The 54,888-nt window shown below is 50.9% G+C and overlaps 1 protein-coding gene across 6 annotated transcripts; it reads left to right on the forward strand.

Moving 5' to 3' along the window:
* The first annotated feature begins 246 nt into the window (after positions 1-246).
* On the forward strand, positions 247-51,104 carry MROH7 (maestro heat like repeat family member 7). Of its 6 annotated transcripts, none has more exons than XM_082688071.1 (24): positions 247-277; positions 8,381-8,415; positions 9,186-10,491; positions 15,692-15,765; positions 18,824-18,898; positions 20,472-20,551; positions 20,832-20,961; positions 23,024-23,119; positions 23,622-23,726; positions 23,937-24,072; positions 26,177-26,289; positions 26,604-26,780; positions 27,214-27,368; positions 29,756-29,894; positions 33,261-33,451; positions 37,336-37,473; positions 38,544-38,658; positions 42,890-43,030; positions 43,685-43,864; positions 44,433-44,588; positions 44,859-44,981; positions 47,971-48,073; positions 50,174-50,236; positions 50,783-51,104. In XM_082688071.1, the coding sequence occupies exons 3-24, from the start codon at positions 9,261-9,263 to the stop codon at positions 51,025-51,027; spliced, it is 3,966 nt and encodes a 1,321-aa protein (XP_082544197.1). In that variant the 5' UTR covers positions 247-277; positions 8,381-8,415; positions 9,186-9,260; the 3' UTR covers positions 51,028-51,104. The 6 variants fall into 6 exon arrangements, with proteins under 6 accessions (XP_082544197.1, XP_082544196.1, XP_082544195.1 ...); XM_082688070.1 differs by lacking the exon at positions 247-277 and adding an exon at positions 283-372; XM_082688069.1 differs by lacking the exon at positions 247-277 and adding an exon at positions 289-469.
* The last annotated feature ends 3,784 nt before the right edge of the window (positions 51,105-54,888 follow it).

The following is a 54,888-nucleotide window of genomic DNA, read 5'->3' on the forward strand; positions in this document are numbered from 1 at the left end:
CCTGCAATGTTTCTCAGAATCAGTCACCCCAAGATAAACAAATATGTAAGGTCATATGGTGAGGGGCTTTGATGGGGGCACTTGAATGCTGGGCACGGAACCTGGTCTTTGTTTGAGTAAGGTCATTTCTCAGTAGTGGTAAAGGGTTCTTTGAAAGGATACCTCCCAGCTTCTAGCTACGGTATAGGCAAAAGGAGGAACCTCATTGGCTGGGAACTCCTGAGCTATGGTGACCTCACAAAGACCATAACACCAGCCTGGGCTAGGGGGAGACTAGGTAAGCTGAGGGGTGGCTCTGGGAAAGTCCCAGGGGTGGAGGCAGCCTCAACAGCCTCCACAAGGCATTTACCACCTTGACCCCACCCCTCCTGGGTAAAAGTCTCCCCCTGGCTGTAACTCCACAGTTAGAACTTCATACCTTTGGCTTAAAGCTGAATTTTTTGTAACCATGTGGATGCCCCAGGTGGAGGTAACACATTGAACTTTATAGCAGCAGCTCAAGGCCCGTGGAGAAAATTTAGGCTTGTTTTGAGAGTACAGTGGGTGGGAGTTGGGGGAGGTGAGAAGACCCCGGAAGGAATGCTGTAGACTGGACTTGGTGGGGGAGGAGGGCAAGAAGGCAGAGACCCTGGAAGCCAGACTTGGTCTTTATCTCAAGTTCCTCCACCCTATCCTTACTGGTGGGGGGTGGGAGGGATGATGGGGAGGAGCATTTACTGGGGAACTACTGGGGGTCAGTTGTTGTGATCCTCACTATGTACATTACCCATTTTATTCCCTATGCTAATCTTACGGATTGAGTATTAAGACTGATGCTCAGCATGGTGAGGCCACCTGCCCACACTAACACCACTGGTGAGAGACTGAGTAGGTTTCAAATTCCAGTCCAGCTGACCCCAAAGCCCTGGACTGGTGCATTTTAACTGGGCATCAGGAGAGTTGTGTTGTTTTCGTTGGACTTTTCTGCTAGGGTAGGGCCTAAGTGGCAATGGGAATGGGGAGTGAGAAACAGGGAGATGTGGCTTTACTGAGTGATTCATGGCTCAGAAATCTCTGGGATGTTGTAGGAAAAGCTGTCAGTTGAGAGGGCCTGGATTTGAATTCTGACTGCCATTTTCTGGGGCTTTGCAAACATTACTTTAGATTCCTGAATAGTCTGAATTAACATGCCAGTAAGTGAGGATAATGATACCTATCTTAAAGAGTTGTCAGATAGCCACCCCCTACCCATCCCTCCCCCATCCATCCCCCACCAACCCATCCCTCCCCCATCCACCTATCAACCCATCCACCCACCCATCCATCCACCCATCCAACCACCCATCTACCTATCTACCCATCCATCCACCCACCCATCCATCCACCCACCCATCCACCCACCCACCCATCCATCCAACCATCCATCCAACCATCAAACCACCCATCTACCTATCTACCCATCCATCCACCTATCTATCCATCCATCCATCCATCCATCCATCCATCCATCCATTCCCTTGCTCCATGTATGTTTCTGAACCTCCCCTGTGTGTTAGGCACTGTGCCATGTGCTGGGAAAACAGGGTAAAAAGATGGCCAGACATAGACAAGTTCATTTTTTTTTAGAGTGGAGACATACAAATAAACAGAGTGATCCTCCAGAATAGAGTGATCCCACCTACATTTGAGGGTCTCAGGAAGACTTCCTGGAGGGACTCCTAAACTGGCATTTGAAGTGTTAGATTTTAGCCAAAGGATGTGATGGAGGTTTAGATGGCTAATCTTGGGGAATTTTACAGGAAGAAAAAAGCATTTTACAAAGGCCCCAAGTCAAGAAGGAGGCCAGCACATTTGAGGCACTGGGAGAAGTTGAGAGGGATTCAAATATGGGGTTGGCGAAGGGAATGGAGGGAGCAGGAGGGGAGGGCAGGCCTGTGGGCTGAGGATCCTGGCAAAAGAAACACAGTAATCACACTGTAGACAGGGATATCTCCACCAGCAGCCTACCCACCAGCAATGTACCAGTCACTTCGGGGAAGGGTGGAAGTGGGGAGAGCTTGATAAAAGTCGGATTCCTCAGCCCCTTCCGAGGTGCCAAGTGGAGGCCCAGAAATCTGTCTTATAAAAAATATGAGGTTTACCTACACCCCATCATCTAAAAACCCATGAGGAGTCACAGACGGGTTCTACAGGGGAATGGCATGGTTGGGTTGGCATGCATTTTTCTTTTGTCCTAGAATATCTTTATTTCCCCTTCATTCCTGAGGGAGTTTTGCCTGATCGAGAATTCATGGTTGACAGCTTTTTTTTGTTTCAGCACTGGAAGCATGTGTGCAACCTCTCTCTGGCCTCCCTGGTTTCAGATGAGAAATCCTCTCATTTCAATTGGTGTTCTCTGATATGTAATACTCTCTGGTTGCTTTGAAGATTTTTTTCATCGTTTTTAGTTTTGGGGAGTTTAATCCTGATGCATTTGGCATGGACTTCTTTGGGTTTAACCTGTTTGTGGTTTTCTCAGCTCCCTAGATCTGTATGTTTATGTCTTTCACTAAATTTGGGACATTTTCAGCTATTACTTTTTTTAAAAAAGATTTTATTTATTTGAGAGAGAGAGCATAAGCAGAGGGAGAGAAAGGCAGAGAATTAGAGAAGCAGACTCCCTACTGACCAGGGATCCCAATGGGGGCTTGATCCTGGGACCCTAGGATCATGGCCTGAGCCAAAGGCAGGTGCTTAACTGACTGAGCCATCCAGGTGCCCCTCTGTTATGACTTCTTTGAATGTTTTCAGTACTCTCTCTTCCTCTGGAACCCTAAGAGTGTTAGATATTTTGTTTTGCACCACAGGTCCCTGAGGCTCTTTTCCTATTTTTTAGTCCATTCTCTCTCTTGCTCAGATTAAGTAAATTTCATTGCTGTCTTCAATTTCACTTATTCTGTCCTCTGCCCCCTCTACCCTATTATTGAGCTCGCCTAGTAATTTAAAATTTTTTCAGTTGTGTCCTTAAAATAACTTCTATTTTAATTTCAGTTATTGTATTTTTCATAACTTCTATTTCTTTGCTAAAATTTTCTAGTCTTTCATTTGTTTCAGGAGGATTGGTAGTTGCCTGGTGAAGCATTTTTATAATGACAGTTTTTAAATCGTTCTTGCAGACTCCAGCATCTGATTCATCTCAGTGTTGGCATTAGGTATTTTTTCTCGAGATGAGATTTTTTCCTGGTTTTTTGTATGGTGGGTAATTTTTGATTATGTCCTTGATATCTTGGACATTATGTTAAGAGACTTTTGATCTTACTTAAATCTATTTTAGCTGGCAATCAACCTGTTAAGGTTTAGAATGTAGGTCCTGGCCTGCCTTTATGGACTATTGTTCCAATGGTTGTTTTAAGAGGCTTAGTATGCCTTGTTCTTCTGGTCCTGATGGGGTTCTTGTTCATTCCCAGTGGTACCACCTGCAGGGGTAAGACGGTGCTTCCCTTGGCCACCTGTTGTCACTGGGAGGCCAGGAGCTGTGGGACCTGGTAAATTCTTTGCCATTGGGTGGAGAGCCCCAAGAGGCAGGACTCTGCTGACACTGCTCCTGCAGGTAGATTGGTCTGCTGCTGCCCCAGATATAGACTGGGGATTAGAGCTCCCCACTGGGGGCCTGTCTCTTGTTCGGCTTCCCCTACCCTGGTCCTTTGGCCAGGGAACAGGCTTTTTTTCCCCTTTGTATGTGTGTATGCACACACATACTCTTGGCAGATCTGTGTCTGTGGGCCTCTCTGGTGCCCAGTCTGGGATATATAGGAGATGAAAAGAAAACCCCAAGGAATGCACCCAGTGTCATCTGTCCAGTCCTGAGATTCCTAGCTAGTCCACTGCCTTCTTCCTAGCTTTCAGAGTCCTTTTATGGTTGTCGGTTGAATCATTTCCAGGATATTTAGTTGTATTTGGAAAGGAGGAGCAGGGAAAAGTGAGTCTATACCCTGTTACTTGGTACATGCATTAAAAAAATTGTGGCATAATGTACGTAACATAAAATTCACCATTAGTGACATTTAGTACCTTCATAGTGTGTGCAACCACCGTCACTATCTAGTTCCCAAACATTTTTGTCACTCCAAAAAGTAAGCCTGTACCCAGCAAACAGTCATTTCCCATTCTCTTTCCTTGGTCCCTGGCAACCTCTTTCTGTCTGCCTGAATCTGCTTTTAGTCTCTCTAGATTTGATTATTCTAGATATTTCACACAAATGGAATCATACAGTATGTGGCCTTTGTGTCTGACTTCTTTCACTTCACATGGTATTTTCAGTTTGTCCTTAGCGAGTATATTCTTTTTTTACGGCTGAATAATATTCCATTGCATGGATAAGCATTTTGTTTATCCATTTGCCAGCTCATGGACGTGTGGGTTGTTTCCCCACTTTGGCTCTTGGGAATGTGCTACTGTGGACATTTTGGTACAAGTTTTTGTTGGAGCATCCATTTCTAATTCTTTTGAGTGCATAGCTAGTGGTGGAATTGCTGGATCCTAACTTCTTGAGGTAGCACCAGTCTGGTTTTTACAGAGGCTATACTATTTTACCTTCCTATCAGCACTATTTGAGGCTGTCAATTTTCTGTATCCTTGTCAACACTTGTTATTTTCTTTTTTAAAATTTTAAACTTAATTTTTAATTTTTAAAAATTAAATTTTAAATTAAAAATTTTTAACTTTTAAGCTTTTTAAAACTTTTAAACTTTTTAAAAACTTTTTATTTTAAAAGTAATCTCCATGCCCAATGTGGGGCTCAAACTCATGACCCTGAGATCAAGAGCCATATGCTCTGCTGACTGAGCTAGCAGGTGCCCCTTGTTATTTTCCACTTTAAAAATTATAGTGGGGGGCGCCTGGGTGGCTCAGTGGGTTGGGGCCTCTGCCTTCAGCTCGGGTCATGATCCCGGGGTCCTTGGATCAAGTCCCACATCGGGCTCTCAGCTCAGCGGGGAGCCTGCTTCCTCCTCTCTCTCTCTGCCTGACTCTGCCTACTTGTGATCTCTGTCAAATAAATAAATAAAATCTTTAAAAAAAATTATAGTGGGTATAAAGTAATATCCCATCATGGATTTGATTTGCATCTTCCGAAGGACTAATGATGTTGAGCATATTTTTGTGTGCTTGTTAAATATTTGTATATCTTCTTTGGAAAAGTGTTGAATTCAAGTCTCATTTACCTATTTTTAAAAATGGATTGCTTGCCTTTTGGATGTTGAGTTTTAAGAGTTCTTTATATATTCTGGGGGTGTCTGGGTGGCTCAGTTGGTTAAGTGGCCGACTCTTGATCTCAGCTCAGATCTTGATCTCAGGGTTGTGATTTCAAGACCCATGCTGGGCTCCATCCTGGGCATGGAGCCTCTTTAAAAAAAAAAAAAAAAGTTCTTTTTATATTCTGGATACTGGGCTCATCAAATATATGACTTATAAATATTTTCTCTCATTCTGCAGGCTGTCTTTTCACCTCTTGATGGTGTCTTTTGATGCACAAGTGTTTTAATTTTGATGATGCCTAATTTACTTTTTTTCTTTTGTTGCTTGTGCTTTTGGTGTCACATCCAAGAAACCAGATGTAAGGTTGTGAAGATTTACTCACATGTTTTCTTCTAAGAGTTTTATAATTTTAGCTTTGACACTTACATCTTCATTCCTTTTCGAGTTAATTTTTATATATAGTGTGAGGTAGGGGTCTAATATCATTTTTCTGCCTATTGAAACATGGTAGTCCTACCACCGTTTGTTGAAGAGACTATTCTACCTCCAATGAATGGAATTGTCATCCTTGTCAAAAATTAATTGACCATGGATGCATACGTTTATTTCTGGACTCTCAGTTCTATTCCATTCATCTGTATGTCTAGCCTTATGTAAGCACCACATTGCTGAATGCAATTTTAAAGGAGGATATGTGCTGCTCAATTTGGAAAATGGTGTGTTGGGAGCAGTCCCTACATACAGGGGTCTTAGGCAATGGGATCTGCTCTAGGGTTTGGAAAGGGTGATAGAGACAGGGGGAGATATTTGGGAGCTTTTCTGGAACCAGAGTTGGCTGAACTTGGCCAAAATTGGATGCAGCTGGTGAGAAAGAGAGTAGACAAGGATGATATCATTGCCAGTTTCTAGAAATGGAAGAGAATAGGAAGGTCTGATATAGGGGAAAGATGGCAAGTTCTGTTTTGGATTCTCTAGGCATCAGGTGCCATGATGTCAGATGCGTGTGTGCACACACAGATGTGTGGGTGCATACTTACAAGTACTTAACACGTTCCAGGCCCATATAGCTGATAAGTGTGTTCTCCATGCGGAGCTAGTAGATCCACTGATAGTTACACCCCCGGAGAACTCCAGGAACCCTTTTTCAAGGCCTGGAAGAGTTCACGGAGGAGAGAGGATGGGAATCCATCAGTGATTCTCAGTCTTAGATAGGATCAGCTAGTTGCTTTATACCTTTCCTCTGCCCTCCCTGGGCTTGGGAAGCAAAGGCCCGTAGGTAGCTTGTGGCTGCCGAGTCAGTACCGAGCTCCTTTGGCTCTGCAGTGTCCCACCCAAGCCCGGCAACAACCACCACTCTTCCCGATGCACAATGTCCCTTTGGTGGAGGGTAAGACTTGGGCTGCCCCAGTCACTGGCAGGTGGCCCTGAAGCCTTGCCTGTCTGTTGCAAGATGAAAGAAGAGGATGAGGGAAAGAAGAGGGGAAAAGTGAGAAAGATCTGTTCATTTCTCACGCAAGAGGGAGGGTCAGCTAGGGTTGAGAGCTGTAGCTTTCTGCCCAGGAGCCTGTACTACACACCTGCTCTGGTAGAGGGATGGAGTGTTAAGAGGGATGGGGATTGTTCTCTTCCACAGCCCAAACCATGGAGGCCTTCGAAAATCCAACACATGGCCTCAGAGGCTGCACCTGGTGCATATTTTTCCAGGTTGAACGCCTCTCTTTGATAACTATGGTGTGTGCGTGTGTGTATGCACGTGCACGCACACACGCTTATCCACAGGTGGGAGGGGTGATGAAGGGAAGAGCCAGGGTTTTTTGGAAATGGAAGATTTTTTTTTTTAGCTCTTCTTTAAGTCAAAGAAGGCAAAACTGTGAACACAAATTAAGTATAGTGCTCTTGGAAAGGGGGTGTGTAGGCCAGGAGTCCTGAATTTTTTAATTCCATTAGCTTCAGGGTCCAATCAGCTCTGGGGCTGAGGCAGGATGTGAAACTATTCATGATCTGCTTGCTTGGAATGAAGGCAGCTCTCACTGGGCTCTGAGCACCTTACGCCTCTCTGCCCGCAGTGCCCGGCAAAGAATAACGGAAAGGTAGCTTTCATTTAGAGAGGACCTTCGGTAGCCCGTGTGTTTTGTGTTGGGCACTGAAACCTCCACCACCATGGGTGGCAGGCTTGATTCTTCCTGTGTTAGAGATGAGCAGGATGAGGGCCAGATGGGGAAAGTCTCCTGCCCAGGCTCACTCAGACTAGTAAGAAGTTGAACTGGGACGGAATCCAGAGCCATATGACTCCAAATCTATGGTCTTTCCAAAGCCAAGCTATAAAGACGCAGAGCAAAATTTACAGAATGAGTAAATGAGTTAGTGAATGAGTTAATGTGTGAATGAATAATAAATGAATGAGTGATGAAATGAGCTAGCGAATGAATAAATGAGTGAATGAAGAAGACATAAAAAGAGGAAGCAAGCAGCTTACCGAACAGTTCCTGTGTGCCAGGTGCTGTGCTAGACTCTTGGAGACCTTGTTACCTAGTGGAGAGACTAGATATTATTATGCGCCAACAAGGGAGAAGTGGACAAGATACCCTGGGAACTTACAGCGGACCTCACCTGGAAGGCTCTTAAGTCGAAATTTGAAGGGAGAAGCCATAGGTGCTAGCCAGGGAAGGGGTCTGGAGAAGGGTGTGCCCAAATCCTGGAAGACCCAGACCGAACCCGGAGCCTGGCTCTTTGGAGAAACACAAAAGCGTTGAGTGGTGGTGGCATGGAGTGGGGAAGGGAGTATGAAGGTGTAAGAGAAGTGAAAGGGGCAATAAGGCCAGACACAGAAGGCTGCTTTAGGTCCTGCTGAGAGTTAGGGACACCGTCCTGAAGACAGTGGGAAAAGCTGGGGAGGACTTAGGTGGGTATGAGGCATAAAGAGAGGGTCTTGGCTTCCCTGAGTGCTGGTAGGGTGGGTGACATTCCTTTCCTTGACCTCTACTTCCTTAAGTATATAATGGGACATTAATATCTAACTTGAGGACTCTGTGTGTGTGTGTGTGTGTGTGTGTGTGTGTAGGGCAGATTTGCTTAGCAGATGTGCATGCCTGGCCTGTAGACTTTGCTCAGCAATCACTGAGAAAACACACTTGAGCTGTCTCAGTCTTCTTCTGTCTCCTCCCAGGGGCCCAGTCCTGCTTAAGAACACCATGCATGCAGGTGAGCTGTCCCAATGGTTCCAACGGGGAGAGGAGCCCAAGTGCGGGAGTGGGGTAGGGTGCGGCGAGGGTTGGGGAGTTCACCCCGCAGCTGGATTGCTGGTGTGAGGCGGCTCTGGTCTTGTGGCCTGCCCCCCAGTTTTCCTCCAGGTAACCTGCCTCCCCCAGAATAAGCAAACTGTCAAGGCCAGTGGGTAGCTCTGCCAGGGGCTGCTTTGAAAATCTAGTGCCACAGCTGTCTGCAGAGTAATTCTAGAAATTTAGGCTGGAAGTTGGCTAACCCCTAAAGGGGCTCCTCCCTGCCCTTTTCTACCTTGGTCTAGTATTTATGGACTTCCCACTGGGTGCTAGAGGCTGGGGATGTCCCAGGGACCTAAGATGAGCATGGTTCTTGCTACCTCTGTCAGAGGCTAGATCATGAAATGGGGCACTGGAATAAAGTAGGATGAATATTTTGCTGGGAGGAGTGAGCTTGGCAAAGGACAGCACGAGGAGGTTTCAAGCCAAGAGAATTGCATGGTGGGCAGAATGCTGAGAGGAGGCAGGGTGTGGTCAGAGAAACAAGGTGGGGGGGATGAGGATCTGGCTGGGACCCAGAGCTCAAGGGGTGAGGCTGTGTAGATGGATCTGGAAAGGTGGGCTGGGTGTGGTCATGACAGACCTGGGAAGTCCTGCAAGGGCTTTCATCCTAAGGATAGTGGGGAGCCATGGAAAGGTTTTACGCATGACTTAGAATGTGAAGCACGCTGAATTTGCCTTTTTCCCTCCCAGGAGCATTGCAGGGGGCTCAACAGTTGGCTGTTGGAGAGAAGGGAGCAGCGGCATTGAAAGACTGCCAGACTGGGCATGGCCCTGAGCCCAGGGGCTAGTGCTGTCCTCCGTGAAAGCCCGGAGATGACACCTAGTCTCAGCATCACTGAGGTCACAGATGTAGGCTCTGGTACCATCTCTGGGTCTCACTCAGACATGGGCCTCGTTCCTGTTACGAGCCCACCTCCAAATCCTGGCTCAGCCCTTGTTCCAAAACTTAATCCAAGTCTGAGTCCTGTGTCAGAGGAGTCCCCTGGCTTGGTGACTGGTAACACCCCCAGGCCTGTTGACAGCTGGGCTGTGGGTCCCGCCTCCCTCCAGATCACCACTTCCTATTCGGGTGAAGTCCTGGGCCTGAGTTCAAAACATGTCTCCAGGCCTAACTCCCAGAAGGCCATAAGTCTAGCCTCAAACCTCGTTCTGAGCCCCAGCTCTACTGAGACCCAGGGTCTGAGCTCAGGGAGCCACACAGGGCCCAATTCTAAGGAGGCCTTTAACTCCCACTCAAGCCAGATTTTTGATTTGGGTCAGAGTAACTCCAACCCTTCCAGGCCTGAAGCAGACCCATTTATAAGGCCCTATTCAAGAGAAGCCCTGGTTGTGGGCCACTGTGTCTCCAGGCCAGGCTCGAAAGCACTCCTTATTCCAGCCTCAGACTCTCCTCTGGACCCAGACACCAAACAGATACTTGGTGCGGGCTCAAGAAACACCTCCAAGTCAGACCTGCATGCAGCTCGAGGTTCCAGTGGGACCCTGATCCCAGATGTCAACGAGACCATCACTGTGGTGTCACAGAAGATCTCCGGGTCTGTGGCAAAGGGAACCTTTGGAGCAGCCTGGAACACGAGCTCCAAGGGAACCATCAACGTGGCTTCCAAAGGCAATCCCAGGTCTGACTTGAACATGACCATCACTCAGGCCTCATGCTTGACCCTGATTCCTGGCCCCAATGACGGTATCAGCCTGCACTCCAGCATCCATGGACCCAACCCCACCCTTTCTCCACCCTCGTGCATGACCCTGCTCCTGGGCTCCAATGAGACTGTCAGCGTGGGCTCCAGCCTCATCTTCAGTGACACCTCCACCCTGACACTGAGCAGCCAGCAGGATTACTCTGAGGGCAACAGCATCCACACCATACCCTTGGATGAGAATCTGGGGAGCTGGGGCGAGATGGTCAGCACTGAGACAGGTCAGTTCCCACTGGGGTTCACCACCTGTACCAATACAGACGAAGACACCAAAGCCTTCCAAAGCATCCCAGAGGGTGAGTACAGCAGGGGTGACAGCCCCAGAGAGGGCACTACCTGGGAAGAATTTTGTATTCAGACTCATGGGGGCAAGGAGGCTAGAGAAGAGGAGTGGGAAGAGGAAGGAACAGCATATAGTGGGAAAGGAACAGCATACAGTGGGGGAAGGAACACCTGCAGTGGACAGCATGAAATGTATTAATTAAACACAAGAAATCCAGCGCTCAGCCTCTGCTTGCTGTGTGACTTGGGACAAGCTACTTAATCTCTCCGAGCTTCAATTTCCCTAACTGAAATATCTCCATATCATAATGCATTATTATGTCCAAAATATGAGGCACATAACTAACTACACATTTCTTTCAAAATGTATGCCTCTTTCTTTCCAGTTAAATTTCAGACCTGGCTTCTCAGGTTCAAGTTTGACCAACAGAGCAGGCAGGCTCTAGGCTCAGCTCACCTCTGTTGAGTGTCTGCTGTCCTCACTTAAGTGAAGCCTTAAGTCCTATCCGGAGCCTGCCCCTCACTCAGCTGGGATACACAGGAGTTCTGTAAATTAATCCCTTAATGACTTATGATGTTGTAAAGATCTTTTCCCAGTTATTTATATCTCCACATATTTTTGTTTGTTCATGCATCAATACCATATTGTGATTTTTAAAAATATACAGTGGCTTTGTAAATCTGTATTTACAAAGGTATAATAGGTATCTGGTAGGATGAGAATTCCTCTTTGAAGTTCTTTTCAGAATTCTTCTGAGGACAATAGCATCCGCACTTTGCCTTGGAGGCTATTAGTTGACCCTCATTTTTCCATAAACATTTTATTTAAAAACAAAAAAAAAATTTAGGGGCGCCTGGGTGGCTCAGTGGGTTAAGCCGCTGCCTTCGGCTCAGGTCATGATCTCAGGGTCCTGGGATCGAGTCCCGCATCGGGCTCTCTGCTCAGCAGGGGCCTGCTTCCTTCCCTTCCCCTCTCTCTGCCTGCCTCTCTGCCTGCTGTGATCTCTCTCTGTCAAATAAATAAATAAAATCTTTAAAAAAAAAATTTAAAGGTTTTATTTTTAAGCAATCTCTCCACCCCACATAGAGCTTGAACTTACAACCCCAGCATGGAAGCTCATATCATAAAGCAACAACCCCCAGCCCTCTCTCTCCAGGCTCTGCTAAACTCTAATATTCTTTCTTTCTCTGAATTTGCCTACTCTAGAGAGATCATGGAAGTGAAATCATATATTATTTGACCTTTTGTGTCTGGTTTATTTCACTTGCCCTACATTCATCTATGCTGTACCGTGTATACTACTTTCTTTTTACGGTTGAATAAAATTCCAAGATCTGTACCACATTTTATTTGTCCATTTCCCCTTAGATGGTCGCTTGGGTTCTTTCCACTTTTTGGCTATTGGGAATAATGCTGCAATTATAAACATCAGTGTGCAAGTACCTGTTTGAATCCTTCTTTTCAAGTCCTTTAGATATATACCAAATCCAGTGGATTTGCTGGATCATCTGGTCATTCTATCTTTAGCTTTTTGAGGAATTGCTAAGCCACTTCCCAGAGCAGCTGTACTATTTTGCATTTCCACTAGCAATGTTCAAGGGTTCCAGTTTCTACACTATTAATCTCTCCTTGTCAACACTTGTTATTTTCCTTTTTTTGAAAATACTTTTATAATAGACATTCTAAAGGTTGTAAAGTGGTATCAAATTGAGGCTTTGATTTGCATTTCCCTAATGATGACTGATGTTGAGTATCTTTTCCTATGCTTATTGACTGCTTGTATATCTTTGGAGAAATGGGTGTTTAAGTCTTTTGCCCCTTTTCAAATTTGGTTGGTTGTTTCTTGTTGAGTTTTAGAAGTTCTTTATATATTCTGGCTACTAGTTTTTTATCAGATATAGATTTGCAAATATTCTCTCCTCTTCTGTGAGTTGTCTTTTCCTTCTCTTGGATGGTGTTATTTTTTTTTAAAAAGATTTATTTATTATTTATTTGAGAGTGAGTGCATGCATGTGTCCATGAGCAGGATAGAGGGGGGCAGAAGAGGAGGGAGAGGGATAAGCAGACCCTGCCCTGTGTCTTGAGCCGCTCACAACCCTGTAATCATGACCCAAGCTGAAATCAAGAGTCTGATGCTTAACTGACTGAGCCACCCAGGTGCCCTGGTAGTGTTGTTTGATGCACACAAATGTGCAATTTTGATGAAGTCTGGTCTATTTTTTGCTTTATTGTCTGCCTTTTGGTGTTGTATTCATGAAATTATTGTCATATTCAGTGTCGTGAAGGTTTCCTCCTATGCTTGCTTTGAAAGGTTTTACAGTTTTAGCCTTTAATCTTTGTCTTTGAGGCAGTTTTCATATATAGTGTGAGGTGGGGATCCAACTTCATCCTTTTACATGTGGAAATCCAGTCTTCCCAGAACCATTTGTTGAAAAGGCCATCCTTTCCCCACTGAATGATCGTGGCACCCTTGTCAAAAATCAATTGACTACATTCATTTTTGGGCTTTCTATTTTATTCCATTGGTCTATATGTCTGCCCTTATGCCAAGACCACACTGTCTTGATTACTATAGCTTTGCAGTTAAGTTTTGAAATCAGAAAGTATGATGTGAGTCCCCTTTGTTTATTTGTTTTTTCAAGATTATTTTGGCTAGGAACGCCTGGGTGGCTCAGTGGGTTAAGCCTCTGCCTTTGGCTTAGGTCATGGTCTCAGGGTCCTGGCATTGAGCCCCACATAGGGCTCTCTGCCTACTGGTGATCTTTGACAAAGAAATAAAAGCCTTTAAAAAACATTATTTTGGCTATTTAGGGTCAATCTTTGCTTTTCTTTTTTTCTTCCTTTTTTAAATCTTTATTTACTGGGTGCCTGGGTGGCTCAGTCAGTTAAGCATCTGCCTCTCCCTCAGGCCATGATCTCAGAGTCCCAGGCTCGAGTCCCATGTCAGGATTCCTGCTCTGCAGGGAGTCTGTTTCTCTTTCTGACCCTCCCCCCACTCCTGCTTTCTCTCTCACTCTCTCTCTCTCTGTCAAATAAGTAAATAAAATCTCTTTAAAAAATAAGTTTTATGTAGTTAAGTAATCTCTACACTCCATGTGGGGCTTGATTTGACCCTGAGATCAAGAGTCACCTGCTCTTCTGATTGCAGCCAGGTGCCCCCAATCTTTGCTTTTTATTTTTATTTATTTATTTTTTTAAAGATTTATTTATTTATTTGACAGACAGAGATCACAAGTAGGCAGAGAGACCGACAGAGAGAGAGGAGGAAGCAGGCTCCCCGCTGAGCAGAGAGCCCGATGCAGGGCTCCATCCCAGGACCCTGAGACCATGACCTTAGCCGAAGGCAGAGGCTTAACCCACTGAGCCACTCAGGCGCCCCCAATCTTTGCTTTTTAATAGGAACATTCTGCCCATTTGAATTTTTTAAAGATTTTATTTATTTGAGAGAGAGAGTAAGCCCAGGAAGGAGCAGATCGAGAGGGACAAGCAGACTCCGCCCCTAAGCGTGGAGCCTGAGTGGGAGGTCATCCCACAACCCTGAGGTCATTATGGGAGGTGAAGAGAAAACAAGAGTCAACGCCAAACCAGCTGAGCCACCCAGGCAAGGCTTGTCCATTTGCATTTGTAAAGACAAAATGTTTTCAGGAAATAGACCCTGCCTGTATCAGTAGAATGTAAAGTGTACTAAGAATCTCAAATACAGCTCCATGAGTATTTACATATGTATGCAAGCTGGTAACCACTGCAGAGAACCAGACAGAGATCTTCCCCAGCAGCCCAGAAGCGTCCCCTGTGACCTTTCCCATTCAATACCCTATCTCCTGGGGCTAGGCTTTCTCAACGTTGGTGCTCCTGATGTTTTGTGTCAGATAATTCTTTGCGGCATGGATGTAGGTATGGAGCGGCTGGTCTGTGCTTTGTAAGATGGATACCCAGACTGTCCCCAGTAGATGCTAGTGGCACTACCCTCTGTTTGTAATAGATGTTGTGTGGAGAGGCACGTGGAGACTCTGTAAGCATCCCATTTCCCATCAAACTTTCAGCTATTTGTGTACTTGTTCTTATTAGTACAGACTCATGATTCCTTAGGTCATTCAATGAATTATAATCTGTCACTACTGCTATTTATCGTGATCCTCAAATCATTCCCAGTTTGGCCAGTGGGATCCCCTTTAAGCGAGCTTTCACGTCCCAATGACATGTCCCCATCATTCTTGGAGCTCTCTTGCTTTCTGTTACCAGATGTTTCGGGCTCATTCTGCACGTTCTTGCCCAAATCTCAGACTCAGCCATTTCTCTGAGGAGGTTTGTACCTTTTAGTGGAAAAGGGAACCTAGGAGATGAGATCTTGAAGCAAGCTATGTTCACGACTATTGGTGTCTCTGCTTCTCCCTATTGGCTCCTTCCTCCTGAAGCCCTGGTGGCCGAGATGGCCCTGAAACAAGTTCTAGGCACTCATAGGCCCTCAGAAGGAAAGAGACCTATTTTCTTTTGGGTTCCCCTCAGTCTCTTTAATAGGGGGTCTATCAGTCCTGTTCAGTGTGGCGGGGGGCATGGGATGCTTTTATTGGTCAAGCCTGGGTTCCAGGCCCAGCCCTACCTGAAGAAGGGGTGATGTGTGTGCTTGCATAATCCAGCTTCCCTAGATCCAGGGAAAGGGTAGCCCACAGAGAAGAAGGGCCTCTATCACCAGAAAGAAAGATGAGGAAATCCAGGGCTGACAAAACAGATATCTACTACTACAAATCAGAGTTTAATTATATGTTGTGGTAACAGTTCTTTCACCCTGAAGGTCAGGGAGGCCTTGCCGAGCAGTGGCAGACAGGCAGAAATTTGAAGGAGGGGAGCCCTAGCTGTGCAATGGGGTGTGGTAGTGGATGCGCCCAGGTAGAGGAGACCACCTGTGCAAAGGCCCTGAGGGAGAAGATTGTCCTGGCCCAGAAGAAGGGCTGAGGCCAGAGCATGGCAAGAGAGAGGAGAGCAGCAGGACACAGGCTGGGGAGGTGGGCAGGGGTCCCAGATCAGGCAGAGACTTGAGGGTGCTAACAAGAATAGTGGCTTTATGGTGCCACTGAAGGCTTTTGAGGAAGGTAGCTCTGTCTGGCAGCTAAGGGCATAAGGATTGGAGGGGGCCAGTGGGGGAGGGGAGACAGGGCTGTGGTAGCAGATCTTTACCTTCCCTCTTGTCTCCTCATTGAAACTGTGACATTCAGGAATCTTCGATGAAGTGACCTCATGCCTGCTGAAGGTGCCAGGGAAGAGAGATGATGACAACAAGATGGCTCTGGTAGGCTTCCTGTCCAAGCCCCAGTGGACTTCCCTGGGGTACCCCTCCCCCCTCCTCCTCCTCCACTCTGCAGCCCCAGTGGTTCCTGTTTCTCTGCCCGGCTCTTCTTTTCTCCATGGGATTCGTCACCATCTGGTATACACTGTGCTTTACTAGTTCACCTTGGTTTTTGTTAGCCTCTCACACTGCAATGTATCCTCCATAAATCAAGGATTTTTTTAGAGAGAGGGGAACACACACGAGTGGGGTGGGAGGAGCAGACAGAAGGAGAGGGAGAAGCAGACTCCCCTCTGAGTAGGGAGCCTGAGGTGGCCTCGATCTCAGGACCCCAAGATCCTGACCCGAGCCAAAGGCAGACGCTTAACCAACTGAGCCACCCAGGAACCCCCTGAATCAGGTCTGTCTTACTCTCAACTCTATTCCCAGCATCTAGAATGGTGTCTGGAACATTATAGGTGCTCAACAAAGGTTTTTTAAGCAACTGAATCCATTGTGAGAGGGTCTCTAAAAGGGGAAGAAAGGTTAGGATTGACCCTTTTTAGGACACAGCCCCAGCCCAGGTTTTGGGTCAGGAGGCCAGAGAAAGCTAGCACCCACAGGACTTGGTGAAGGCCAGTGGGGGCAGACTGGACAGACTGGTGGATGTGAGTGTGAACACACCCATAGTCAGGGAGACTGGCAGGTGGATGGAGCCCAGCGGTGGGATCCAGGCCAGGCCAGGCCAAGCGGGAGGGAGGCACTGCCCTCAGGCTGCTTCAGAGGCAAACTCCAGTCCCTGGAGTGCCCCGGGGTGGGGCATGGGGACAGGGCGCCAGGACTAATATAAGAGGTCTGGCATTTTAGGAATATCCAACCTCATCCCATGGCTTTCCCTTGGTTGTCTATCTTGTTCTTGCCACACTGGCCTTTCTTGGTTTCTCACACATGGCATACTCATTCCTGCCCCAGGGCCTTTGCACTTGTCTTTTCTGCCAGTAAGTTTCTTCACAGCTACAAAATGGGCATAATAAAGTTGAAGTGGAGGCCTGTATTAATGTACGCACAACACTGAGCACAGTGCCTGCAATAAATAGAGTTTATTACTAGAGTTAGTCAACACATTTTGTTGAGTCCCTACTATGTGCAAGGCATTGTTTCAGGTACTAGAGATATAACAGTGAAGTAACATTCTAGATTGGGGAAATAGGCAGAATTTCCTCTAGTTCTTTACATGGTTACCTCCCCCCCCCCTTTTTTTAATGGTTACCTCTATCTTGTCATTCAGGACTCAACCCAAACATTGGCTCTTCTGAGAGGTCTCCCATGACCATTCAATCTATTAGCTATCCCTCTATCATCACTTTGGCAGTTTAAGTTATCAGTTGTAATTTAGCAAACCACCCCAAAACTTAGTGGTCTAAAAGTTCACTCTGCTGGGGGAATAAGGACTGAGGGGCCCCATTTCTCCTGATCCTGAAAATTTTGAAAAATTTTAATTTTTATTTATTTTTGACTGAAGCATGTACAATATTATAAGTGAGTACAGTATTATGTTCGTTTCAGGTGTACCACATAGTGATTCAGCATTTAAATAGAGGACCGAGAGATCACCAGGATCAATCTCGCTACCATCTGTCACCATACAAAGCTGTTAAAATATTATCAGCTGTATTCCTTATGCTGTACATTGCATCCCTGTGTCCTAATTGTTTTATAATGGGATGTTTGTACCTTTTAATCCCCCTCTCCTGTTTTGCCCAGCCCCGCCCCACCTCCCGTTCTCTCTGGCAACCACAAGAACGTTTTCTGTATCTATGAATCTGTTTTGTGTGTTCATTTGTTTTGTTTTTCCTGTCCCACATGCAAGTGAAGTCATGTGGTATTTGTCTTTCTCTGTCTGACTGATTTCACTTAGCATTATATCCTCTAGGCCTATCCATGTGGTTGCAAGTGGCAAGATCTCATTCTTTTTTATGGCCGAGTTACATTCCAGTGTGTGTGTGTGTGTGTGTGTGTGTACAGATCTCACACACCTTCTCTATCCACTCATCTATCGGTGGACCCTCAGGTTCCTTCAGTATCTTGACTGGTGTGAATAATGCCACAGTCAACCGTAGAACCCACATCTTTTAGAATGAGTGCTTTTGTTTTCTTCAGCTAAATGAACTTGCTGGATTGTGTGACAATTCTGAAACCCTCTGGGCTCAGTGAGGTGGCTCTTCTGCTCTCTGTGCTATAGCCTGAGGTTACCTGGGAGCAGGGGCTGGAATGTCACCTTTCACATGGCATCATCGTCCTATATCTAGCCTTGCTTCCTTGTGGCATGGTGGCTGGGTTCCAGAAGGAAAAGGCGGCCAGTTCCCTGAAGGGCTAGGCCAGGAATTGGCACGTCATCACTTCATGGCCTTCTGTTGATCTAAGCAAGCCCTAAGATGAGCCCTGATTCTAGGGCTCTCTGTCCTCTTGATTGCGATGGCCAAGAATGTGTGGCCTCTCGCACCCACCACACTGCCTGTCGGGTTCACTTGCTTTTGCTTTCTTCCCTGGATGAAGTTAGTTTATCTATTTCACGAGTTTTGTTCTTCTGCCCTAAGATGATGAGCACACATAGATTAATTGGACATTAGTAAAGGTATTCCCTCTCTCAGCTGGTGAAACACCTTGACCTGACTAGGATGTGTCCTTAAGAGTGGGTACTAGAAAGCCCTTGAAAGGTATCACTCATGGTGGGATTTCGGCAGGAGGTGATAGCACCTCTTCTGTCCCCTCAGCTCCTGCCTCCTCTCCCCCAAGAGAGGGAGACCAGAGAGGGGGAGTGCTTTGCAGGGCCTGAAATCTGGTCCTCCTCCAAATGCTGCCCTTCACGGATTATCCAACCCCTCCCCCACTGCCACCACAGCCTTCCTGAATCTGTACCCCACCTCAAGTGTCACCTTGGTTTCTCATTTCTCTGGAGCACATGCTGGGGGCTGGAGGCTGGGGACGAGCTGGCCCTGTATGGTGGGGATGTGCGGGCCAGCCCTGAGGGCGGGGTCCTTGTGACTCTCACCCTGTGGTTTTGCCCTCTGCTGCCTCCCAGGTGGAGAATGTCATCGCCCTCCAGAAACGCCAGGAAGGGGAAGGCGAGAAGAAGACCATGATGAAGAAGATGATGGTGTGGGAACCCTGGGTGGGCTTGTGGCATTGGGTGGGGAGGAGGTGGGAGTCTTGGTCTGCCCAACGGACGAGACAAGGCTTGAGGTGGGAGGAGGACAGAGATGGGTGCAGGACACTTGGATGTGAGCCGCGGTCCACCTCTAACTGCCCTCCACCCCGCTGAGGGAGCTCAACCCCTTTTCCTTCTGTGAGCCTGGCTCTTCTCATCTCCTCAGTGCCTGTGGTAATAATGCCTATGTGTGGGCTCTCTTCTTGGAAGGATGTAACCCAGTGGTTAGATCACTGTAGAGCCCAAGTCCCTGTGAACAGTTGTGACTGTTTAACACATTCTTGTCCCAGACACTCCTCCTGGTGTGGAAACTTCCAAGAGTTTCCTTATTATTTGGCAAAATACATTCACTTCCCAGTTATCCACTGGAATGGTTTGGGCCGCTGAAGTCCCCAAAATTATATTTAGCTTTGTGTCCTTTAAAGAGAGCAAATCCTTGCCTTTGATAACTTCATTCAACCAACATTAATTGAGCCCCTATTGTATGTAGATGGGAGATCAAAAGTGAGAAGTAATTATTTGGACGTTTTTATTTTATTATTTCTTTATTTACTTGACAGAGAGATATCACAAGTAGGCATAGAGTCAGGCAGCGGGGAGTGGGGGGTGGGGGTAGGGAAGCAGGCTCCCCGCTGAGCAGAGAGACTGACTTGGGGCTCTATCCCAGGACCCTGAGATCATGACCTGAGCTGAAGGCAGAGGCCCAACTCACTCAGCCACCCAGGCACCCTTTTATTTATTTTTAAGATTTGATTTTATTTGAGAGAGAGAGAGCATGAGTGGGGCGGGGGGGGGCAGGGTGGGGTGGGTGGAGCAGCAGGCAGAGGCAGAGGGAGAAGTAGGCTCCCCCTTGAGCAAGGAGCCCAATGTTGGGGCTCAATCCCAGGACCCTGGGATCAGGGCCTGAGCCAAAGGCAGAGGTCAAACCCAATGAGCCGCCCAGGTGCCCTTTATTTTGTTTTTAAAGATTTTATTTATTTATTTGAGAGAGAGTGCACGCACCAGCTGAGGGAGGGGCAGAGAGAGAGGCAAGCAGACTCAGCACCAAGTAGAGAGCCCCACAGGGGACTTGATCCCAGCACCCTGAGATCATGACCTGAGCTGAAGGCAGCCGCTTAACTGATTAAGCCATTCAGGCGCCCTTAGGACAATTTTAAAGGAATTCAAGTGGACCCTCTTCCAGAGCCATTCATGGTGGCTTTTTTTGCTTTGGGCCAGCCCATGGTTTAAATATACCTCCTTACCACGGGGCTGCTGAAGCAGTTCTTGCTGGGCCCTGTGTGTGGGGTGTGGCTGGTTAAGGTGTGGTGTGTATTTGGTGGCCTTGAACTGAGCCCAGGACCCGGTTTGAGCCATGAGCCAGCTCTCCCCAGAGGAGGCCCTGCATGGTGTGGAGGTGGGGAGTTCTGTCCAGGCTGAGGGGCTGGCACAGCCCCGCGCCCTGTGCGGAACAGCGGCCTCGGTCCTGGTGGTCTGCAGTGGACTTGCTCCCTCATTGACCCCTCTGTGGTCCCCTGTCCAGAGGCAGATCCAGGAGGAGCCACTGGATTCCCTCTCAAGCACTGTCCGCTGGCAGGCCATGGAGACCCTGACCCAGCTGAGGTGTCCACAGCCCCCTCCCAGACCTCCAGCCCTCTCCCTTTTTCCCTGGGCTCCACCTCTCTCCCCTGGGGCCTGTCCTCAGTGCCCCACCCACTCCTGGGCCTTTTCCTCTCCTCAGGCCCCATCCTGCACACCCACTTCCCTCCTCCCCACCTCATCTTGCTCAGGCCATGCCCCAGCCTCCAGCTAGGTGCCCTCCTCCCTGCCCCTCATCCTTAGCTTCCTGCTTCCGGCCACAGGGCCCCTCCCTCAACTGCCTCCCCATCCCCCTTGCTTTCAGTCACTCCCAGCCTATCCTGGGCTGGCAAGAAAGAGCAGAGCTGGTGAGCACGTGCGTGAAGAGTGTGTTCTCCCTCCCCTCCGTGCAGGCCATGCAGGAGAAAGACGAGGCCAAGGCTGAGGCCATACAGGTGAGTCCTCAGGGCTGTCCAGGTCCTTAGACAAAGGTGCATTTCTGACCTCCTAGCGGGGAGAGAAAGAGCATTGCAGAAGGTAGATGTGAATCTTCACACCCCTACTCAAGCTGCATGACCTTGCCTCTCCTGGCCTGAGCAGGCTCTTGATAAATATTCAGTGAATGAGTGAATCTTCAGAATAAGGAATTGCTCGTCTGGGATGCTCTGTCCACTTGTGGGTTCTGCCCTAAGAGAGGGATGTGAGCCTGTGTTGGTGCGGCCAGAGGAGGTGGCTGGGAGCGGGAGGAGGAGGGCTGAGGACTGGCTGAGCTGGGGTGATGCCTAGCTGGGATGAGGATAGAACGTCAAGGGGCTCCTGTGAGTGTCTTCCAGCCTGGGAAGGGTGGTCCCAGAAGTGGGTAGAGGTGACCCTTAGTGTAGGATGTAGGGTCCAGGGGAGAGGTTTAGGGAGAGGAGTTTCAGCCCAGAGGGAGGCACATTCATTCATCCTTTCATTCAGCAAATATAAACAGTGCCCACTCCAAACTACCAGGGGCTGGGGGATATAGTAGAGGGAGGGGGCGGGGAGAGGGACACTGTCAAAGAACCATACAAATAAAAGCACATTTATTCATGGTAAATGTTGCAAGCAAACTTAGGATGGGTATCCTGGCCTAGGTGGGGGTCAAGGGTCATGGTGCTGCAGCTGAGAGGTTACAGAAGAGCTGGTTAGCTGGGGTGGAGGGGTGGGCAGAAGGAAGGGCATGCCAGGCAGAGGGAACAGCCTGTGCAGTGGCCTGAAGACTGTGAGAACAGGGTGACTGCAAAGACAAGGGGGCAATGCGGCTGCAGCCAGAGGTTGAGGCAGGAGGGCTGGGAAGCGAGTCTAGAGAGCAGTAGGAGTCAGACCACACTGGCAGCATGAGGACTCTGGGTCCTGGGAGGTAGGTGGTGCACCGAGACAAGGTGGGGGGAATCCTTGCTGCCTGGCAAGAGAGCAGGAAGCCCTCTTGCAGTACCAGGCCTAGACACCAGAGGTCAGTGCTGCACAGTAATGGGTCCGTGGATGGGCGGGAAGGAGGTGGTAGCAGGACAAGCAGGGCCTGGCTTGGTGGTTGTGGTGTAACCCTGGTGTGCACAGACTGGGGAAGCCTGGGCGGGGACACCCTGGGAGACAAACAGACATGATGAGCTGGCAGAAGGAAAGGATGCAGGGGGCAGAGGGTCTTCCCAGAGTGGCCCAAACCCACTCTGTAGCCTTGTGTATGAGTAACGCCTGCACCTCCCTAAGACAATTCTGGGACTGGGGTGTGGCTGAGGGAAGGGGAACCGGGGCAGGGGAGACATGACTCCCTGCAGGGGCAACTTAGAAAGTCTACTTCAGTCTAGGAGTATCAAGTAAAAACACCCGGAACAATAGTAAAAGGCCGACCCTCCTGTTTTTCTGGCTCTTACCGCCATTTGCCCACCCAGCCTCTCCTTTGTTCCTCACCACTGGAAACCGCGTCAGCTTGGATAAGTGCATCCTCATTTGCAAAATGAGAAAAACACTTTGAGAGCACATTGATATGGTTGTGTGAATCTCCACATTGACCTGGCCCATGATAGATTCTCAGTCAATGCTGGGGCTCCTCTTCCTCCTCCTTTAAGGCATGAGTGCAGGGATAATAATCACCAATTTGTTATTTTTTAAGATTTTATTTATTTATTTGAGAGAGAGAGAGAGAGAGAAGGCGCCTGGGAGGGGCAAAGGAAGGGAGAGAATCCTAAGCAGACTCCATGTGGAGCACAGAACCTGATAACAGGTCAACAGGTTTTGACCTGAGTCAAAACATAGATCCAGCACTTAACTGACTCTGCCACCCAGGCGCCCCACTGATTTGTTGATAAGGAAACCGTAACCCATGGCAGGAGTAGTAATTTGTCCAGTACTACACCTCAAGTTAGTGTCTGAGATGGGGCCAGAAAACAGCTCTCATGGGACTGGATGCCCCTCCTCCCCTGACCCATAGCAGGGGTTGCAGGCTGGGTTTGCTCCAGGAGCCTCCTAGTGACTTGGTCCTCCTTCTGTCCACAGACACTTTACCGTCAGACCCTGGAAGCTCTGCAGACACTGCTCAATGCCCTCTTTGTGGAGGATCCCACTCCTGCCGGGCTGAAGAGCATCTTGGAGGTGTGGGGGCAGGGAGCAGTACAAGGGCAGAGGGGAAAGGAGAACGGGCTCCAGAGCCTGGGGAGGCTATGCCCAGGAGTGGTTGGACTTCTGGATGTCACCTTGTGCCTGTGTTCTGCTCCCTGGTCCCTCTTAACAGGCCCTATTCCAAACTCCTGCCCCTTCACTCTCTCCCTATCCTTCCTGCTCTTGCTCTAGCCGCCTGCTTAGCGTTCCTTTTCTCTTCTCATCCCTCCCTCTCTTCTGTCCTCATGTCTCTCCACCTACCATCTCTCTCCCTATTGTCCCTCCTCCTCCCTCTGGTTTTCCAGTCCTAGCCTCAACTTCTGGACCCCATGCCTCCCTATGCTCCTGGAGGAGGATGGGGGCTATGGACAGTTGCATTTATGCCCTCCTGGAAGCTTCCTGCTGACTGCTGACTGGTGAAGGCTAACCTCCCCACCCAGGCAGCAGAAGGCTGGTGTCCAGCCTGCATCTCTGAGTCTTGTCCTTGTCCTCACAGCCCCTGGGGCCCTGGATGAACTCTGGGAAGGCCCATGAGCGAGCACGGGCTGTGAACAGCAATGTCTCTGTGTTGAACCACACGCTTATGACCCTGCCTTTCTTTGTGAGTGGCCCCTGGGAGGGAAGGACACTCTTAGGAAGAAACTTCTTGGCTCTAAGGGATCCGGTGCCTCTGTCCCGGGGTTCCCAGGTGGCCCTTGTCATCTTCAGAGGGCTCTCCTATCAGGGCCAGACCATCCGGCTCTGTTCACTAATCACTGTATAGTGCTATTGAACCTATAAGACTCAGTCCTTGAAGTTATGATGCAAACAGATGTCCTCGGGGTTCCCGGCACTGGGACTTCTGCTGGGGAGACTCATCCTTCGCATCGGGGATCCTGATGAGGAGATCGGCCGGGAGGCCCTGGACGGCATCATCATCCTCTATACCATCCTGGAGCTCCAAAAACGTAAGCCCTTGGCAGCGCGTCTGCAGCAAGCTTCTGAGCAGATACTCAGCCTGGGAATGGACTGGAGCCCTGACAGCAAGGGCACAGGTAGAAGATGGAGGAACCCAGCACGGGGTCCGATGGGCTGGCGCGATGCCTCAGTCCACACAGACCCAGAGGACAGGGGCTACAAACAAATCTATTTTGATTTAAGCCATCTGTCCATCGGATCCCCTCCTCTTCCTCTCAAGTATAATCTGTGACTCTCATGTCACATTTCTACGATGTGCCAAGAGCAGGGAAGGCTATGTCTTCATCTCCACTCCATTCCCATGGTCTAGCCCCGGGCCTGGGCACATGGTGGGTGTTCAGTGAATGTTTACTGAGTGAACAAACAAAGACCAGTTCCCACGTTAGGGTCTGGAGTGGATGCAGCCTGTAGACCTCGCATTAGGGAGCTGGGGGCGTGAAACGGGCTGACCTAGGTACCAGGCTGGCACTGTGCCTAGAGGTGTGCAGCGGCTAACTGCCTCCATCCTTTCTGCATGGTCCCAACCCCGCCCACGGGCCTTCGGCATGTTATTTAAACTCTGGCTCCAGAGGCCGAGTGACCTGGCCATCTGAAATCGCAGTTAACTGGCTATCCTGTATTTTGTCTGGGGACCCCCAGACATACACTGTCAGACTTTCAAGGGTGAAGTGCTTTGTCTGGACCCCCTGAGTGTAGGGAGCAGCAAAGCTAGGCTTTGAACTTGGGTGTCTCTGTTTTCAGGTCTCATGCTTCTTTTTCTTTTTTTTTTTTTTAAAGATTTTATTTATTTATTTGACAGAGAGAGATCACAAGTAGGCAGAGGGGCAGGCAGAGAGAGAAAGAGGAGGAAGCAGGCTCCCTGCCAAGCTGAGAGCCCGATGCGGGGCTCAATCCCAGGACCCTGAGATCACGACCTGAGCCGAAGGCAGAGTCTTAACCCACTGAGCCACCCAGGCGCCCATCATGCTTCTTTTCTTTACAAATAACTCACACACTTGGTCCATAGGGTCCTTCTGCCTCGATGGCCCTTCCTTATGTCTATGGCTTGCACACGCTGGGGCATCCAGGTGGGACCTGGGCCAGGCTGCAGAAAGGCCTGAGGAAATGAGCCTGAAATGTGTTTCCTTCCACAGAAAATATGAAGCCGCCTTGTGCCAGGTCTAGTCTAGGCACTGAAAACAGCGATGAAGTTAAATAATCCTTCCTGTTCAGGGGCCCTTCTCGTTGTTAGGAGACAATAAACAAAATAAACAAGTGATACGTATAGTGAAGTCAGATAACGAGCACTAAAGAAAACACATCAGAAAAGGGGGTTTGGGAAGGCCAGGGTAGGAGGACCACAATTTAAAGAGGGTTCACCACACACCCACCAGACCAGCAGAAATCCACATGACAGCTCACTGGTGGGATGGCGGGGGGTGGGGGGGATGGGCTGGAGCGCTCCTGCACTGCTGGGGGTGGGGGGTGCATAGTCGGCCCGACTGGAAGACCATTTGGCAGCTTCCCCTGAGGCTGAACCCGTGCGTACCCTGGCACCCAGCAAACACACTTCTGCCTCCATACCAACAAATGTGTCCCTCCATTCACTGAAAGGCATGGGCTAGGCCTACCAGAATGTTCCAAGCAGCACCAATAGCTGGATGTGACCCCAGTGTCCATCAGAAGCAGAACAGAGACCTAGACCGTAGTGTATTCACACCATGGGAAACGATGCAACATCATGACCAATGAGCTCACGCTACTCTGGACAGCGGGGATGACTGTCACCCCCATGACGCTGAGGGAAAGCCGGCACATAGGTCCAACAGCAAGAAATCGAACCTGTGGTTTTAGGAGTCAGAACAGTGGGGTCAGAGGAGGTGGGGTGAGGGGGCAGAGGACTGGAAGGAGCACCAAGAGGGGGCCTCTGGGGTGCTGCTGGTGACGTAGTGTTTCTCAACGCAAGAGCTGGTAACCTGGACCTGGGTGCTGGTTCCAGAAAAACATACCTCGCTGCTTATCTCTGATTTGTGTACTTCCTACATTTGCGTTTAGCAGAAAGTTTAAGAAAAAAGAACAGGATGGTTGGGCCTCACTGAGGCTTTCTTCTTGCAGGATCCAGAGATAAGGAAGAGACCAATAAGGAGGAGCTCTATGAGAGCAACAAGCGATTCCTGGGGCCCTACAACCCTGTCAGCCCATGCCAGAATATTCTGCGTGTGATCGCGGTGACCACCCACTGCCCACCAGCTCTGGGCCTTCCTGGAAATGGGGGAGGGGCAGTGCCAGCCCCCCCCCCCCCAGTGTCTCCTCCCCATGTTTCCATCTCTCCAGGCTCAAGTCCCTTTAAGGAAGCCTTCCCCAACCACACGGGCCCACCCTGAGTACCCCCTCCTCCTCGGATCAGAGCTGGTTCAGAGCTGTGCCGGAGGGATGTTAGCTCATTCTGGGGGCAGGGGCCATGTCTCCCCTCTCTTTTAGCTCCTCCCCAAAGGGTTGGCCACCCGTCCGTGGGGTCTGTATCTCTGTGCCTCTGTTTCAGGAGTTTGGAGACTTCCTGGGACCCCAGCAGGTTAAGGACCTGTTGCTAGCAGCCCTAGAAGGCTTGAAAGGCAGCTCAGAGGCCCGGGGGAAGGACTCTGGGGAGATGATGCAGCTAGCCTCGGAGGTCACGCTCAGCTCGGTGCTGGAATGGTACCGCCACAGGGTGCTGGAGGTGGTAAGGCTCCCTGTGGGAAGTGGCTGAGGTGGGAGTCCCCACAGGGCTGCTCATCCCTTGGGACCCACCGTCTGGCAGGGGCAGGGTGGGGAGTGTGGGAACCCCTAAGCCCTGGAGCAGGGTAGGGGTGGTAGTGGCTGAGTTCTAGGTGCTTCCTACTTGTGGGTAAGAAAGAACTCACTTAATGATCTGGGGGCAGTGGGGAAGGCAGACAAAGCTGGCTGTCTCCCAGGGAAGGAGCAGGTGCACTGCCCCCCCCCCCCCGCCAATCCCCATCTCTCTCCTGTTGCCCTCTCTCTCTTCCTTCTCCCCTGCCCCTCTATCCTGTCACCCCCACTTCTTTCCTCCTCCCCTATCCCTACTCTCCCCACACCTGCCTTGGCTTCTCCAACTGGCCTCCTGGCTGCTCACGGCTGCTCTGGCTGTGCCCCAGATCCCAGAAATCATGCAAGGCATCTATGCACAGCTGAACTACATCCAGGAACCACGGGCCCGCGAGGTGGCCCTGCTCCCCGTCTCCCTCCTGGCCAGCTCCTTCATGACCGAAGTGGTTGTGGCCCTGCTCACGTGCCCCCTGCCACTGGACAGGTACCCACGGAGGGGCTCCCGCCATCACACCTCCGAGGGTTGGAGCAGCCCTCACCCTGGGCTGGGAACCTGTCCTCTCACCCAGAGCAGGCCCTGGCCCTCTAGCTGACCCCTTTTCCATATGATCTGGGATGCTTATGACAGCCATTAATCACTTCTGAAGCCCTGCTGGGTATCCATGTGGAGCATTAATCCCTTCTGTCCTTAGTACAACAACCCCACTCTGCAGATGGGGAGACTGAGGTGTAGTTCCATGTCCTCGGCACCCAGGGAGCAAGCAACAGGATGAGGACCTAAACTCAGATTTGATCAGCTCTGAGCCCAGATCTCTAAGGAGGCCCTAGAAAGGAGGTCTGAGTGTTGGCCCTGACTCTGCCTCTGGCTACTGTGTGGTCTTGGGTGGTTCACTTGTCCTCTCTGGGCTTCATTTCCCCCCAGAGACAAAAGAGGGAAATACCCCACTCCAGATGGCTGGTTGTGACAAGCAACATAGCCAGCTGAGCTGAGGGCCTGCCCAGGGCTGGACTCTACAGGACCAAGCTTCCTGCTCTCAGCCTTCAGGATCTTGTGGTTTGACGGGCAGAGGGGACTGTGGCCAGAGAGACCAGACTGACTGCTCCAGCCTCCCAGCCCAGGAAACACTCCCACACCTTTGAATGAATAGAACAGGGCAGCCAGAGCATGGCCCACACCTTAAGATAGTTATACGGGAGCTCACGCAGAATTGCACCAAGGTGTGTGATGAGCTGTGCTTCTAGTGGGGACAGCTCATGTACATTTATAGAGGCCAGGGAGACTGGCTGGAAAGGTGAGAGCTAGGGTGTCCGGTCCCCGTGCTCCCACCTGGAAGAATTTCACCCTTTCTGCCCACACTAGCCTCCAGAGGGTTTCTTGGAATCACCAACCCTTCAGACTCAAGACTGGCAGGGCCACACCTGTCATCAGAGTCGCTCAGGATGGAGGACAGCAGTGGCAGGGGCTCCTGCTCCTAGAAGTCCTTGTGGCAGCCCAGTGGGCCAGCCAGACAGAGCCGGTACAAGATGGAAGGAGGCTGGGCTCTCAGGTGCCACGCTAGCGTGGCCTCCTTCCATCTTGTGTCCCGGATGCCTCACGTGCCTCACCCTATTCTTCTCTCTGGGCTTGAAAGCTGGACTCTTGGGCCTCCCAGTGAAAGGTGTAGGACTGCCCTGGCTGAAATGGCTCCTAAGAATTGCTCTTGCTCCTTTTTTTTTTCCCCCCAAGATTTTATTTATTTGACAGAGGGAGAGATCACAAGTAGGCAGAGAGGCAGGCAGAGAGGGGGAGGGGAAGCAGGCTCCCGGCTGAGCAGAGCGCCCTAAGTGGGGCTCCATCCCAGGACCCTGAGATTATGCATGACCTGAGCTGAAGGCAGAGGCTTTAACCCACTGATCGACACAGGTGCCCCTAGAATTGCTCTTTTACGAAAGATCTAGAGATTTTGCTTTTGGGGTCCCCATGGGAACAAGCGCAGTCCCAAGAGTCACTGCTCCCTGGGAGGCTCAATGCAACAGCGTCCTCTTCGGTTCTTATAGTTCATTTATAGTCCCTCCCAGCCCAGATGCAATTTACCAACTGGGTCATTTTCACCATAAGCAATGTTGCCTAGCAACATAGTTGACATACTATCTTTATCAGGTTTCCAGGGGAACAGAGCTGGAAAGTTAATGGAAGGTTCAAATGCTCATGCAGAGGGGAAAGGGTTCCGTTAACCCTTTTGTGCACCACTGGCCTGCCCATGCTTTTGGCTTCCCACAATTGATAGGAATGCCCACAGTCTGGTGCTGGCAGGTCCAGAGGCTTTCCTCTGCCTGGAGTACTGCCTTGCACTCCTTGATATTATGTGACAAATGCAAGGTCCAGGCCCTAAAGGGCCTCCTGGCATAGAGGAATGACTGACTACTGGCTTTGAAGGCGCCAAACCTGGTCATTTCCTGACGCTGCAGCTCATTATCTGTAATATCTCAGACTAATGATGTCACCTCTCTGAGCCTCAACTCCGCATCTGTAAAATGGGAATAACAACCCAACTTGAGTGTCCTTTGAGAATTCAGTGGAATTGAGGATCTTGAATACCTTGTTCATATCTATACGCCCAGGGTTTTGCCTAGTGCCTGGGGTACAGAAGATGCTCCATGTTTGCCAAATAAATTGAGTATAAAGCACTTGGTATAATACATGGAAATAGGGTTTTGAAGAATTGTGAACCCTCTGCCTCTTAGAGAGTGTTTTCTGAATCATTCCTCACTGGGACACCCATGGATACCATTTTGATGGTATCTTCCTTTCTCCATCCCCAAACCACTGGGAGGCAGGGTGGGCCCAGCGCCCTGGTCCTCACTAACCATCTCCACCCACCAACCCCCCAGCAATGGTGCAGAGATGTGGAGGCAGCTGATACTGCGCAAGCCCAGCTGTGACGTCCGAGACCTCCTGGACCTGCTCCTGACCAGCCTGAAGGAGAAGCCCTTCACCAAGAACGGCCGGACCTCCATCGTGCCCCTTGCGGTGAGCCCCTGCCTGGCCTACCTCACGACTACCCCATCCTGCGCTCCCTGCTCCTGCCCTCCTGCCCAGCTCAGCACACCCTGCTCTGCCAGGAGCTAGTTGTATGGCTCAGGTGGGTCTGTCTCCAGCCTGCTATTTGTGACCCCCTGGACAGCATCTTGCTGCTACTTACAGGGAGGGCAGTAGGCAGGGAGGGGGGACTTGCAGACCCGGGTCTAAGAGCTGGCTTGGATTCCCATACTAATCTATGACTTGAGCAAGTCACTTCTCCGCTTGAGGCTCAGCCCCTGTGTCTGTAAATGGGATACTGTTGAGGGAGTCTGCCTCACGTGGTGGTGGTGAAGATAAAATGAGGTAACTCCTTTCATTTAGTGATGCAACATGTTTACATGCTTGCTGCGGGGCTCTGAGCTCATACCTGAGAACACAGAGGGAAAGGCGGCTCTGACTACAGGGAGGTGACTGGGCAGAGAGACAGATTTCTCTCTGCCTCTGTCACTGTCACCCCACTGTCACCCTGGCCCTAGCCCTCTGGACAGCACCCCTGTTCATCTTGCTGCTTCCACTTCAGCCCCTCCAATCTGTACTGCAGCCAAAAAATCTTTGAGAATACACCTCTGCTCTTCTCAATCCCATCAGTGGCTTCCCTTTGTCCTTGAGAATAACACAGTATTTCTACTGATGTTGCAAGGCCCCACACCCCTCTTGGGCCTTACCACACTCCATGGTCCCTCTTACTTGCATGCATCCAGCCTTGTTCTTTGTCAGAAATGCTTACACACCATGCTATCTCTATCACAGGGCCTTTGCACATGCTGTTCCCTCTCCCTCTGCTAACCTAACTTCTACTCATCCCTCAGCTCTCAATTCCAGCATCACCTCCTCAGGGAAGCCCTCCCTTACTTCCCTGACCTGATCACATCTGTGCATATTACACTTTGCTTCACATGCTTTATCTTGGAGGGGTTTACCCTGTTGTGTTTAATTTGACACTAATGTGTGGGGTCCTTTGAGTAATCTGTGAGATGCATGAATTCAGTGCCTGAGCCTCTTTTGCTGACCATAATATCCCCAATGTCTGACGTATACCTGGCGCAAACTCAAAAAAAGTTCCGTTGGACTGATTTATTTATTCATTATTCATAATTGAGCACCTACTATATACCAGGCACACTCATGAGTTCTGGGGATTCAGCAGAGAGCAAGATATTCTGGTGGATGGAAGCAAATAAAGACATGGCTGGTGGAGACATGGGTGGTAACCCCTTTACGGAGGGGGACACTGTGGCTCAGTCACATCCCAGGACTTAGCTAAGGTCATAGAGCTTGGTGAGGCCAGCAGTCAAGCCCAGATCTCCTACCTCTGAATCCTGTGCTTCACCACTGGGGGTCTCTGCCTCTCTCCCCCAGCGCTGAGGTCTACGAATAAGGCATGGGCCTCCATTCCTTCCCTGATTTGGTCCTTCATCCTCTCCTTCCTCAAGGAATGTGTCTTGCTGTATTCGTGAGTCACTCATCTGTGCATTTTGCTGAAGCATAGTTTGAGCACAGATACAGCCTGGACAGATTTTTATCTCGTCGTATTGATAAACAGTGACCAAGATTGAGCCAAGAGCAGAGCCCTATGGCCCATCACTAGAGACTTTTCTCTACAGCACAACTATGTTCTTTGGATACAATCATTATCTTTGGTCTACTGAAAAACGTAAAGGCTTTGAGTCCAAGAGGCTTATCTTAGCTCTGCCACTGCCTCACTATATAATCTCGGTCAGTCACTTCCCCCTGCTCTAGCCTTGGTATATTGATCTGTAAAATGGGCGGTAATAAGTCCCACCCTGTCTAGCTTCCCTTTTCAGAAGAGTGAAATACTGTGTGTGAAAGAGCTTCCTAGGGGTGCCTGGGTGGCTCAGTGGGTTAAGCCTCTGCCTTCAGCTTGGGTCATGATCTCAGAGTCCTGGGATCAAGTCCCGCATCAGGCTCTCTGCTCAGCAGAGAGCCGCTTCCTCCTCTCTCTCTGCCTGCCTCTCTGCCTACTTGTGATCTCTGTCTGTCAAATAAATAAATAAATAAAATTTAAAAAGAAAGAAAGAAAGAAAGAAAGAAAGAAAGAAAGAAAGAAAGAAAGAAAGAAAGAAAAGGTTTCCTAGGCTGTAAAGCACAAATTTTTAAGTGCCACTCCTGGTTCTCATCCAGCCCGCATTTTGTCTCTTATCTCCCTGGGAACATGCCGTGGGCTCTGTCACTTGACAAATTCTCTTCCCTTGGGTCAGCTAGCATGAGAGCACAGATCCTGGTCACTTCTTTGTAAAGCACTCTCACCTCTCCCCTGATTCACTCTCCACCACACCTGTGGGGCTGGTGGGAAGAGGACCGGTGAGCCCCCCACCCCTTGACAGGATGGATGGATCTGAAGCTCAGAGAGGGCCAGGGAACTGTGGGGCGGGAAGGAGCCATCCAGTCTGTGACCCCAGCACCACCACCCCTGCCCCTGCATTGTCTTCGTACCAGTGAGAGAGGCCTTGGTGGGTGGAGCAGGAGGCGGGCCCAGGCCAGGACCAGAGATGAATGGCAGGTGGAGAGGTTGGATGGTAAGCACCCGTCAGGTCCCAGGGAACGTCGTGGACAAAACGCAAATAAAGCCAAGTTCCCAGGATTTGGGGGGGCTGGTGTGGGCAGTCGTGGATAGAAAAGGCAGGGTGTGACCTGTAGGGGTGGAGTGACAGAGTTGAGGACTGGGCCTCCCTGGCTCCCACTCAAGCTGGGATTTGTTTCTTCCGGTTTGTTGGGCAGCAGGGGAGGCAGTGAGGGCAGCCAGGTTTAATGGCCTGAAGTGAAGGGACAATGGGAGCGCCATCATGGTCTCTGTGCTCATGTATGAATGAGGAAGAGGGAGGGCATGTGCAGCTGGTGTCTGAAAGCCTGGGCTTCAGTGCCAGCTCTGTCCCAAGGGCCGGGCAACCACGGTAAGTGCTTTCACCCCTCTGAGGTGTCTTCCTCACCTGCACAACGGGATCAAGACTGCACCTCACCCACGATGAGAGAGGAGCCCTCCATCCAGTTCTTCTACAGTCGTGTCACCACCAAAGAGGCAGGCCGCTGTGCTGGTCTAGGGCTCACCCAGAGAGCCAGGAGTTGGAGTGTGTGTGGGGGCACGGTGGGTGGAGAGATCTGGGCTCTACCAATTGGAGTGAGAGAAGAGCAAAGATCCAGGTCCAAGCTGCTAGAGAATGTGGGGGCACGGTGGGTGGAGAGATCTGGGCTCTACCAATTGGAGTGAGAGAAGAGCAAAGATCCAGGTCCAAGCTGCTAGAGAAGCTGTCCGGACCCCTGCCAGGAGCCTCCAGCCAGCCTCCCCTCTGCCCCCAGGCAGCCAGCGGCCTGTGTGAGCTCCTGTCGGTCAACAGCTGCGTGGGTCGTGTGAGGCGTATCTATCCCCAGCTGCTGCTGGCCCTGCTCATTCAGGTCCATTACCACATCGGGCTCCACTTTCCCAGCCGCATGGCTTTCTGCAAGGATGCCAGGAAAGACACTCCGCCTTCCATCTTCATACCTGTGCGGTACGTATGTCTTGCTCTCCCTGGCTGGGGGAGGCCACTAGCAAGGGCCCTTCCTAAAACCTTGAGGGCAGTCAGTTGGTAGAATTAGCTTTGGGACTAAAAGAGAAAACAGAAGCCTATTTTTAGGAGTGCTGTGTTTCAGACCTGCCCAGTGCTGGATGACAGCAAAAAATAAGCCTTCCCCCAAGGAGCTCACAATTTCATGTTTCATCCTCCCTCCCTAGACATATCATTTGTATTAGATTTATATCCAAGTTCCACCTTTTTATTTTATTTTATTATTTTTATTTTATTTTTTTTTTACGTGGACTCCATGCAGGCCTTGAACCCACGACCCTGAGATCATGACCTGAGTTGAGATCAAGAGCGGAATGCTTAGCTACTGAGTCACCCAGGCACCCCTCACCATCTTATTTTTCATTATTAACCCGTATAGGTAATACATACATGTGGGTAAAGATCTCAAAAGGCATTAAAAGTGAGTTTCCTTTCCTCTCCTTACCCAGTGAGCCTCCCCAGAAGAACCAGGTTCTTTCATACCCTTCCACAGGTGGTTGATGCAGAGATAAGCACACGTGTCTGTTTCTGTTTTTATACCAATAGTAACGTCCTTTACAGTTACAGTTTTGCTTTTAGCATATACTCTGTCCTAGAAGAACAGACATAGAGATCTGTGTCATTTTTTTTTTTTGAACAGCTGCATAATACCCTTTGAGCGGAATGTACTGTAATTTATTTAACCAGGATCCTCTTGGTTTAAGTACTTTGCACTTACAGACAAAGCTGCAATGAGCTCGTTTATATGTCTTTACGCACACATGTGATGGTACAATGTAGGACAAATTCCCGAAAGGAGACTGGGTGCATTGAAGGGCTTCTGCATTTTAATCGTGAGCTGGGATAGGGATAAGGGGCGGAGAACATTCTTGACCAGTGAGTGATGAAAGGGAAAGTAGAGTGCCCTCTCAAGCACTCAGTTTGCCACATGGCCTCTGCCAGGGGTTGCTGTGTCCAGGAGGGCATGAGAATGGCCGTCTCCCACACCTTGGCCAGCACAGTGGAACAGAAGATATTTATGTCTTCGCTGATCTGAAAGTTGAAAAAAAAATGCTGTCATTTTCTATTACTACGCTTGAAGTGGAGGTTGAAGTGCCATATGTGTTTTCCTTTTATAAAGATTTTATTTATTTGAGAGGGAGAAAGTGAGTGCATGTGTGAACGGGGGAGGAGCAGAAGGGGAGGGAGAGAGCGGATCTCAAGCAGACTGTGCTGAGCACAGAGCCCCACGTGGAACTCCTGTCTCACAACCCTGAGGTCACGACCTGAGCCAAAACCAAGAGTCGGATGCTTAACCATCTGAGCCACCCAGTGCCCCTGTGTTTCCTTTTCTTTGAGCAACATTTGCCCAATTTTATATAGGACTGTTGAGAATTTTTTTGTTGTTGTTAATTTGTAAGAGCTTTTTATATATTAAGGATGGTAACTCTTTGTCACATGTATTCCACTTAAGTGGCAACTATTTTATGGTCTTTGCCATACAGAGGGTTTAAGTTTGTATGCAGTCGAGTGTCTCAGTCTTTTCTTTGGCTTCTATTGTGTGGAATGCTTAGAGAGGCACACTTTGAGGGGTCAAGTGCAAGCCATTGTGAGGCTGGGCTTGAAGTCTGAACATCTCAGATTTGAGTGTGGTTCCATCATTTAGGCTTTGTCCCTTGGGTAAACCACTTTAACCTCTTGGCAGCCTGGTGTGCTTGCCCATGAAATGGGGTAAGTGATTCCTGCCCTGCAGGTGTGTTGTAAGGACCAAACAGGACCCTGCGTCCCAGTGGGACATCCCATGCCAGGGCCACAGCACCACCTCTGACTCCCTGGTGCTTGTGAGGGTGGCAGCCCTGACTCCAGAAGCTGGTGGGCTCCAGGGGAAACAAAACCAGGGGGAAGTAGAGAAGCACTGGAGGAGGAAGAGGAACACTCAGTGGAAAGGTCTCAACCATCAAGTGATAAAGGCTGCGATCTCCCGACCTGGAGAACCTCCCTGAGCAAGGCCTGGGGAGGGGAGCTGGAGAGAACCCCAGTGTCCGCCTCCAAAAGGTCCAGCTGCTGTGCCCTGCGGCAGCCTCAGGCTTCAGTGCAGCTCCCTGTTGGGTCCTTGGCACCCCCATCCCACAGCAGGGACAGGGCAGTGCTGTCTCCACTTCACTGGGAAAAGCTGAGAACCTTCTGGGAAGGTGAAGCCTACAGAGTGGGCGTTTCGGGGAGCCAAAGGACCTGCACCACTACCCACAGCCTTCCTCCCTATGCTGTCACCTCTGCCTTTTTACAAAGCAGCACAGACCTCACCTGGGGCTCCAGAGATGTATCTTTGGGAGTAGGGTGGGGAGGAAGGACGATGGGTAGGGTCATTTCTGTTAAAACTTGGAACCCAATCAAGGGTGTGGTGGAAGAGTGGAGTCACCTACCTAGGAATGATGTGGCACTGTGTCCAAAAGCTTTAGCCTAATTTCGAGTTCCTCAGCTGCACACACTGACACCGGGTAGGTGTGGTCTGGGTAAGAGCTATGACAGTCTGAAGCCAGGTAGAGAGAAAGTGACCAGTGCTCCTGGAGATGGGGACACTGGGTGGTCAAGTCATGGAGCAGAACATTACACAGCTGGCTCACTCGGTCTTAGTTCAAGGTGCTGATGCTCAGCATGGAAGGTAGAACCTTCCTTCTAATGAAAACTTGCACATCTCCGCTTAGCTATTCAGCCAGTGTTCTTGGGGGAAGGGAATCGTTGGGGAGAGGGAGAGTTGGGGAGGGCAAGCCCTAGGCTTTCAGGGTGGGCAGCACCGGGAGCCTGCCTCCTTCTCTCTCCATGTGTGTGTGACTTTGCTGGTCCAGGACTGTAACTGACAGCATGTGTCTCTAAGAATCAGCAGGAAGCTTGCATGGTTCTGAAAGCCTGGGTCTTCGTAGAAGCTTGACTTTTCCCACTGGATCAGTAGTTATTACAAAACCCAAAACATCGAAACTAAAAGTGAATTCCCAAACATTACGCAATTTCCAGAATGCTTTGCTGCTTTGTCTTGAATCATGAGGACCACCCACTCTCAGTATCTCCTGACGTATGTCCACATGTGATAAACTCTTTAAACATGAGGGCTGACGTTTCTAGAAAACTTTGTCTAAACGTAAACTTCATTCCACACACTGTCCATTTCCATTTTATTAAAGGTTTACCTATAGGTACACATACACATCTGCGGACACCCAGTACCCAGGACATAGTGGGGCATCCGCACAGGGCTGCTCCTTCCCAGCACCATGCTGGGGCTTCAAAAGCACAGAGGACTGGGTTCCAGCCTCCTCCATCCACAGGTTATAAAAGCCCCCCCCACCTTGCCCATACTGCCCAGGGCCTTCTGCTGGGCATCCAGGTCCGGGAATCCCTCTGAATGCCCCAAGAGGGTGAAGGCCTCAGGCCAACAAGAGACTGTGCAAGTGAGGAGGGATGACCTCTCCCCCAGAGAGCTGCCCAGGCATGGGCTTGAGGGGGAGAGATAAGGGGGAGAGAGGCAGACCCCAGAGGTCTGGGGAGGTCTGGCTCCAACCTCTCCTTCCAGGGAAAGAGGCTCAGGAGAAAAGGAAGGATAAAACACCATTTGGGGGAATTTTGCCTCTGTTGACTCTTTCTCAAAGCTAACAATTTTTTAAAAAACCGCTCTTGGTGGGTACACCGAGGACTGCTACCTCAGCATCAGCAGGTCTCAGAGAAGCTTCTCTGACCAGATGGGAGCTGACAGGAGGGGGTGTGGGAAGAGGCAGGCTGGAGGGAGGTCCGGCCCCTGTGTGGTGGGGGAGGGGAGCGGGGGTCATGAGGTCTCAGCCACCTTGTCTTGGCAGCTGGGTGGTCAAGGTGGTGAAAACCTTGCTGCTGAGGATGGGCTGCTCATATGAGGCCACCTTTCTGGAGGACCAGGGCGGCTGGGAGCTCATGGAGCAGGCGGAGAACCACCACCGGGGAGTGTCCCTGCTGGCCAGGTGAGGCTGGGATGGCCCGGCGCAGGGGTTGGGGGAGAGAGAGGTTTGGGTTTGCATCTCTCTCTGGGCAAGACCCTTCCCTCAGTCCCGCACCTCTTCTAAGTGGCAGGGTATGGTCGACCTCAGTGGGTGGCCACACCCTCCGTGGACACTGAGTGCGGCCGGGACAGTGCCTGGCAACCGCACAGCCCTTCGCTTACTTACGACACCCCTTTTCTCACTGTATGGGGACCTTAGTTCCTACGCTCATACAGGCATGACAGTATAGCCAAGGCCTTCAGAGTGTGGCCTTGGGGCTGGTCTGCCTGTGTCCAGATCCCAGCCCACCACCTCTCAGCTGTGTGACCCAGGGCAAGTTCTTGCCTCTCTCTAAGCTTTACGCTCAGTCATGTGGAAATAATAATAGGACCCATCGCCAGAGCTTAGGATGAGGGTTAAAGTACTCTGTACAGCCCCTGGTATATGGGAAGAGCGTAGCACAGGTTAGCTTTCATGGTCATTATGCTGACTGGTGGGACAGGGATCATCAGCCTGCATTTTGCACAGCAGGATGCCAAGGTCCCAGAGAGGGACAGTTATGTATCAAAGGTCACACAGCCAGGAAGTGGCAAGGCTAGGAGATGATCAGCTGACAGAGACCGGGGTCTTCCCTGGCCCCCATACACAGCCTCCCCTGGGGTTGGGAAGGGGCACCTCGATTCTGACGATGTGACTCCTGCAGGAACACTGTTCCTTAACCTTGCACCTTGAGTGCCCAGGATGCTGCCGCCCCCCAGGGGTCTCAGAATACAATTGCATTTATTGAGCACCTACTCTGCTGTAGGCATCTGTGCTCTGTGCTCTTGGGCAAGCTTTCCCACTCTGAGCCTCAGGCTCTCCAGCTGTAAAACAAAGCAGTTAAACTAGACGGCTTCCGAGATTCTGTGCAGATGGGAAATCCTGGGAACCCAGGAACCCAGCTGCCCCTGACTTGCTCAGAGTTTAGAGTGTCAGGCCAGACCCTCCCAGCCCCCCAGCAGGTCCCCTGGGGCTGGAGAGCCTGAGGACTGCTCACCCTGCCTCACCCCCAGGGCCATGGTGCACTACTCCTGCCAGGAGCTGTGCCGTATCCTCTACCTGCTCATCCCGCTCCTGGAGCGAGGCGACGAAAAGCACAAGATCACGGCCACCGCCTTCTACGTGGAGGTACCAAGTGGGCGCGGGCACTGGGCAAGGCTCTTCCCCCGCTGCTCGGAGCCCAGGCCTCAGTTCACATTATCAGTCATTTCTCCTGCACAAACAGTACTTAGCAATGGAGAATTTCACAAGCACGATTGCTCTAGGATATAAAGACCTCGTAGGATCTCCCTTTGCTCCTCCTCTCTCCACTCCTTCATCCATTCTACTCTTTCCAGATTCCCATGCCCAACCTTTGGTGGGCACTGCCATGTGCCAAGCACCAGACTAGAGATGCAAGGTTGGAGGTACAAATATGAAATTGACTCTGCCCAGGCCTCAGGGAATTCTCAGTGTGGCAGAGAAGCCAGAGGATGCCCCAGTTATAAAATGGGGTGCATGAAGTGACTTGTGCTCTGATGGGGGCAGTCCAGGCTATGGTGGGAGAATAGGAGACTTGAGGTGGTAATGGTGGTGGCCGGAGCATCAGGGAGGGCTTCCTGGAGGAAGTGACATCTAAGCTGAGTTCAGTGTGTGGAGGGTACTGGGGGTGCTGGAAGAGATGAATCATAAGGTTGGTTAGGGTCGGACCCAGAAGAGGAGACCCGCCAGCAATAATAGCTAACATTTATTGAGCATTTACTCTCTTCTAGGCATGTTCTTAGAGTTTTACCCATATTGATTCACTTAATATGATGCAGATGCCATTTCAACCCCCGTTTTAGAGGAGGAAAACTGAGGCACTGATTTAAGTAAATTTTGCAAGACCACGCAGCTTGTAAGTGGCAGACTCAGGGTTCAAACCCAGACTCTTGGGTTCTCAAACCTACTCTTTCCTCCCCTGTCTCTCTATTTTATTTTATTTTTTAAAAAGATTTTATTTATTTATTTAATTGGCAGCAAGACAGCGAAAAAGGAAACAGAAGCAGGGGAAGTGGGAGAAGGAGAAGCAGGCTTTCCACCAAGCGGGAAGCCTGATGCAGGGCTGAATCCCAGAATCCTGAGATCATGATCTGAGCCAAAGGCAGACACTTAACCACTGAGCCACCCAGGCGCCCCTCTCTTTAATTTAGAAAAAAATTGTGGAAAAATACACATAACATAAAAGTTATCATTTTCACCACTGTGCCGCCATCAGCACCATCCACAGAACTGTTCATCTTCCTTCCCAAGTGCAGCCTCTGTCTCAAACTGAAACTGGTATCCATGAAATACTGCCTCCCCAGCCCCTGGCAACCAGCATTCTATGTTGTGGCTCTGAGCTTGCTGTTGTAGGTTTCAAGGAAACAGAATCATACAATATGTCCTTTTGTGTCTGGCTTATTTCACTCTACATAATTAGTCTTTGAAGTTCATGCATGTTGTTAACAAGGCTCAGAATTTCATTCTTTCTTTTCAAGCTGAATAATAGTCCCTTGTATGTATCTACCACATTTTGTTTATCCATTCATCTGTCGGTAGACATTTGTAAAGCCCACTCTCCTAACTGCCACTCTTGCTGTCTCTTGTGACCTTCTGGGCAAGGTCATGCTGGGGACTGTGCTGTCATCAGGGTCTGCAGTGGGGTCAGAGTAGCCGGCTCACTTTCTGCTCGGAGAGTAGAAGGCTAAGGAAGGCTTCCTGGAGGAGGTGCCCTCTGAGCTGCCAGATGGACAGGAGGCAGCATTTTCTTCCAGGCATCTCCTGCGTCTCTTCCGCTTCTCCAGCTGGAGTGACAGTCTGGGGAGGAGGGACCATGTCGTGAAGTGGGGATCGCGTGGGTGAGTGAGTGCCCAGATGAACACTTGGCCTGACCCTGCAGGCACCAGTAGAATGTGTCACCTCCAGGAGGACAGACAAGGGTATGCTTCAAGGTCATACAGCTCAAGGAGTCCAGAGAGATTCTGACTAGGTCTACCCAACTGGTCGGCCACTTCTCTCTAATTCTGTGAGTGGCCACCACTTGTGGTTCTTGAGGGAGATGGTGGTGGTGGCGGCACTTTACGAACCTCAAGGGATGCTCCCATGTCCAGCACAAGGTCAGGGGTACTAGGCTTAACCTTTCCAGAACACTCCCCTGGAACCCTGAGCAGTGGCCCTCCGCCCTGGAGCAAGTATCCTCAGCCAGGTTCAGTCCTCCGGTTCCCCAGAGAGGTGAGCTGCAGTCAGGCCAGAACCGGGCCCACCACATTCACTGTGGGTGGCACCTTGATGCAGCTCACATATCCCAACCCCCGCCTCCCCAGCCACCTATGCTGTGATCATCAATGTGTGTGCTTGCTGCTTCCAGCGGCTGGGCAACTCAGGGGAGCTGTGTGAGCTTGGCAAGTCCTGGAACCTGCCTGTGCCTCAGTTTCCTCATTTTCAATATGGGGATGATGAATTGCCCACCTCATAGAGTTTTTTAAAAAAAGGATTTATTTATTGTAGAGAGAGAGAGTGCTAGAGAGCTCATGCGAGCAGGGGGAGGGGCAGAGGGAGAGAGAGAGGGAGAGAATCTCCAGCAGACTCCCTGCTGAGTTTGGAGCCCGACTCAGGGCTTGATCCCACAACCCTGAGATCATGGCCGGAGGTGAAATCAGAGGCTGGATGCTTTAACTGACTGAGCCACCTGGGTTTTGATGAGGATTAAATGAGTTCACATAAAGCTCCGAGGGTAGTACCTGCATCTAGGAAGTACTGTCTGTGAGTCAGCTATATTGCTATTATTATTATTATTATTATTTATCATCAGTACCCTTCTTTGCATATCTAGTGTGCAGCTCAGAACCTGGTGCAGAGCAGGCCTGACTTTGAGTTGTGTGGTCGGGCAGAGGGAGGGCAGTGGGTGGAGCCCCTTCTATACAGTTCCTGTCCCTCTGGGCCCTGGCTCTGCCCCTCTCCCCAGCTCTCTCTTCTCATCATAGCAACTCAGGGTCTCAGTAGTCACAGTAGAGCTAAGGCCAGGCAACAGATGGGAGAAGTGTTTGTGAAGATGACCAGGCAGGAACTGAAGACGAGTTGGCTGCTGTGGGTGGGAGGGTGGCGGGAAGAGGAAAGAGATGGGGGTGATGCTGGGTTTAGGCTAGGACTGCAGGGGGAGTGGTGGTGCTAGACCCAGCAATGGGAACACAGGAGGAAAGGCAATTCTAAAGAGGAAAGGAACCATGTTTTATGTTGGACCTGAACTCTTGTACCAAAGTGTTCCTGAAGCACATACTTTCCCCAGAGCTTGTGTTGGGTAACAGGAACCCAGGGAGTAACGCTTAAGGAACACAAGGAAGCCCCGGGGCAATGCAGGAGCAGATGCATAGGCAGACAGGGGCACTCGGGTTTCCACGTTCAGGACTCCCAGGGGCCCAGAGAAGGGGCAGTCCAGCCCAGTGCGGTGAGGTCCGGGGGCATCGTCACACACGGCTTCAGGGGGGCCCGGGTTTTGGATGGAGCCATGCAAGGTGAGCTGGGGCTCTAGTGGAGGTGGCCGCCCTCGCAGAAGGGCATCCTGCCAGCACAGAGAGGACAGAACAGCCTGGATCATTCCACAAAAATGCGCAGCTTGGTTAGAAGCTGATTGGTGATAAGAGTGTGGGCTGTAGAGAGGCATGGAGTGGATGAGGCCCCAGAGGCAGGCAGGGCCCAATGGTGAAAAGGCAGCGGGGAGCACAGGGCCTCGGAGCTGGAGAGTGACATGTGCCGCCTTGCCATGAGGTGCTGATGGACATCGGGTGGAGGTGTCTGGCAAACTGTTGGTTTTCCAGGTCAGAAGCTCTGGACCACAGCATAGACTGGAGATGGTGACTTGGGCATTATGTGCTGGGGACACCAGTTAAAATCCTGAGCAGAGGAGCTCATGGAGGACAGTGGGCAGAGGGAAGACAGGCAGAGAGGACAGAGCTCAGCATCACCAACACAGACGGCTGGGTAGGGACAGGAACGAGTGACTGTCCTAGCAAAAAAATTTTTTTGAGGACAGTGACTGTCCTCAAAAAAATTTTTTTAGAGCGTAAAATATATCAATAATGGATATACTGATTACAAGTCGCAATGGCAATGATAATACTTTGGATACATTGGGTCCGGCATCACTACCATTAACTTCACCTATTTCTTTCTTGCTCTTTAAATGTGGCTACTAGGAAATTTAAACTGATGCACATGGCTGGTCTTGGACAGCACTAGCCAGCTAGCCATCATTCATGCCTCATGCTCAGCCCCTGGTCATCCAGTGCAACTCCTCTGGGGAAGCAGGGTGGGGGGCTACCCTGCCCCTTGGCTCAGGGAGTCCTTCCTGTTACTCCCGCAGCTCCTACAGATGGAACAGGTGCAGCGGATCCCCGAGGAGTACTCGCTGGGGCGAATGGCAGAAGGCCTGAACCACCAGGACCCCATCATGAAGGTGCTGTCCATCCGAGGCCTGGTTATCTTGGCCCGGAGGACTGAGAAGGTGAGCAGAAGGCAGGGGAGAGCCCGGCCCAGCCTGGCCCTGAGCTGGAAGAAGGAGGGAGCCTGGCTATCACTGACTCTCAGATGCTGGACTCCATTTCTGTCCCTGCCTGTAAAGCAGATAGCCTTTAATAATTCCCCATACACTTTATTCTCATTGAAGTAGTTTCTAATCCAGTTGTTTTCACCATAAAGGCTGTACGTCTAGGAGGGGTTGGGGGATCGTAGTAGTTTTTCCTATTTTACAGATTAGGAAACCGAGGCCCAGATTGTTGATGCATCTTAACATTGTAAAAAAAAAAAAAAAAAAAAAAAAAAAAGTGCTTTGTTTTCCTCTCCCAGGCACTGTGGCAGCTCATGGCATAGAGGGACGAAGGGACAGGATGTAGGTTCAGAAAGCTAACTAGCAATGCAGGTCTTCTAACTGTGCCAGCAAGGGGGTGGCAACAGAGGCCCTCGGCTGCCCAGACCCGAGTCAGTGAGGCCAAAGAGGACTTTGGGGACAGCAAGAGGCTGAGGGAGGGCATTCCAGGCAGCTGGGATGGCATAATCAAAGGCCTGGAGGTGGAGCACCTGTCCTACCAAGGTCATCTCAGTGAATCAGAGGCTGGGTCTCCCACCTGGCGCCCGCATCCCAAACGGTCCTGCCCCGCAGACTGCCAAGGTGCAGGCCCTTCTGCCCTCCATGGTGAAGGGCCTGAAGAGGATGGATGGGCTGCTGGTGGTGGAGGCAGCCCACAACCTCAAGACCATCTTCAAGGGGCAGGACCGGAAGCTGACAGACAGCTCAGTCTATGTGGAGATGCTACAGATCCTGCTGCGCCATTTCAGCGATGTAAGGGATCCCGTGGGGGGGCTGGGGGGGGCTGAGGGGCAGCCTCTGGAGGGTGTGGCCTTTACTATGCTGGGGACTGCAATACCTCCCGTGGCCTGCTAAGGCAGGGCACAGCGGTATCGGGGGCGTGTACCTCGTTCCAGTGGGCCCATGTCTTTATAAGTGGATTGCATTGAGAAAGCTCCTTCTTCAATCAGTTCTCACTGAGGGGACTCTTTTGAAATCAAGTCTCCCCAGACCCTTGCCTCATTGCAGTTGGCTCACTTCAAGGCTGCACGTGTTTTCCAGCAGAGGGGGGCATTTTCCCATTTGGCACTAAGGTACCTCTTAGGGGGTCCTGGCCAAGGGGAGCGGGCAGAACTCCAGACCTAGGCTCCAGTGAGGGGGGCACTGGCCCCAGATCAGCCCCACCCGACGGCCTCCGCCCTGTCCCATCTCTGTGCATCTTGTGCCCGGAGGGCCCCCCCAGAATGAGTGGGAGGACAGCCGCCTGCCTCCATGTGAGGCTCAGAGGCCCAGGCAGCCTCTTGGAGGAGGGAGCCTGCCTGAGCCTCGGGGTCTGCTCCAGTCTCGAGAGGACGTGCGCTCTTCCTGCATCAACCTGTATGGCAAGGTGGTCCAGAAGCTGCGGTCGCCCCGCACCCCAGCTGTGGAGCAGCAGCTCATCAGGACCTTGGTGCCCCTGCTGCTGCTTATGCAAGAGGGCAACGCTAAGGTGAGCCAGGTGAGTGTGCATAGGCACTGGGCCCTGTGGCCGAGCCTCCCTCTGTGGAAACCAAGCCAGAGTCACTAACAATCTATTATGGACAAGCCTGTGTTCCAAAGGCACCCATGTCAGAATTCCTCCTCAAGATGGACTTCACTTGTGCATTTCAAATTGGAATAGATTTCTCCAGAATGCAGTTTCACGACACTTTTTTTTTTTTTTCCTGGAAGATATTCTGACTGTCCTGGAATTCCCTAGTTCTGGTATTGTCTTCCTGTTGGCCCCCAGAAATGTATAAAGACCCTGTTCCGCTGTTCTTGCCTCATGGCATGGGAATTGCCAAAAAGAGCCTATAGCCGGAAGTCCTGGGACAACCAGCAGCAGACGGTGGCCAAAATATGCAAGTACCTTGTGAGTGCTTTCAAGTTGTTCCCGATGAGTGTGCTAGAGGTGGGCAAAGCTTTCCCCTTTTTCTCTTCCTTCCTTTTTGCATGGGCATCCTGACTGGCAATTCCACTTTTACCTACACGTTAATTGGCTCCTGGATGTTCACCTGCCTTTCTGGCTTGTCACTTCTGGTGTCCCTCTCCAGTGGCTTATTGGACACCTCCCCACTGGCCCACATGCACTTGAAGCTCAGCATGCCTCTTCTGAGCTGATGCCCTCCCCCTCATTTCAGTTCTGCTCTGTCCCTCTAGATCCCCAAAGCAGAAGCCTAGAATTATCCTAGACTCTGTCTCCCTCACTCTCCACATTTGATCAATCTTAAATATCCTAAACGTCTCTTCATCTGTTTCTTCACTCCCTGTCCCCATGCTCCTTGCCCTTAGTTTAGGGCATGGATGTCTTCCAGCAGGGCCGTCGATCCAGCCACCCCCCCAGTTCTCTCCACCTTGAACCTCACCTCTTCCAATTCCATCCCCCCTTGGGCCACCAAAGCAATCTGCTTCAAACACGAGTCTGTCTGTGTTCTATCTCTATTTCAAGAGCTCCCTTCAAAAAGTTCGCTTTTCTGCATCTGCAATTCCCAGGGTATATTCTCTGTGGCACACACGCCACAGGAAATGCCCCACAGGGGAGAAAATAGGTTCTAAGATGAATAGGTTTGGGAAACACTGCCTTGTCATCTTCCTCTCGGAGGTTTGCAATGCCTTCACCTCACTAAAGGCTCTGATGTGGTCCGTGCTAAGATGTTCCGTGGTTGCTGAGTCCGTGGTCAGTCCACCCATACCCCATGGAATGCACGCTGCAGGAGGCAGCCCGGTCCCTCTACGCACCATTTGGGAAGCTTTGCAAGAAGTCCTATCTATATCTCTGGCTGTCAAGGGACCCCCGGACGCAGACTCGGAGACAGAGATTAGCATGCAGGAGGGTTATTTGAGCATGGCCTTGGGATTGACACCTATGGACGGGAGGGCGGGGGCAGGGAGAGAGGTCAAGCCGCAGCGTAGCTCTGGGGGAGCCTCAGCCATCCCTGCAGTGAGATTCCCCACATTTGGGGACAGGGCCAGGTCTTTACACGCTCGTGTCTGTTTGTTACTGGATACCAGCCACCCTGGGAAGGGACATGACCTTGGGCCAGCAGTTCTCTTCCACGGAGGCAGTCCCCAGTGTTGGGGGAGAAACCCTTCACCTCAAAGGGAGATCTGGGTGGGGTATGCCTGCACCCCTCACAGCAGTCGAATGAAAATATGCAGAGTAACAGATGGTTCCTGGCTTAAGAAAAGGGCTGGAAACCACCACTGTCAGTAAGGCTCAAAACCCCTGCAATCCAGGGTCTGTTGTTATTACCATCCTTGCACGAGGGAAAAAGAGGCCTAGAGGAGGTGTTCGGCCAGGGCGCTAATTCAAATACCGCCCTGTGACCAGGCAGTGGGTGGAGAGTGATTGTGGGTGACACGAAAGTGGTGGGGCCTATGTCAGCCTGGAGGGCCAGGCCCTGTTGAAAGCCTGAGTGGGTGGGTGCTCCTGCTCATGGTGTAGGCCGTTCTTGCCAGCTCCTCTGCTTTCACAGGAAAAGCCAGAGACCCAGATTTTTATAAGACATCAATTAGCAATCAATTTAGCTTGTTGAAAACACTGTGTTGGTCACGGCTCTGCCAACTCCTCGTGGTTTGTGGGCTGCCGGCTTATGCCCTCTGTGCTAGGCCCTTCTAGAGCCTCTGTTTTGGCTTTTCAGCATCAACAGGTTTGCTCATGAGAGAGCCAACTGCTAGCCTTAGCTTTAAGGAGGGAGCGGTAACCCATTCATTCATCCATCCACCATCCATCCATTTACCCATCCATCCAGTGCTTTCTGGGCATCTGTGCCACACAAGGCTTTGTCCGGGATGCTGAGAAGTTGGAGCTGAGTGAGCTGGCCCCTTCTCTCGTGGGAGCTCTGGATCTGGTAGGGGAGATAGGTATAAATAATCACAGCACAATGACATAGGTGACATGCATGACAAGGGCTGTGCCAAGGTGGTGTAGAAACATGAAGAGTGGTGAGATCTGCTCTGAAAATTGTGAAAGGCTTCGGGGAGGAGGTGGCTTCTGAGCTGAACCTCAAGGGATGAGAGAGATCTATCAAAGATGAATAAGAGAGGGAAAGGTACCACAATCAGGAGCAATCACTTGTACCAGGCATGGAGCTGGGGAGAGCTGGGGCCATATCCTGCTATCGGAGCAGAGTGTGCATAGCAGGTAGAGGCATTGATGGAAACAGGCTGAGAAGCATGATCATGAAGGGTTTGATGCCAGGCCCATAGTTTATTCCCTGACATGCAGATTGTCAATAGGAGAGTAATTGTACCAGATTCTTCCTCATCTCCTTCAACAACCTTTTAGCAGGTTGTCTGCCCCCAAATTTCTCCATGATCAAACTCATCCTGAATACCACTGTCAGACCATTTTGCCCAAAAACATTGCTTTGTCATTGCTCTATCAAGAATGGATGCTGGCTTCCTATTTTCTAATGCCTAAGTAAGCCTTATTCCTACCTGGCTTTTAAGGACTTTTAAGACCTCTCTAGTTTATTCTTCACTGCTCTGTTACTTGAATTCTTTACCCTGATCAGAGCTGTCTCCTTATCTATCATGTCCCTTGAGTGCCATGTCCATTCCCGCTTGGCTGGACTTTTTATTTTAGAACTTTTCTCTGAGATGCAGCGTGGGGGTGAATGGAAGAGGATACACCCAAGGCAGGAAGACCATGGAAAGCATGTTGCGATCCACTAAGAGAAAAGGAGGCCTGGCCTCTGGGGGCCTCAGGCAGAGGCCAGGATGGGTGGCAGAGAAGTTTAGGAGGCAAGGAGCTGAGGCTTGGCTGCCTGACAGGGTCACCATTCCTAGGTTTGGGAAGAGTGGACGGGCAATCAGTCCCTCTGAGGGCCCAGCACTCTTGGGCTTTCTCTTTGACTCAGGTGACTACCCACCAAGACAGCGCCTTCACATTCCTCAGCCAGAGCCTGGAGTATGCCAAGAATTCCCGGGCCTCCCTCCGGAAGTACTCAGTCATGTTCATAGGTAACCTGGTAGAGCTAGTTTGCTGCTAGGACTCTGCCTGCTCTCCATTTTGCTTCCTCCACTTGGAAGGAAGCTGCCAGTCCCCCTGGCACCTGGGAAATGCCTCCCTTGGGTTCAAGGTTTGGCCAGCAGACCGTCATGGTGCATATTGGAAAGGTCTTCCCTCCTCCAAAATCCCTGCTTAGGAAGTGGGCCACAGGATGGGTCCAGCCTGGAGTCCTTGTGCAGGTCACAACCTTGGCAACTGTACACAAAGGAACTCTGCTTCCTGCCTTCTCCCGCCCCAGTACAATATGGGTCCATGTCCAACAGGAGCCTACCATTGACTGTGTCAGGAGGGGCCAAGGTGTGCAGTAGAGTGATCAGATCCATGATCCCCTTTCTGTGTGACCCCAACTGAGTCATTTACTGCCACTGAGTCTCAGTTTCCTCACCTGTAAAATGGGGATTGACTCCAGTTTCACAGATTAGATGAGACAATTTTTAAAAAATGTGACGTCTGGCTAGTCAAGGTGCTCCCTCCACATCAGCTCACTCCACATAATCCCAACCTCTGCCTTTCTGGGGAGAAAACAACTAGATTCCCCTCAGTCAGAATCCCCCACCTCAGCCCAGACCCTTCTGATGGCTTGCGGGCATATCTCCTCCCAGCGACTCTCCTCCCCTCCCCCAAAGAACCACACACTCTTCCCCAGGACCAAGAGACCCCGCTGCCCAAGAGCTTGGAGAGAGGATGACCTTCCCATCCCCCACTTTGAAAAGCCATGCTTCTTTTGGTTCCTTTCTCCACTTCACTTGTGGTTTTCATCAGTCCACTCACCGATGCACCCATTCATTGGTTCAGTAAGCAAACATTGCTTGATACTCCCTTCTGTGTCAGGCACCATGACTCATCTAGAGAAACAGAGAACATTTCCGGAGGTGATGTGAATGGCAGGGGTGGGCGGTGGGGGGGACTGTGGTGTTAACATGATCCAGGCAGGGACAGAGGAGCGATGCCCAGGACTGGGGGCATCCCTCCGAATGTGGGGTTCTGCTCACAGGCGGCTTCTCACACAGAGTGACATTATTTCCTAGATGCTGACTTCTCTAAATCGTGCTCCAAATTAATCATGTGTAAAAGCATTAGTGTTTAACACTTGAGTTTGTTCTCTGAGTCAGAGGCCTGTGCTGGGGGAAACCAAGCAGAGGAGAGGCTGTGTCCTCCCACACACATCTCCCCCCCAGAACCCCCGCCCGGTGCTGTGATTCCTAACCTCTTGGGGGTTGGTGAAACCCTGAAGAAAGTTATGAACACTTTCCCTAGAAGAATGCGTACATGCATACAATTGTGCGTGTGATTTAAGATCTTCAGGGACTGCCCTGCCCACTCCCCCACCTCGAGTGTATCTAGGCTTGAGACCTCAGGTCTGGTGGGAGAGGTTCATAAGTCACAAAATGCATCACAGTATATACAGGTGAGGGAAACTCCGATGTTCTGAGAAACCAGAGAAACTTAGTTCGGGCTCAGGGTCAGGAAGGATTTCCTGCAGAAGTAATTATGTTAAGCTGAATAATCAAGGATAGATAGCAATGAGCCAGGCAGAGAAATGTGGGAACAGCCTCAGAGCAGGTCTGGCCTGGTCCCATTCAAGAACTGTTGGGAAAGGCACGTGGGCAGGGAGCCAGGGAGCAAGACAATGTGGCCGACAAGCAGAGTCTCAGGCCCTCCAGTGCCCCACCAAGCACCTGCACTCAGGTTCCCTCACACAGATGCTGCCCAAACTCACTGTAGAAGGCAGCTGAGGCAGCACCTTCCCAAGTCTCAGATGAGGACACTGAGGGTCAGCCTAGGTAAGGGACCACCTCGGGCCACACTGTCAGAGTCAGCAGCAGCCCAGATCCCGTCCCTGTCCCGTTGCCACCCATGCCCTCTGGATCTGCTACCTGTCCCAGGACCCCTCTTAGAGACTCTGTGCCAGGGTCAAAATGAAGTTCTCCTTTTATGTTCTCATTCGTGGGACCCAAGAAGGATGGAAGAGTTTCTCTTACGAGGTCTGGTCTGAGGGTGGGGGTCAGAGTCAGGAGGTGGAGGCACTCATGTCTTGGATTACACTCAAGGCTCCCTGGTCCCCTGCATGGAGAGCATAATGACAGAAGACCGTCTGAATGAAGTTAAAGCAGGTGAGTCACGCCCTGAGTCTTTGAGAGCTCGGAGGGGGTGGGTGGGGTGGGGGCAGTGAGAGAATGAGTGGGCTCACAGTGGGTGACAGGAAACAGAAGGGATAGATCTCAAAGCAAGTGGCTTCAGCTCAGCCCAGCTATGATCGTCTTTGTCCACTGCGAGCAGTGCTAGGGGGTCACCAAGATACAGAATACACAGCCCCACCCTAGGAGAGTTTACAATCTAGGAAACCAGACTAGGAAATAAGCTCCAAACCATTTAGTGCAGGGTGAGTAGTTCAGACTCTTAATGGGGCAGATTAATTTTGTAACTGGGAAAACTAATGGGAGCCTGAGGGTGGGGCAGTCCCAGAAGGCTTCCTGGAGGAGGCAGGTTTTGATTCAAGCTTCAAAAGGCAGGAATGGGTTGAAAAGCTGGGAGGAAGGTGAGATGAGGGGACACTGAGCAGAGTGCCTGAGCCAAGGCATGGAAAGGAGAAGGATGAGCTGTGAGACCAATGTGGGGACGCGGTCCTAACAAGCAGCCTTTCCCTCCCCATGCCCCAGCTCTGGAAAACCTGAGACACGACCCAGAAGCATCAGTGTGCATCTATGCAGCCCAGGCCCAGGACCACATCTTGGCCAGCTGCTGGCGAAACTCCTGGCCGCTGCCGCACGGGGACTCATGGGTGTGCGACCCGGCTGCCACACACCGCTGGAGCCCCAGCTGTGAGAACCTGCCCACTTCCCACCAGCAGCGCTCCTGGATCATGCAGACCCTGGGCTCCTGGAAGTTGTCCTTGAAGCAGTGATGTCCCCGAGCCCCCAGCCCTCCTCAGGGGTGGCCACGGCCACAGCCATCCCCCCTATAAATGCCACGTGGCTTACCTCTCCCCGTGAGTGTTCCCTCAAGGGAGACGCCGTGGCTCTATGCGACGCTTCTGCAAGACGAGTGTGGCCTTCACTGTTGACTCGGTCAACAACTACAGTCTCACACAGGCTGTTTTGTCCACATTTTATAGATGGGGAAGCCAAGGCTCCAAGAGGTGAAGGGGCTGCCTCAAGGCCACAGAGCAAGTCTCCCACCTGTCTCACTGCCCCCCTCCCCCACATGATTGGGGTGGCTTTAGGGGAAGGAAAAGGAGGGACTCTCCCACCCCATGACATCGGCACATTCTGGAGCCCTGACTACTGAGTCCCACTCTTGGGGCTCTGCTCAGAGACTAACTGTTCCTTATATGGGTCACATTCACTGAGCACCTAACCTGGATCAGGCCTGCTCTGAGTGCTGGAGGAGAACAAGACGAGTCCCAGGTCCTGGTAATTCATACTCTGAGGCAGTGGTTTGCAAAAGGGGTGATTTTGACATGCAGGGAATATTTGGCAATATCTGGAGACATTTGTGGCTGTCGGGTGGAGCCCAGAGACGCTGCTAAACATCCCACAGGGCATAGGACAGCACCCACAGTGAAGAATTATCCATCCCGAGTTTTCAAAAGTGCTCAGGTCTAATGGAAGTATCAGAGAAGTATCAGAGACAGGAAAGACACCAACAGCCCAGTGCTGTGATGAAGGGACTCCTGGGAGCTGTGAAGTCCAAAGATGTACCTAGGCTAGCAGGGAGTGGGGGTGTCAGGGAAGGCTTTTCCCAGAGATAAGACACCCACCCGCCACGAGGGGGCTTGGAAAGGTGACCACGTGGTGGGGGTATATAGAGGACAGGAAGGTGCACAGGACCAAGGGCCAACTGCTGATATGTAGGTTCAGAGGATCCTAGAATGTGTGTTTTGAGGGGGGAGGAGATCAGGACCAGGACTAGGTCCCTAAGGCCTTGGAGGCTGTGTGAGGGAGGGAGACCTCATGGAGCAGCGGGAAGACATGGTGTCATGTGAAGCTGGGGAGAGATGTGGGCAAACACTGGCTTTAGAAAGCTTCCTCTAGAGGATCAGGAACCCCGCAGACACGGCTGGTGGGAGTGTGGAGGGGTGCAGCCCTCTGGATAAAACCTGTCATTATTCGGTCGTACCAAGTTTAGGCACGCCAGGACCTGGCGACTCCGCTCATGAGTACGCATCTTGGATGTTTGCTCTTCCCACGGGTCCATGCAAAGAGACGAACGAGGAAGTCTCCCACAGCGTTATTTGCGGTGCCTGAGAGAGGAGGTGGCCTGGGTATCCATGGTCAGGGAGCGAAGGGCACTGTGGAGCCCATGCAGCAGTTCGAGGCCGAGGGGGACGTGTTGCACCACGGACAGGACCTAAAACCTAGTGCTGAGGAGAAAAGTACATAAAAAAATGCATTCGTGAAAGAAGTCACATTTTGCAAGAACACTTAAAAACTGAAAATACACATTAAAACAGTGGTGGGAAGGAGTAAAGAGGAGGGCTCTGGAACATGAAAGGGAATAAATGATAAAAGGGAGGGGAAGAAAGCTCACTCTGTGGTGGAAGGAAAGGGGGGGCAGTGAACAAGAGCACAGACAGGATGACTTGGCTGGAGGCTTGGGGGAGGAATGGAAGTCTGGACTGCAGGGTCAGATGGAAAGGGGGACCAGACCTTTAGGAGATGGAGAAGAGCAATTTTCAGAACCTGGTGGTTGATGGAATGGAGGAAGGGGGAGGGACAGGGAGGTGCTGGGGGTGCTGTCTGCATTTCAGAGTGGATGAATAGGTCAAGGGTGTGTCCCTCCACTAGGTCGTTCCTCTGGACCAGAAGCAGGTTCAGGGGGAGAGGAGTTCAGGCTGGATGTGGTCAGTATGAGAGGCTTGGCACGGTAGTAGAGACACCCACTGGGTGCCTGGCGGCACAGTGGGAGGCTGGGTAGAGGGAATCAGGGTGGAAATAGGTTTGGGATTCCTCGTAGACAAGGCTGAGGTGAGATTCCCTGGGCAAGGGTGTGGTGTAGAGTACATTTAAGCTCTTGCTCGGATGGGGAGCCTATGAAGTTGACCACACAATCATCTAATAAATCGTAGGCTGAGACCATCGGGATTCTGGGTCTAAGAGAGAGCAGGAAATGGAGGTGATGCTTGTGCCTCACCTTTTCCATTGCCAAGAATGTTCAGAAGCAAGGCCTGCTTGGAGTCTCACAGTAGTCATATGGAGTTATGGAGAAGGCAGACTGGCTTTAGTGCCACATTCTACAGATGAGGACAGGGCTTGAAGATGAGTGGGTCTTGTCCAAGTTCACACGAGAGAATAGCAGTGTGGGTCCCAAAGTTCTCCCAACGCCCATGTCGGAGCTCTTGCCACCCAAAGAGACTGCTGCTTTCACTGGCCAGAACCTAGGTCTGGGCTGGCTTTGACAATCAACAGCTGTCACATTCTGGGTCTGGGTGGCTTCGAAGCACAACAGAGGCTGACAGTGTCAGTAATTGGCCAAGACCCTCAAGTCGTGTTGAGTGGGAAGGGTCCAAGAGCACTCAGCAAGTCAATTTCTCACTTCCTAAGCCTCCCCCAACACCACCTGTAAAATGAATTCTTGCCTCTCAGGGTTTTATGGGAATCAAAACATGGAAGCCAAAGGATTTGTAGGCTCTGTACCCAAGAAGGGAAAAGACCATGAAGAGGAGAATGCGAATGGGAACCATTAGGGAGCAGACTGGAGGAGGAAGTGTGGAAAAGGAGGCTCAGCTCTGGATGAGAGAACCTTGGACCAGGTGTTCTGCTGGGTATGGGTGGGCTAGAAGGGGCAGGACACAGGTACCCTGGAAAACTTATGGCCGTCTGGGAGTCATCTGGACTTAGCCCTGCTGTCTGTCTCACCCTGGGATCCGATCATGACCAAGCCTGCCAGCTCCACTACTGGGCCTCCCATCTCTCCTCTCCTCTGGTCTCTCACCAGCAGCCTTGTCAATCTCTCAATCTGGCTCCTCCCATCAGTCCTTCACGGACAACCCAGGCCTTCCTAAAACAAATGTGTCCTTAGGTCCATCACTGGCTCACCATCCTCTGCAAGATAAAGGCTACAAGATAAAGGCCCGACTGCGCTCTGGCTGCCATTGATCTTGCTGGCCTTTCCTCTTGACTCTTGTGGTACCCAGCATGCCAGGCTCTTGCACACCACCATGCTTCTCTGATAGGGGCTCCCACAGCTGCCTAAAAAGCTGAATTCCCCTCCAGCTCCCATCCATCTGGGAAGACCTTCCTCATCTCTGCTCTCAGCTCCGCAGAGAACGGGGGTCTGTGAAATCTCGCTGACTCCCGGAGGTGACACCCACCCTTCTGTGCCTCCACTGTGCAGACTTGTGAAAGGCCCTGCTTTGGATTGGTCTGCTGCTTATCTGCCTTCCAGACCGAGCTGTGGGCTCCCCAAGGCTATAGCATCCATGGCCATAGGAGGACGCAGCTGGCGGGGAGCTCCTGTTCCCATCTTGGCTGGAGTGGATAGGGAGGTGGATAGGGAGGTGGTTAACCTCAGAAACAGGAATGTCTGATCACATAGCCCCTTTCCCTGAAACTCTTCAAAAGGCACCGCTGCAATCTTAGGGAGACGTGAGTCCTCAGAATCACTACCCACCATTCCTCCTACCCCACCTACTCACCCTCTTTCTCATTCTGTTCCAGCTACCCCCCACCTCCCAGCCTCAGCTCCCCTCCCTGGGGAAGCGTACTGTCATTCCCTAGAGAAGGCTTTTCTCCAGATAGGCCCTGGCCACTCTGGGACTCCTCCT

Source organism: Mustela nivalis (assembly GCF_964662115.1).
Source record: "Mustela nivalis genome assembly, chromosome: 10".
Taxonomy (NCBI): domain Eukaryota; kingdom Metazoa; phylum Chordata; class Mammalia; order Carnivora; family Mustelidae; genus Mustela; species Mustela nivalis.

What these genes read in the sequence shown, in the direction of transcription:
- MROH7 (XM_082688071.1), top strand. Translation starts at nt 9,261, where the DNA reads ATGGCCCTGAGCCCAGGGGCTAGTGCTGTCCTCCGTGAAAGCCCGGAG. An exon ending in CTTCCAAAGCATCCCAGAGG is followed by an intron (nt 10,492 to 15,691) that starts GTGAGTACAGCA and finishes TGTGACATTCAG; the next exon opens with GAATCTTCGATGAAGTGACC. An exon ending in GGAGTGTCCCTGCTGGCCAG is followed by an intron (nt 37,474 to 38,543) that starts GTGAGGCTGGGA and finishes CCTCACCCCCAG; the next exon opens with GGCCATGGTGCACTACTCCT.